The 72,089-nt window shown below is 41.9% G+C and overlaps 3 protein-coding genes across 3 annotated transcripts in view; 2 read left to right on the top strand and 1 right to left on the bottom strand.

The window, feature by feature from the left end:
* LOC311102797 (protein lin-52 homolog) overlaps nucleotides 1-15,898 on the top strand; it is a 17,183-nt gene extending 1,285 nt beyond the window's left edge. The window contains exons 2-6 of the mRNA XM_084144211.1: nucleotides 540-614; nucleotides 728-765; nucleotides 866-932; nucleotides 1,031-1,114; nucleotides 15,248-15,898. Of these exons, the coding sequence (XP_084000337.1) occupies nucleotides 540-614; nucleotides 728-765; nucleotides 866-932; nucleotides 1,031-1,114; nucleotides 15,248-15,303 (320 nt within the window). The 3' untranslated portion in view covers nucleotides 15,304-15,898. The remainder of the gene's footprint in view (nucleotides 1-539; nucleotides 615-727; nucleotides 766-865; nucleotides 933-1,030; nucleotides 1,115-15,247) is intronic.
* A 5,339-nt stretch (nucleotides 15,899-21,237) lies between these two features.
* Nucleotides 21,238-26,813, top strand: LOC311102292 (visual system homeobox 2-like; the record flags this gene model as incomplete). Its single annotated transcript, XM_084143589.1, has 5 exons — nucleotides 21,238-21,652; nucleotides 22,003-22,087; nucleotides 23,221-23,344; nucleotides 25,899-26,079; nucleotides 26,437-26,813. The coding sequence occupies 5 exons, from the start codon at nucleotides 21,238-21,240 to the stop codon at nucleotides 26,811-26,813; spliced, it is 1,182 nt and encodes a 393-aa protein (XP_083999715.1).
* A 15,839-nt stretch (nucleotides 26,814-42,652) lies between these two features.
* Nucleotides 42,653-53,294, bottom strand: LOC311102948 (synapse differentiation-inducing gene protein 1-like; the record flags this gene model as incomplete). The annotated part of the gene is made up of 3 exons (XM_084144445.1): nucleotides 42,653-42,814; nucleotides 43,667-43,804; nucleotides 52,863-53,294. 3 exons carry the CDS (start codon nucleotides 53,292-53,294, stop codon nucleotides 42,653-42,655), a joined length of 732 nt encoding a protein of 243 aa, XP_084000571.1.
* Between the last annotated feature and the right edge of the window lie 18,795 nt (nucleotides 53,295-72,089).

Here is a 72,089-nt window from a genome sequence, read left to right as displayed (position 1 = left end):
ACCTTTGGGATGAATTTGAACGCCAAGGCCTAATCGCCCAACATCAGTGCCAGACCACACTAATGCTCTTGTGGCTGAATGCAAGCAAGTCCCCGCAGCAATGTTCCAACATCTAGTGGAAAGCCTTCCCAGAAGAGTGGAGGCTGTTATAGCAGCAAAGGGGGGACCAACTCCATATTAATGCCCATGATTTTGGAATGAGATGTTCGACAAGCAGGTGTCCACATGCTGCCAATAACTATATTTCTAGCTAGCTGTCTAACTATGGTACTAGGTAGCTACTAGCTAGTTACCCAAACAATAGCCTACATGCAAACACACTGTACATTGAGAAGAAAGGATCATGACCCCTTTCATAACATTATTTTCAATTCAAACCCAATCACTAATGACTAGCTAGTACTACTAGCTAGGTACTGTAGATTAGCCCTGTTGATGTAGCTAGCAAGCTCGATGACTTAGTTTGCACAGCACACTTTCATATTTAATAGTGTTCAATCTGTTGATGATGACTAAAATCCCCATTTCCACTTTTTAAGGTGATGATTTTGAGTCATCTCTGCTGAGTTTTGAGAAGCTGGATAGAGCATCTCCTGACCTATGGCCAGAGCAATGTAAGTGTGTCTTCTCTGTGTTAGGCTACATGTCTTTATGAGGATATCATTACAATTTACTCATTCCTGGTTCTGATTGGTTTGCCTGTTTCATGCTGTCATCCCTCACACAGTGCCAGGAGTCGCAGATTTTGCTGCATCATGCAAAAATGTGAGTGTTTAAAAAAAATAAAAATCTATAGCATTGATAAATGAATTGACCTACATGGCTGAGAGAATGCACATTCTTATTTACATGTTTTGTATTGCAGCCAATTACCAATTCTCCGCCCAAATGGATGGCTGAACTGGAGAGTGAGGACATTGAAATGTTAAAAGGTAAAGTACAGTAGCATCATATGGTACACTGTTGAGCATTGCCTTCCTGTGAAAAGACTGTTTTGACTGACTGTACTCCTACTGTATTCCCCCCACAGAGCTAGGGAGCCTGACCACAGCCAACCTGATGGAGAAGGTCAAAGGGCTACAGAACCTGGCCTACCAGCTGGGCCTTGAGGAGTGTAAGTATTTACCTGAGAAATACACAAATGAACGACACACGCACACACACACACACAACCAGTTGGGGACCACTTATTTGGTCTAGGTTGTCATTCCGTACACTACCTCTAGATGGTGCTGCTAGCCTTATGGCTAATTTATGTCTGAACAGTCAAGGAACATCTCAAGTATTTGGTGATAGTCATTCTACTCATGTATATTTCACGGAACAGACACCCCTTAGTTAGATTAAATGTATTTCTAATCCAATATTTCTGAATATTGTTATTATAAATAAGACATCAATAGATTGTAAATGGAGTGTATATACACTTGAAGTCGGAAGTTTACATACAAATACATTTAAACTCAGTTTTTCACAATTCCTGACATTTAATCCTAGTACAAATTCCCTGTTTTAGGTCAGTTAGGATCACCACTTTATTTTAAGAATGTGAAATTTCAGAATAACAGTAGAGAGAATGATTTATTTAAGATTTGATTTATTTTATCACATTCCCAGTGGGTCAGAAGTTTACATACACTCAATTAGTATTTGGTAGCATTGCCTTTAAATTGTTTAACTTGGGTTAAACGTTTCGGGTAGCCTTCCACAAGCTTCCCACAATAAGTTGGGTGAATTTTGGCCCATTCCTCCTGACAGAGCTGGTGTAAATGAGTCAGGTTTGTAGGCCTCCTTGCTCGCACACGCTTTTTCAATTCTGCCCACAAATATTCTATAGGATTGAGGTCAGGGCTTTGTGATGGCCACTCCAATACCTTGACTTTGTTGTCCTTAAGCCATTTTGCCACAACTTTGGAAGTATGCTTGGGGTCATTGTCCATTTGGAAGACCCATTTGCGACCAAGCTTTAACTTCCTGACTAATGTCTTGAGATGTTGCTTCAATATATCCACATAATTTTCCTTCCTCATGATGCCATCTATTTTGTGAAGTGCACCAGTCCCTCCTGCAGCAAAGCACCCCCACAGCATGATGCTGCCACCCCCGTGCTTCACGGTTGGGACAGTGTTCTTCGGCTTGCAAGCAACCCCCTTTTTCCTCCAAACATAACGATGGTCATTATGGCCGAACAGTTCTATTTTTGTTTCATCAGACCAGAGGACATTTCTCCAAAAAGTACGATCTTTGTCCCCATGTGCAGTTACAAACCGTTGTCTGGCTTTTTTATGCCGGTTTTGGAGCAGTGGCTTCTTCCTTGCTGAGCGGCCTTTCAGGTTATGTCGATATAGGACTTGTTTTACTGTGGATATAGATACTTTTGTACCTGTTTCCTCCAGCATCTTCACAAGGTCCTTTGCTGTTGTTCTGGGATTGATTTGCACTTTTCGCACCAAAGTACGTTCATCTCTAGGAGACAGAACGCGTCTCCTTCCTGAGCGGTATGACGGCTGCGTGGTCCCATGGTGTTTATACTTGGGTACTATTGTTTGTACAGATGAACGTGGTACCTTCAGGCGTTTGGAAATTGCTCCCAAGGATGAACCAGACTTGTGGAGGTCTACAATTTATGTTCTGAGGTCTTGGCTGATTTCTTTTGATTTTCCCCTGATGTCAAGCAAAGAGGCACTGAGTTTGAAGTTAGGCCTTGAAATACATCCACAGGTACACCTCCAATTGACTCAAATGATGTCAATTAGCCTATCAGAAGCTTCTAAAGCCATGACATACTTTTCTGGAATTTTCCAAGCTGTTTAAAGGCACAGTCAACTTAGTGTATGTAAACTTCTGACCCACTGGAATTGTGATACAGTGAATTATAAGTGAAATAATCTGTCAATAAACAATTGCTGGAAAAATTACTTGTGTCATGCACAAAGTAGATGTCCTAACCAACTTGCCAAAAAAGAAATTTGTGGAGTGGTTGAAAAATTAGTTTTAATGACTCCAACCTAACTGTATGTAAACTTCCGACTTCAAATGTATAGATATTATAAAGGCTATCTTGTCTAATCGGGTGTATAAAACAGTTGGAGCACTCCACGTATGAATTCCTTATTTTCATGGTGTTGATTATGGTTTTGTAATTCAGTGTAAAACAACAGCATTTCGAGAGTGCATTTAGAAGCCTGGTGAAGTGGGGGAAGGTCTCGCATAAGTATAACACATCAAGGATTGAAGCATGTGATGGATGCAAAATGTGGTTTGACATATTTTCTGCATCTGTTGTCCTAATCCATAAAATGTGGATTAGAGAGATGTAGCTAAGTGCTCCTATTTTTCCTAAGAGGAAGATGGGTACTTAGCTCACTGTGGACAAAGCACACCATGCACAAACCCAGAAACAGCGATTTGATACAGACTGAAATTATTTCCTCTGAAAATATATGGTTGCTTCCAAAATAAAAGTATTGTAGAATTCTGACTCACTGCATGCTTTTAATGTTGGCTGCACTGTCCTATTCAGTTGTTTGCGCTCTTGTTGTAGAGTAATGCGCTCCTTTACAATCAGATTTAAATACAGTGCTATGAAAAAGTATTTGCCCCCTTTCTAATTTTCTCTACTTTTGCATATTTGTGATACTGAATGTTATCAGATCTTCAACCAAAACCTAATATTAGATAAAGGGAACATAAGTGGACAAATAACACAACAATTGCATATTTATTTCATTTATTTCATAAACAAAGTTATGCAACACCCAATTCCCCTGTGTGAAAAAGTAATTGCCCCCTTACACTCAATAACTGGTTGTGCCCCTTTAGCTGCAATGACTCCAACCAAATGCTTCCTGTAGTTGTTGATCAGTCTCTCACGTCGCTGTGGTGGAATTTTGGCCCACTCTTCCATGCAGAACTGCTTTAACTCAGTGACGTGTGGGTTTTCAAACATTAACTGCTCGTTTCAAGTCCTGCCACAACATCTCAATTGGGATTGGGTCTGGACTTTGACTAGGCCATTCCAAAACTTCCAATTTGCTGCTTTTTAGCAATTTTCATGTAGACTTGATTGTGTGTTTTGGATCATTGTCTTGCTGCATGACCCAGCTGCGCTTCAGCTTCAGCTCACAGACGGATGGTCTGACATTCTCCTGTAGAATTCTCTGATACAGAGCAGAATTCATGGTTCCTTCTATTAAGGCAAGTCGTCCAGGTCCTGAGGCAACAAAGCATCCCCAAACCATCACACCACCATTCTTGACCTTTGGTATGATGTTCTTACTGTGGAATGCAGAGTTTGGTTTTTGCCAGGCATTACTGGAACCATGTCATCCAAAAAGTTATACTTTTGAATCATCTGTCCATAGAACGTTCTTCCAAGAGTCTTGATGATCATCCAGGTGCTTTTTGGCAAACTTGAGTCAACATTTTGGACGAGATGGGTCCCATTATGCCTGGCGAAAACCAAACACTGCATTCCACAGTAAGAACATCATACCAAAGGACAAGCATGGTGGTGGTGGTGTGGTGGTTTGGGGATGCTTTGCTGCCTCAGGACCTGGACGACTTGCCTTAATAGAAGGAACCATGAATTCTGCTCAGTATCAGAGAATTCTACAGGAGAATGTCAGACCATCCGTCTGTGAGCTGAAGCTGAAGCGCAGCTGGGTCATGCAGCAAGACAATGATCCAAAACACACAATCAAGTCTACATGAAAATTGCTAAAAAGCAACAAATTGGAAGTTTTGGAATGGCCTAGTCAAAGTCCAGACCTAATCCCAATTGAGATGTTGTGGCAGGACTTGAAACGAGCAGTTCATGCTTGAAAACCCACACGTCACTGAGTTAAAGCAGTTCTGCATGGAAGAGTGGGCCAAAATTCCTCCACAGCGACGTGAGAGACTGATCAACAACTACAGGAAGCATTTGGTTGGAGTCATTGCAGCTAAAGGTGGCACAACCAGTTATTGAGTGTAAGGGGGCAATTACTTTTTCACACAGGGGAATTGGGTGTTGCATAACTTTGTTTATGAAATAAATATGTAATTGTTGTGTTATTTGTTCACTTATGTTCCCTTTATCTAATATCAGGTTTTGGTTGAAGATCTGATAACATTCAGTATCACAAATATGCAAAAGTAGAGAACTAGAAAGGGGGCAAATACGTTTTCATAGCACTGTATATGCTCTGTTGGGGGAGTTCTACCTTAAACTGGAGTGGATTTAGCCTCCATACAATGCTTAAAACAGAAACTGTAATATCGTACGGTGGGGACCAGGAACCCTCTGCCCCTCTTTGCGATCCTGAGAGATGTACAGTGGGGGGAAAAAGTATTTAGTCAGCCACCAATTGTGCAAGTTCTCCCACTTAAAAAGATGAGAGAGGCCTGTAATTTTCATCATAGGTACAAGTCAACTATGACAGACAAATTGAGAGAAAAAAATCCAGAAAATCACATTGTAGGATTTTTTATGAATTTATTTGCAAATTATGGTGGAAAATAAGTATTTGGTCACCTACAAACAAGCAAGATTTCTGGCTCTCACAGACCTGTAACTTCTTCTTTAAGAGGCTGCTCTGTCCTCCACTCGTTACCTGTATTAATGGCACCTGTTTGAACTTGTTATCAGTATAAAAGACACCTGTCCACAACCTCAAACAGTCACACTCCAAACTCCACTATGGCCAAGACCAAAGAGCTGTCAAAGGACACCAGAAACAAAATTGTAGACCTGCACCAGGCTGGGAAGACTGAATCTGCAATAGGTAAGCAGCTTGGTTTGAATAAATCAACTGTGGGAGCAATTATTAGGAAATGGAAGACATACAAGACCACTGATAATCTCCCTCGATCTGGGGCTCCACGCAAGATCTCACCCCGTGGGGTCAAAATGATCACAAGAACGGTGGGCAAAAATCCCAGAACCACACGGGGGGACCTAGTGAATGACCTGCAGAGAGCTGGGACCAAAGTAACAAAGCCTACCATCAGTAACACACTACGCCGCCAGGGACACAAATCCTGCAGTGCCAGACGTGTCCCCCTGCTTAAGCCAGTACATGTCCAGGCCTGTCTGAAGTTTGCTAGAGTGCATTTGGATGATCTAGAAGAGGATTGGGAGAATGTCATATGGTCAGATGAAACCAAAATATAACTTTTTGGTAAAAACTCAACTCGTCGTGTTTGGAGGACAAAGAATGCTGAGTTGCATCCAAAGAACACCATACCTACTGTGAAGCATGGGGGTGGAAACATCCTGCTTTGGGGATGTTTTTCTGCAAAGGGACCAGGACGACTGATCCGTGTAAAGGAAAGAATGAATGGGGCCATATATCGTGAGATTTTGAGTGAAAACCTCCTTCCATCAGCAAGGGCATTGAAGATGAAATGTGGCTGGGTCTTTCAGCATGACAATGATCCCAAACACACCGCCCGGGCAACGAAGGAGTGGCTTCGTAAGAAGCATTTCAAGGTCCTGGAGTGGCCTAGCCAGTCTCCAGATCTCAACCCCATAGAAAATCGTTGGAGGGAATTGAATGTCTGTGTTGCCCAGCGACAGCCCCAAAACATCACTGCTCTAGAGGAGATCTGCATGGAGGAATGGGCCAAAATACCAGCAACAGTGTGTGAAAACCTTGTGAAGACTTACAAGAAACGTTTGACCTGTGTCATTGCCAACAAAGGGTATATAACAAAGTATTGAGAAACTTTTGTTATTGACCAAATACTTATTTTCCACCATAATTTGCAAATAAATTCATTAAAAATCCTACAATGTGATTTTCTGGAATTTTTTTCCTCATTTTGTCTGTCATAGTTGACGTGTACCTATGATGAAAATTACAGGCCTCTCTCATCTTTTTAAGTGGGGGAACTTGCACAATTGGTGGCTGACTAAATACTTTTTTTCCCCACTGTATAGCATGTTGTTATGCAGAGGGGGTGCAGGGCTGATATGTCCCGCTCCACAGCGAACGCACCGCTGATTTGTAAAATTCCATAAAGACAGGATGATTAAAGTAGGCTCATTCTAGAGAGGATTATGCCAAACATGATTTGTCTGGGCTTTGCCCCGCTCGCTCAGAAAAATTAGAAAAATATTTTTGTTTAATGGCAACTTTTGAGTAGATCAAACAAGCTTGCCACGTCAAAATATTGCCACCAAGATATAGGGCATGACTTGACCGCTTGAGTGACAATGAATTGCCTCAAAGTGCGTGTAGACTTGGTGGGGATGACGGAAGCAATGACACTGCTCTATCGAATGCCCCATTATTATGTAGCAGGCATTATGAAAGATCAGATTAGTGTCATTGACTTCAGCGTAGATGAAATGTGTTATCTGCTTATTCCAGGCTCATATTTACAGGTCAGGATCCTCTGTCTACCACACATATTATAGCATATTATTGCAGCTAAATACAAATGAAAGGCTGATTATACAGTCTGATCCATGGTCTGTGGGACCAATCTCACCCAAACGCAATAATCTTCATTTACAGGCATTTATGGGCAAATTAAGCTATCTGATGTCCCTCACATTTTTCAGATGAGCTCGACGCATGCCCTGAGAATACAGGGATATGTTAATGATCTTTAATTCAATGCTTCATGTTGTCTACCATACCACATCTTTATTAGTCAAAAAAATGTTGTAGCTGGTTCTTATAAAGATGTTATCTGCCATAAAGGAAGGGATGTTGTCTTTGCAACCATGTCATGTACCTCGGGATGACGCGACACAATGATGGTTATTATCGGTCTCAGAGCAGCTTGTACTGGCACCTCTTTAATGTGCTCTGGTTTAATTTTCTCCTTTTCTCGGCTGTCAGGGGAGGCCTTGTAAATCTCAGCTACTTTTTCATCATGTTTGTGAGCTCTTCAGTGCCAGTAAACGAGCCGCCGGAGAGAGAGAAGCAGAGAGAGAGAGCATGAGGGCAGGATTTACTACCCCCCTTAAACATGTGGCCCATTGAACTGTGAGCTGTTTAATGGGCAGAGCACAATCAGCCAGTGAAAACACACCCGGCCCTGAGGCCTGAGGAGGAAGGGGACTGGCCAGAGGTAGACACCTCTGACCTAGAGGACACTGGTTTCACCAAACCCTTCAGGACTTGGAATACTACCATGGCAATGTTATAGATGCCATTGTCAGAATAAATGCAAAATTAATCACAAAAACATAAAAATATCAAGACATGCCTAAAGTAATGTAAAATGACAACATGTAATGTTTGGAGATTCAGAGGCAGAGTATGCCTGTGGATCATAGATCCCAAGACTAAAAGGCATGTGGGACAGCGCTTTGTGTACATGTGTATTTATGTATGCATATGTGTTAGTATAAGTGTGTGGCAGGCTGTCCCCTCCCTACCTCCCCATGGCTGTGTGATGCTGCCCTGGTGGGTCCCAGCGGGGGCCTGGCGTGTGCCTCCTCCCCAGACCCCAGCTGCTTCCCCACCCTGTGATGAATGTCCCTGTCGTGGGCCGCTGAGCTCGGCATCAGGCCCTGGGTCCCAGGGGAGCACTGACTACTGTGATAAGTGCTGTTATTGGAGGTAATTGAAAGGAGAGTGGTCCTGAGGGACAGGCCTCAGGCTGCTGCTCTAACACACTTGTAGGTTTCACTGATCCCCACCACCACCACTGGCTGACTGACTGGGCCTTGGCTCCTTGGTAATGCAGTGATACCTTACTCTCTGATGTGGCCTGATACGGAGCCAAGCAGCCCTATGCAGAGACCATTTAGTATAGTGATATTTAAAAATAATAATTATTCAGTCAGATTATGACAAGTACTGTACTGACTGAGCCTCCTGATTATTCACTGCAATGGATTTATTGTTGGAAATAGAATGAGGCTGTCATGATCGTCCAGGTTTGGTTTGATACAAGGGAATGCCAGTCAAGACCAGTCCTGCTCAGTATTGGCTGGCAGTGGCACATAGCTGCCATGTACTCCACTGTGCCACCACCACAGTAGAACCAGGATGACACCTACATCCCTGCCTATGTGGAGGTGAGGCTGAAGGTCAGCGCTGACAGCTCTTAATGGCCCAGCATTCACAGCCTCCTCTCCTCCTCAGGATCAATCTCCTGCCTATAAACAGGCCTGTGCTGCTGAATATGATTGCATTCACACTGGCCCACGGTGCTAATGTGCTTCCATCAATCCATCAGGGCGACCTGAGTGACCGCGGGGCGGGCTGTTATGAAGTGCTGCTCCCTGACAGCCTCTGAATGAGGAACAGGGGACCCTCCTCCTCTCCTCCTCTGTCCTCCTCTTCTCCTCTCTGCACCGGCCTGCTTTATGGGCTCATAGTGGAGACGAATGTCAGCGCCCACCCGCCGGAGAGTTGTGTGTGGTGAAGACACAATTAGGATTGGCGTGAAGGGAAACTGAAACAGGACTCAAACAATGCTCTGTATATGTTGATCAGTTTTCTGTATCAAATTCTTTTTGTGCGTTGGAACTTGTCTTTTTTGCGGTTTGAGATGTATGTTTTGGGGGAAATATTGTTTGCCTTGAAGAGATGAAATTGCTGGTATGAGAAAATTGTTCCTGAAAAGCTTGTCTGTTCAGCAAAATATGTATCAAGTTATTTTAGAAGCCTCAAACCAGTGTTGCATGGATATCGCAGGATAGGTTCCTGACTGTTGGTTTAGTGTAGCTGTTGAAGCATGAAGCAATAGTCGGTGCTGAATCACAATCGTACAAACAATCATAATTATGTTTCGTCAAGATTGTCTAAACAAGTCAACTGATCACCTAGGAGCAGTGGAGCTGTGTCCTCCGTGTGTATCATGGTAGAAGGAGGGAGAGCTGCACTCACCGCCTGTTCCTTAGCCCTGCTTGCCTGCCGCCTCCCTGATCAGATCGGAAATGACACCTCATTTCCATAAATGCATTAGGAATTCATTGGATTTTTTCTTTCCCAGCTAATCATTGTGGCGGTGTAAAACCTTTTTTAGGCTTTTTAATGAATGAATTTTGACTGATTGCCTATTAATAAGGACACCTCTTGAGCAGGGATAGGCTGTGGCAGGGGTGGGGAGGTGTAGATGTGTTTGTGTGATCGAGCTTGTGTGTGTGTGTCAGTGCAGACAGGCTGGAACGCATTGGAGGGAGAGAAGAGGGGGGAGGAGAGGAGCGTTCTCTCGGTTGGGACATGAAGAGGAACCAGTGGCTCCCCTGGGAAATCACTGGTCGTGTCTGCATCTTAAATATCCCTGTGAAGTATCAATAAGTGGGTAATTGAATTTTGAACACAAACATGAGCGTCAGGTGTATGTGTTGCGAGGCGAGGGGTTATATGGGGAGGGGGGTGAGTGAATGTGTTGATGGTGGAAGGAGTGGGGGGTGGGGGCGGGTGGTGGTGTCATCTCCTCTGTACCTCCGGTCCCTGGGGAAGTGGGCAGTGAGAATGGATGTTAAATCCATTAAATAAAGCTTACAGCCAGTAATAGCTGAGTGGCACTTGAAGATGGGCAGCGGGGGTCAGATTTAGTATGCTTGACTCTTAATGATAGTGAATTGGGGCAGTCAGGGCTAGAGGCTGGGACACCAGTTAACCCAGGTGGTCATCTGTCTCTGGGGCTAACACGGGTCTGACTGGCTCATCTGGCATGTGCCTGGAGGGGTGGAGCGGCCTCACCATGATTACTACCATTCCCCACACACAGGAGGGGGGCGCGGGGGAGGGGGGGCGAGATGATGTGACTGACACCCAGATCACTCACTCCAAACGATAGGAAGGTGATGTCACACATTTAGGCTCTACATTTACATTTTGAGAAGTGCTGGTGGACAAATATTGTATTAAGTTTTGGATATTCATCTGGTTGAGGGGGACATTTTGTAATTTTATTTTCCTGTATACATCACGTTGTGATGTCGTACTCAGACCAGTCAGGGCTCAATGATAATTAGAGAGCAAGTAATCAACAGGGTGAGGACATGGCCCTCACAATCCATAAGCCAAAGGTGTCATTTAGTATGGATGGCAGCTGTAACAAGTCGCTGATTAACATAGTACAGAATTAGGGATTGACCTTTCTAATCAACTAAACAAATCTCTAACTCCCTCTAATCAGTATTGATCGCCCCTGGCCTGTAACAACATGTATGTGTGGGCATGTGCACACACATCTGTGTGTGTTCTGAGGTGGGGGGGGGTGCTGGACTGTTGTGTGCACGAAGCAGACATCCTCATTGACAGAGATCTATGTGGGTGTCTTCCAGTCTGTGTGTGTGAGTCCAGTTGCCTGAGGGGGGCTGGCTTGCTGGTCCTTTCTCTTCCCACTGTTAATCTTTCTCTTACAATGCAAATCATATGAGTTTCTATCTGACAGAGGGGGAAGGCTAAACTGAACTCTAATTAATGAGTGGCTCAGAGGGGTGAGTCCTGATGGAGGGGATCTCTGCGGGGGGGGGGGGGGCAGCTACAGACCAGGCTGCTCTACTTTATTGTTGGGGGATATAGAGAGATGGAGAGATACGGGGGGAGAGAGCCACCAGTCTGTTTCATTGGCAGGCCTCTCCAGAAACCAGTGGTCCATTTAACGAGCTCTTAGCAGAGAGATCAGAAAGACAAACCTGGGATTAGGAGACCAATGACTCAATAGGATTCTCAAGAGGTCCTGTCTCCATCAACATGAAGTTTGGAGAAAATGCCATTTGTATTTGTGAACGCAAACAGTGATAATTCTATCATTTTAGGTTATAGTTTTATCTACAGTCTTGTCTTTTTATTTAGTGTCAAATCATCAAATGCAAGGTCAAAGCAGACATTTAATAATGCTCTTGTAACTATTTATCTATTTAACATGTAGATCTCTTTCTCCATGCTCCAAGATAGCCTAACTAGATATAGTGCATTCGGAAAGTATTAAGACCCCTTGACTTTTTCCACATTTTGTTACGTTACAGCCTTATTCTAAAATTCATTGAATTGTTTTTTCCCCCTCCTCAATCTACACACAATACCTCAATCTACACACCATACCTCATAATGACAAAGCAAAAACAGGTCTTTAGAAATTTTAGCAAATGTATTACAAATTAAAAACTGAAATATTACATTTACATAAGTATTCAGACCCTTTACTCCGTACTTTGCTGAAGCACCTTTGGTAGCAATTACAGCCTCAAGTCTTCTTGGGTATGACGCTACAAGCTTGGCACACCTGTATTTGGGGAGTTTTTCCCATTCTTCTCTGCAGATTTTCTCTGTCAGGTTGGATGGGGAGAGTCGCTGCACAGCTATTTTCAGGTCCCTCCACAGAGATGTTCGATCGGGCTGAAGTCCGGGCTCTGGCTGGGCCACTCAAGGACATTCAGAGACTTGTCTCGAAGCCACCCCTGCGTTGTCTTGGCTGTGTGCTTAAGGTATTTGTCCTGTTGGAAGGTGAACCTTCGCCCCAGTCTGAGGTTCTGAGTGCTCTGGAGAAGGTTTTCATCAAGGATCTCTCTGTACTTTGCTCCGCTGAAAAACATCCCCACAGCATGATGCTGCCACCACCATGCTTCACCGTAGGGATGGTGCCAGGTTTCCTCCAGACGTGACGCTTGGCATTCAGGCCAAAGAGTTCATTCTTGGTTTCATCAGACCAGAGAATCTTGTTTCTCATGGTCTGAGAGTCTTTAGGTGCCTTTTGGCAAACTCCAAGCGGGCTGGCATGTTCCTTTTACTGAGGAGTGGCTTCCGTCTGGCCACTCTACCATAAAGGCCTGATTGGTGGAGTGCTGCAGAGATGGTTGTCCCTCTAGAAGGTTCTCCCATCTCCACAGAGGAACTCTGGAGCTCTGTCAGAGTGACCTTTGGGTTCTTGGTCACCTCCCTGACCAAGGCCCTTCTCCCCCGATTGCTCAGTTTGGCCGGGCGGCCAGCTCTAGGAAGAGTCTTGGTGGTTCCAAACTTCTTCCATTTAAGAATGATGGAGGCCACTGTGTTCTTGGGGACCTTCAATGCTGCAGAAATGTTTTGGTACCCTTCACAAGATCTGTGCCTCGACACAATCCTGTCTCTGAGCTCTTTCCTTCGACCTCGTGGCTTGGTTTTTGCTCTGACATGCACTGTCAACTATGGGACCTTATATAGACAGGTGTGTGCCTTTCCAAATCATGTCCAATCAATTGAATTTACCACAGGTGGACTCCAATCAAGTTGTAGAAGCATCTCAAGGATGATCAATGGAAACAGGATGCACCTGAGCTCAATTTCGTGTCTCATAGCAAATGGTCTGAATACTTATGTATTCAGACACTTTACATTTGTAAATATTTATAAAAACGTGTTTTCACTTTGTCATTATGGGGTATTGTGTGTAGATTAATGAGGGAAAACATTTATTTAATCCATTTAAAAATAAGTCTGTAACGTAACAAAATGTGGAAAAAGTCAACGGGTCTGAATACTTTCCGAATGCACTGTATATTAAACACTGTTGTGATAGCCTTTGGCTCACTAAGCCCAACTCCTCCTAATAGGGAAATGATATCTGTGCCCCAGTAGTTTTGTGTCATCTTAATTCATTACATCCCACCGGATTCTGATGGTTTCATTCCATCTAAGACCCTGTATGTCGGTCTGTCCGGGGGCTCTAATTATTTTGTTTAGTGTTATTCGAAGAGACCGCAGCACCGCGCAAAATTAATCAATCCCAATCCAATTAGCATCATGTTGAAACTGATGATGGACACCTCAAGGTGAAGCGGCCCATGCCCAGCCGGGGCATTATCATTCCAGGCGGGGCGGCTCATCTAAATTACAATTCACCCTGCTTTTTCATTAGCCGCTGTGGCGTCGCTAACCTCTTCACCGCTCTGCACAGCCCAACAAACACCCAGTCACCAAGGCAGCTCATCAGCTCTGGTGTCTGGTTCAACAAGTAGAGAGAAACAGTTCTACAACTGTGAACCTTCTGTGTGAGTGGGAAAGCTTGGGACAGTCAGACACACGCATTTGTATTTGTATACATGTTTTTCCAAAAATATACAAGAAGGAAGGCCGCTTCCTCCTTGAAATAGGAATTTACTTTCCATCATTTTCAGTGTGGCCTGTAATGCTCTTCGTGTCCTGGTGGGTATGCATAGCAGCTGTATGAAGGTGGTGTTTTTTGTGTACGTTTGAAGAGGTGATCCCAGCTCCCCTCTTCGCCCTGAGCATTTGATTCTATACTGATGCTAAGAGCCTGCTCCTCTTATTATCAGGAACAAAGCGTAATTACAGGATCTGGATGAGGCCTCTCCAGGGTGGCACTGATGCTGGAAGAACATCCCTGTAGCTTCCCTTGTGACACAACCTGGCTGTTGTTGACTGAAAACCTCCTGGAATACGCTCCTTACCAGATAGAAGCAAGGTGACAAAAGGCCTTCAGTTGGGGCCAATCTGTTGTCGTGCAATGGGGTTGGCACGGATCCAGAACTATTGTGCAGAGCTTGTTTTGTAGACCCCCACCAAGTGCTCTTCATTATGTCTCCATACAGTACATCTCCCATTTCATGGGCTTTTCTATCTAACCTTTATGGTTTATGTTGTGAGTGCTATCTGATCAGTGTCTTTGGTTCTTACGACGGTAATTCAGTGGTAGCGAAGTGTATAGTAAAGGCAGTCAGTGAGAAGAAATGTGGTTATGGCCGTAGTCTCTTAGACATAAGGCACAATGGAAAGTTGTGGATTGATTAGTTTGCGTTCCAGAGAACGGTATCTCTCAGACAACATCCCCCTTTCACTACCCCCATCTTTTTCTTTAACACAGTTATACATGCACACACACACACACACACACACACACATACTGAGATGCTTGAATACATGTATATGGCTGCCTTGAGAAGGCAATCACAAGGGGTTTGTCTCTTTGGTAGCTAGTTTGCGTCTTATGTTGTTTTCCATGTCCAGAATGAACAGATGTCTGTATAAATTACCTCCCTGTTAGATGTCTCACAAATGAAATACATGCTTTGCATTGATAAGGGATTCTGCTCTGAAGTGAGGTACTGAGAGGTGGAGTGTTGTAGCTTGTTTTTGTCTAAATCCCTGGTCAAAGCATACGTTTTGACAGCATATGGTTGTAGTGTACCCAGAAGTTTACTATAGAGAAGTCAGTGGAAATACTTTAAATAAACCAGTTGTTTTTAGGTAGGTTACCTCAAGCAGCCTTGAATAAGAGGTGCTCAAAAACATTTGATTTCTGAAATGTACAGTTATTGATATTGACATCGTATCATTTGTTTATTCTCCAGCCAGGGAGATGACCAGGGGAAAGTTCCTGAACATCCTGGAGAGACCCAAAAAGTGAAGACCCCAGGACTGCTCTTTACACAGGATGTGTCTGCACAAAGAGTAATACAACACCCAGACGACTGACTTGAGACAGGAAGAAGAGGAATCAGACCTATGCCTTTATGTATACACTCATACTACAACCACCATCAAGTCCCTGGATTTGAATAGAGACACTGGGGCTAAATTCACTCACTGCGGAGTTCCGCTCTAAGAGTCAAAGGGCTGCAACACTTTTCACCCCCTGACTTGTACATTTATGTTGTCCTCAAAGACAGTACCATTTACTTTTATAATGATTTGAAATGGTGAGTAGCTTTAAATTTCCTGTTTTAGCTAGTTTGTAGGACTGTTTTTAAATGTGTATATTCTGTATTTATTCTTGTTTTGTATTTATATTTAGAGCATTTTAAACATTTTTGCAATTTGTCAAAGAAAATTGTGTAAGTCTCTTAAAAAATTAATAAAATCCTCCCTATTTTAGGGTTATAACATGTTTATTAATTGTCCTCATAATCAAACTAATTGGTAACTACCCTCCGTGTGCATCTATGGATACAATTTAATATTTCAATGGTTTAGGATACAATTAAATTCACTTCAGAAACTGGTTCCATGATGCAACAGTTTTTTGGGGGAATCTAACTTTTTAATTAGGGCAATAACTACATGCCTGTGCCACTCCATAGACGCTCTCTGTTAGAGCACTTCCCTGGCTTTGGACATGTAAGGAGCTGTGACATGAGAGTGCTTCCCCCTGCTACAAGGGCATTTTCCCATTTAATGAGGATTGGAAGTAGAGGCCCTACACAAAACATTGGGTAAAAATAATATTGCTCATTGTCATCCCTTTTAATGAGAGTTGACATAATTACTAGGACCATTTATTTTCTAATTAGCACACTTCCAGCGACGTCGGAGCTAGCGACCAGGCAAAAAGGAAATCAGACAGGCATGCTGAATGGGAAACAAAAAGAAGTCCGTCCAGCATAATTAGGTGAGACAATGCCTCAGACTGTTCCCGGCTGGAGATGTCGCAGGGGCTCTGGCCGTGCTGGCGAGCGCTCACTCTCCACAAGTTACACATCTCCACAGGCCGCTAATAAGCTCCTAATTGTCTTTCCGAGTCACACGGACAGAGGCAGCCACTGCCCAAGTGGCTGCACCCCCTGCCTCTCGCACGTACCCAGCTTCACCTCTTGCAAAATACTGATTATTTATATAATTTCCCCATTCCCAGACTGTGTGTGTGTTTTCCTGTGTGTGCTGGAGACTCCTGTGACAGACAGGTTGGGTGGGGTGGGGTGGGGTGGGGTGGGGTGGGGTGGGGTGGGGGGAGTGGAAGTACAGCATGGCCTGATGGGCAGGAATGTAAGCTGGGGGAGGAGGGCAAGCTACTTATTTTACCCCCACTGCATCAGGGTTTATTATAGTCTCCTGTAGTCTGTTAAATGTATCTGCTCTAGTCTAGTGTACAGTGTTTATTTTCTGTCAAATTGAACCACTACTGTACCTTGTAACACATCAAAGTTTTACATCATTAGAAGGGTGAAAAGTGAGTGTGTAGCTCAGATAGTGTAGAACTGACTGGTTACACGGCCTATTGCTGAGTTGGCTGGTTAACACTTGTTGATATTGACTGATGTACATTGATCAGTCTACTGAGCGTTGACACAGTAAATGACCTGACATTCACAATATGGTGCAATCACTGGTGGCTGCCTGTCATGCAAGGCTTCCGGTCCATTGGATGCTCCTCAAGAAACAGGTCATTCCCCATGGAGGGGTCGTCTATACAGAGAGAAAAAACTCCTCCGTCCGTCAACAATACATCGCCTGACCTCACCGAGCCTCGCTGCCCCGACAAACGTCAATCCGATGTGCCCTCAGGCCATTAATTAGCTGTCAATTAGTGCAAATTAATCAACTCCTCGCCCAGTTAAGCAATGCCGGCAGGCAGCTCCCAAACACGCCATTGTAGAGGAACCATGAGAACTGGAGCTAGCAAACTCACTTTGCATCAGGGGGTCATCACGCCCTTGGCAGTGCTTTGGGGATTGAAAAAAGCAGAACCTCTTGCAGTGTTTTAGTTTTCCCCTGACTCTGCACAAGATGTGTGCTGTCATCAGTACCGGCTCACTGTTTCAACACAGAGCTATAGAGTTAAGGGCCCGGGCTTGATTCAGCACTTTAACAGGCTGAATCACAAAATGTGTTGGGTTTACCTGCTGGCAGTCTTAGAGTAGAAAAATGCTGTTTTCGTTCATTATATCTGCACAGTATAGGGCGACTGCAGATGTGTGCAGTGTGAGCGTCGGTGATCCTTCATTTTGATTGCATAGTATGAAATATCAAGCTCAAGCAATCTGCAGGGGTTGGGCTAATGCATAGTTATGTTACTGATACAGCCCATCACATAGCCCATTATCTAGTGACCTTCCTGTGGACTGCAAGTTCTTTACTTATTCATTATTACAAATAGACTTCAAGCCTTTCCAATCAAAATGACTGCAGACTGAAGACAATTGGTATTCATTCGAAGGGGGAGGTTTTTGTTTGCAACATTTAGATGCATGGTGAAATGGAAAGTGATGCAGTTAAACACCCTCTGGTTTGACCTCTAGCCTATAGAGGTCAATACTTTTTTTTTGCAACAGATGACCTCAGTTTGTCTAACACACTAGATAATCATATTTGGAATGGATATGTAATGTGTTTTAAAGCTAAAGCACACATTTGTTTATTTCTGCCCCCTTTCAGCTTTACATCATCCTCAGGCCATCCACTTGAGTTGGGATCTTGACCTATAGAAGTGTTTCTCATACCTTTGAGGGCAATCTGGTTTACACAACATGACAACTCTCCCACAGCAAGATGGAAACAGAGGGAAGGGGAAACAACAGATAAACACATTTTTGCAACAGCTGTTTGTTTGCCTTTTAATCTGCAGCCATCAGATCTTGTGGTCTTTGATGGGCAACCCAATATACACGAATGAGTGAACTAAATCTTCCTTTAATCTAGAACCCAATTAGACCGTTATCTCATCTGCATGTAAATCAGGGTGGAGTCATTGTGATATGGAGATGGTTTATTAAAAGGCTACTGAGAGAGAGAGGGTCTCTAGTAACAATAAACAACAAAGCCGTGATAGATTGCAACAGAAGTGGTGGTGGAGTGAGGGCAGGAACCCGCGGTGTAATTGACAGGTCATCCTGACTCACGGTTCCATGTGAATAGATGGGTTTATCTCGACTGGCTGATGCGTCATTAGCATATCCCGATAACATTGATTTCTTCATTACCCATAATGAAATGTTCACTTAATAGCCTCCTAATTAGTTTCAACTGGTCATCGAGTAATTGTCGAGGTAATATTTTTCACCCTCTTAATCTGTGGCTCAATTTTTACTGTTTGATGTATAATATGATTTTGGTAAACAGATTAGTTTTAGGTCTGGGCTATAGTTTACAATATTTATTTTGTTTTAACCTCCCTGTCTCTCACCCCATCGACTAGATCAGATATGGACGAAATCTAAATGGTCTGTAGATGAACTCAACTGCAAAATAGGATACCAGAATTGCCATTTTACCAGATGTATGCATTCTGACGCACATATTGCAATGCCCTAATTGCTAGCCCTATTTATCTACATCGAAAGGGTGTTATCCTCAAATGTGTAAGATTTAGTTCTTTATAGGTTAATATCTTATATGAACCTCTCTGTTGGCATGGATATGCCGTTATTAGAATGACATAAAACAGAGACAGTCTGTAATGTCTTGTTTATACATTTGATAACCCACACCAGGCATCAACGGGATTAGCTCTCTATCAATAGTCATGGCTGGACATCATACATCAATTTCACATCCACAATAACAAGTTCCCATGGAATCAGCATGTCATTTCTTGTTGTGGAATAACTAAATAGGCATACTAATTGTCCATTGTATTTCATTGGCTGAAACCTTGTCAGTCACGTGACTTTTTAGATTTGTATCAACTGTTTTTGCCACGCGCCAACGTTGCTTCCTTCCTCTGGCGCCCCTGACTCTCTGCTTGTCACCTTTAAACCAGGACATGTATTAATCTATTACCACATGGCACTTAGATAAGATCTGAGTTTGCTTTGTCCCCCTCAAATAGTTTAATCAATTTCCATAAATGATCTGGGTGTAATTATCTGTCCAGATGTCCAAATTGTGCCACACACATCTCCAAACTCATCCAGTTCCTATGCGTAAAAGGGTTGTATTAATTACTTGACCCATGGAGCTGTTCACAAGTAGGCCTAATCGTAAATCTGCCCATCATAAGGGCATATGTAAATATTTTCCAAATTGTAGTTTACATTTGAAAGCATTATTCTGGTACTCTACAACTGCCCAATATAATGTGATTAAACGTGTCGAAAACTATTTAATTATTAATTCATTATATTCAAAACTAACCAAGTATAGGCTACTTTGTAAATTGCACCAAATGTAGGCCTAAGTGTCCGATTTATTAAGCGGAAAAGACCCCTGATATGTATAACGCCAATTTAATTTATACCAAATCAATGTTTTTCAAATAGGCTAATTCGATAAGATTTTGGATTTTTTTTTCGAAATAGATCATTTTTACATTAAAATACAATAGGCTACATGTTCTCTCCATTACAATATGAAACATAAACTGCCTTTATCTAAACTAAGCGACTTGTGCATATAGAAAGATAAGCTGCAAAGCCTCCACACAGAGTTAAATTGCTTTGGATTGCACCGGGGATTAAAATGTGGATTGGAAAAAATCCATTAGTAAAACAAATAGGGCCTAAAGAAAATTATGTAACACATTAAACATCCGATAAAATGGTGCAATGTTTGATAATGGTAATCATCTTTATTAATGTAATTGCACTTTATGAACATGCTTGGCATGCTCCCCAAATGACCCCATGCATCAGTAACTTGTTGGGTTTAAGAGGTTCAATGATACTCGGACTATCCTTTTCTAAACGGTTAAAAGTGATATAGGCTAGGCCTAATGTTGTTTTTGTTCGCATTAATTAATTTGAGAACGTTGCTTAATAAATAGCTTCTAATAGGCCTACACATTGGTAGCCCAGATTCTTTCCTAATTTTCAATTTCTTATGCGAAATGTCCCTCTCCACTAATCTGTCATGTATGCTGCTGTGAGATCAGTCTGTAGCGAGGCAGAGATGTGTGTTCGCGTCCAGCTCTCGTTTTGGAGAGGCTTTGATTTCCGTGTGATGGTTTCCTTGCCTCGGATCAATTATCCGTTCATGTTTGAGGCAAGGGATGGACATGGCGATCATAGAAGATGGAAATAGCCACTAGAAGATGGTCTGAAATATATTCAATGAAGAGTCTAATACGCACCGACTAACATGCATTTTCATTTTATGAAATTGGTAACTAAATCCAGGCCCGGATTCATTCAATCCGCCTCATATGTAGTTTTAATTCTGCATGGCATTATAATAATATCAAGATCACGTTTAAATACCAGAATAATTGTACTATTTAATATACAGTATAAACGAGCCACACACGCTAGCATACAAACGAAAAACAATGCAAAAGGCCTGTGGCTGTATTGATGCATTTTTCCCCCCAATAAATTGGCATTAACTCCGTCCACCTGTTTCATCCTCTTTATCCGCAGGCGTTTTGTGTTATCCTCACACTCTGGGTTCTGTGCCTATAGTCTTAATATATCAGTTCTTAGGGAATAAACCATTTCCAAAGGCGCGTAATGCTTGATGCGCAGGAATCCCAAAACATCCCTCGTAGTTGATTGGCTGCTGGGCTCTGACTCTTGTTGGGACCTGTTTGATAAAAGGACAATTTTCAAGAGTCTGGAGTGATACATAGTGGATCGTCCACTGGGGAACGACCTGTGAGCCGCTAAAAATAGGGAATACTATCGAAGACACCATGACAGGTAAACAAGGAGCAGTGCTATCGGAAACGTTGAATATATCCAAAACGTCCTCTCTCGGTGCTAACAGAGGTAACAGCCTGCACCAACAATCAAAGAACAGCGCCACGCACCCTCCCAGATGCACGGGATTCGGGATCCAGGAGATTTTAGGGCTGAATAAAGAGCCTTCGGCGGACCCGAGGAGCACCCTGCAATCTCGGCCAGCTGGGGCGCACCTGCTTGCCGCCAGGTCAATGCTTGGTACCGCTGGTGTAGGAGTTGGGATGGGATTAATCGGGCCTGGAGGGATTCCGTCGTTCTACAGCCAACCAGCGTTTTTGGAGGTCCTGCAGGACGCTCAGAACGTTCACCTGCAGCCCCACAACAGAACTGTGGGACCTCTGGACCACAGCCAGTCCGCCAGTTCGGGTAGGAATTTCAGTCGTTGTCATTAGCCTAAAATAAGGACTTAAAATATATACTTGTATTTATAATAATAATAATAAAAATATTAATAATAATAATAATAGTAAAAGTAGTATTAGGCTGAACTATAAAGGGACAATGGATAACCATTGCCTAATAATAATATAAAATAATATAAATAGGCTACTTATGTCAGTAAAATAACAATTACAAAATACAATGATAACATTTGTGTTAGACATTTTGTTTCATAGCCTACTCAATGTCATCACTAACAATTGTGATAACACATTGGATATGATCTAATCCCTCAAACGAGTCATTCATGTTGTCACGTTTTCTAATATTCACAGACTCCGAAGATCTTTCGTCGAACGAACGAAAACTCTCAAAGAACTCATTAAGCCAGAGCAAGAAACGGAAGAAAAGACGGCACCGGTAAGCGTTGCATTCCAACACATGATATTATTGTTTATCAGAATGCTAATAACTTCTTCAATTTCTGAAGCTCGCATGTTTCATAATTTTTAGTGTGGCCTAACAACACGCCTTTTTAATATTACATTGTTTAGGCCTTTTGAACTGTCTTAATTCATCAACAACTATTTTGGACTTTGTGCAGGCTATTATAACAAGATTAGCCTAGGATATAATTTGAAATAGTAGCCTATGCTAATTACTGAGATGATTTACAGGTTGTCAATGGCCAATAGGCTATTATTTCAAACATGAAATTAAATCGAATAGGGTATGTTTGAAATTCAAGTTAATTAAACGCAATTAGGTAACGCATTGCCTTATTTCCCAATAGCCCTTGGATTTAAATGTTTGACATGTTTCATAGCAAATAAATTATATTTACGCCTCGTATTTTATTTCAAATGTGAATTTACAGGCTAGCCTACTCTAACATGTCCGTCTTTTTCCATATATTTTTGTCATTCATTTTTATGTATATTTGTTTTGGGGTGTGAAAGCATTGGCCTATTTTAACCATCGAGTGTATGCCTAATACACCATATGGACATAGCCTACATTTTACCTTTCATAGCGAAAGGCTTAGTCTGTGAAGACTATTATTCAATAAAGGTGATCAGACATTGAAATGGCCAAATATGATTTCCTTTATACCAGCATATAGGCATATAAAGGATTAGAGCCTGCAAAAATGTTTTGCTAACCTTTTTTATTAATCCACTTATTTTTTGTAGCCTACTCACTGAATGCATGTAAAGGCTGCATGTTTTTAGTCCTACACATTGCTTTCTGGGATACATGCACTCCCTTAAATAGGCTACTGAATAGGCCTCATTTTTATTGTAATCAAATAATAAGATGTTAAATAATAAGATCTAGCAGCTGCTTTTGGAGGACATGTGATTTAGTCTACTGTAGGCCTATTTCTAAAATGCACCATTGTAATGGAATGCATTGGCACCGTGCAAATGAAGGTGTGCATTTGTACATCTGATCTGTTTGAAATAAATAATAGCCAACCGAGCTTCCCCTATTATTCGCCTTTCGAACATTTTTCAATGCTCACAATTTACACATATTTCATATTTCTACAGAACCATATTCACATCTTACCAGCTCGAGGAGTTGGAGAAGGCCTTTAACGAAGCCCACTACCCTGATGTGTATGCACGGGAGATGCTGGCTATGAAAACAGAGCTTCCTGAGGACAGAATACAGGTATGACAGCTGGTTATAGCCTATTGTTGGCACTGTTGTTATTGTATCATGTCAGAGGAAATGTATTTTGTAACTTGAGTTCTTCCTCCCCTAAATAGCATTTAAATGTCTCAAAACAGCATTCTTCATGTTAATATTATTTTTAATTATCTACTGGATAAAATGACTGAAATATTATGTCAAACATTGTTTTTTACATCATTCTCATTGTCCCTTGCAAGAAACTCAAATTGGCTTATTATGTTACTCTCCAAAATATTTCCTACAGGAGAACCTGTGCTAAATGTAAAAGGTATTTCTCCAATGAGATGTGATTATCAGTGACAAATTATGTTCTTTAATACCTTTTCTGCATTGAAACCCTTTATCTACTTCCCCAGAGTCAGATTAACTCGTGGATGCCATTTTTATTTCTCTGCATGCAGTTTGAAGGAAGTTGCTAACCAGCAATAGTGCAATTGCTAACTAGCGTTAGCGCAATGACAATTGATAACTAGCGTTGGCGCATGCTAGTAGATACCATAGACTTCCAGTCATTGCGCTAACGCTAGTTTGCATTGACTCGCGAAACTACCTCTAACTTCCTTCATACTGGATGGAGAGATATAAAAATGGTATCCACGAGTTCATCTGACTCTGGGGAAGTAGATAAAGGGCCAACATTCATTGCCAAAATCCCCAAATATCACTTTAAGCCACCACTGACATCTGTCACTGTACATTGGGACTGTAATCTGCTTTTGATATGTATTATAATAATTAAGATAAGGTCTCTTACAAACTATTTAAGTCATTCATAAAGAAGGCCTATGGTAGCAGGTGGTTTTCAGGTACCAATAATAGAGGACATTATTGGTACCAGAATAGGTTTATGCAGTGTAGAACTATAGGCAGGTCTACCTTTTTTGCTTAAGTCTTGGAATTTAAATAGCCTAGGCCTAGGTTATAAAGCAGGAATCTAATAAACAATGAATGGCGTGGAAAATGAAAAGTGGAGTGAAATAGGCTTACTCTGCACTTGACGAAATAGTTAGCTCCTTAATATTATGCGAAGGAAAGTGAGCCCACGTAAATCGATCAATAATGCCTCTCTCCCTGTCTGAACAAAGACACCTCTAGTAGCAACCTCGCCAGATAATCTCTCATTAGGCGCAGTTGGATGTGAAACAATTTGTTCTCGGAGAGGAGCACTAATGACCTAATCAAGCTATCAAGGCAGAAGAAGATTGCGGTGTGACCTGGACCATCCATCTGCTCGAGCGCCGTTTAATTTCGTTCTCATTATGGCTCTTCGCGGCGAATAAATAATAATAAAATAAATAAATAACTTTATTCCAATCGTAAATAGAAGTAACACCCAATTTTCTCACAGAGTCTAATTAGTTAAATCAGATGAGCTTGCCTTGTTCCTGGGGGAGGCTGGCTCGAGACGCGGGGAGTTCAAATGATATAACTACATTGAATGAATTAGCACGGGTCAATAGCGCCGCTCCCCCGAGTCCCGCTCGTTTAATTTCCCGTGATATTTGCCCGCCTGTCCACCATCGATTGGGCTTGAAATTAACTTAGTTTTCAATCAGTCTTGGCGTGCCCTAGGGGTCGCTTCTGCTCGCAGCTTCCCCCTCAGCTTCCTTTGAGTGCCAGAGAAGCCATTTCTCATAAAACATTTATATTGTATGAAATAAGGGCTATCATTAGAATTAACAGAAAAAGGGTTGAAATGATTTTGTTAATTTTCAATTTAATGGCTGTTCCCCCTCCACAGTCGAGACATATCTGTCCATGCCCCTCCTCTCTTATTTTTTGCACTCTACACAGAGCCATCAGACGTGGCCAAGTAGGCTGTTTAACAGCTCTGTGTTGTGCTATGAAATCAATTTGGCCTCTCACTGAGCTGACAGATAGCATGGGGCCCGAACCAGTGGTCATGGAGTTCCACACTTGGCATTGGGCAAGTTGATGTGTCACTGACTATCCATCCACACTACCTCAGGCTGGGCGGGGACTGACAGGACTCAGAGACCACCTGCAGCCTGTAAAGGAAATCAATGTGCTGAATCAAATCACATCAGTTTTATCTTATATCGCCAAACATTACACAAGGGGTCTTACAGAGATCTCAAAACAACACAACACTAGAGTGACTGAAATAAGACCAAATTTAGTTATGTTGTTTTTCACAAATTATATAACAGAATTGTCTAAAGTGCCATTAGGTCTTTAATTGGACCCCCATTAGCTTTTCCAGAGCAGCAGCTGGGGTCCACAAAAAAACACAAAACACGACAAGTAACAAACACTGATACACTGATAGACAAGGACAGTCACACACATTTAAAATACAACCATATACAAACAACAGAACAAAAAAATAATAAAACGATTTTTCAAGAGGTGGACAACAGTGGTGCAATGTGATGGCAGTGCTAGAGTCTGTTAAGGTGGTGGTGTCTGTCAGTTAGAAGACTAATTGATGCTGCTAGTGTCAGTGTGTCTGAATATTGCTAGTTTCAGTGTTGATAGGTGGTACTTAATGACTCCTCCTGGGTTACAGGTCTGGTTTCAGAACCGCAGGGCTAAATGGAGGAAGAGGGAGAAGTGCTGGGGTCGCAGCAGTGTGATGGCAGAGTATGGGCTGTATGGGGCCATGGTCCGTCACTCCATCCCCCTACCAGATTCCATCCTCAAGTCCGCCAAGGATGGCATCATGGACTCTTGTGCCCCATGGCTGCTTGGTATGAGACTAATGTTTCATTTACAGCTGGTTTCATCCTCCATGCTTTACTTTGAATTAATTATTGCTCTCATATATTCTCCACATTCTACTTTTCTATTTGTGATTGTGGGTTGTGTTCCTCGTCATTCAGGGCAGAGGGCAAATACTTAATATTTGATTTAATCCTTTCATCAAATGGCTCTGAAATGATCAAGATATCATAATTTATATTTGGTAGGCTTACTTATTGCCTAGTGGGGGAAAAAAACCGATACAGCAATTATTTACTATCAGTCCACACTTATTATGCACCCTCAATTTGAAGATCATATTCCTATAGCTAAATCAGAACTATTTCTTTGTTTACTATTTTCAGTTCAAGATGGCTTTCCAATCAGCAGACGCTTTTCTAAATCCGAATACCCCCAATTCTTTTCAGGGATGCACAAAAAGTCCATGGAGACCACGGTCATCCAGCCAGCAGGGAAGTCTGACGGTTCCCAGCAGCCAGCCATTCAGAGGGGAGAAGAATGCGACGTGGAGGAGAAGAGGGTGGAGGGCAAGTCACCCATCTCCAAAGAGGAACTGAGGGAGAACAGCATCGCAGCACTCAGGGCAAAAGCACAGGAGCACAGTGCAAAGGTGCTTGGGACTGTTACATGTGAGAGACCAGAGAGCAAAGTGGAGAGACAGGCAGCAGAGGAAACATCTAGTGGCCCTTTGAGTCCACTGGAAGAGCCCAAGAGTCCATAGACCCTCACTTTGTAAAGACTTTGCAGTGCCCTTGACTGTGCTCTAAACATCTGTATGGACTCAACTAGATCGATCAGTGTTATTCAGTGTTCTCTGAGAGATTTTTTACATGTTAAACTCATCCTAAATCTCTATTATACTGTTTTAAAATGACCTTCTTTAAACTGGTCTTCCCATTGGAGAGATAAAATAACTGAATTAGTCTCTTATTGACTAAGAAAAACACCAATGCACTTTCTGTCTTTCTTACCCCCCGACATTCATACAGATATTGTTGCTTACAGTGGGGAAAAAAAGTATTTAGTCAGCCACCAATTGTGCAAGTTCTCCCACTTAAAAAGATGAGAGAGGCCTGTAATTTTCATCATAGGTACACGTCAACTATGACAGACAAAATTAGAAAAAGAAATCCAGAAAATCACATTGTAGGATTTTTAATGAATTTATTTGCAAATTATGGTGGAAAATAAGTATTTGGTCAATAACAAAAGTTTCTCAAATGTTGGCAATGACACAGGTCAAACGTTTTCTGTAAGTCTTCACAAGGTTTTCACACACTGTTGCTGGTATTTTGGCCCATTCCTCCATGCAGATCTCCTCTAGAGCAATGATGTTTTGGGGCTGTCGCTGGGCAACACGGACTTTCAACTCCCTCCAAAGATTTTCTATGGGGTTGAGATCTGGAGACTGGCTAGGCCACTCCAGGACCTTGAAATGCTTCTTACGAAGCCACTCCTTCGTTGCCCGGGCGGTGTGTTTGGGATCATTGTCATGCTGAAAGACCCAGCCACGTTTCATCTTCAATGCCCTTGCTGATGGAAGGAGGTTTTCACTCAAAATCTCACGATACATGGCCCCATTCATTCTTTCCTTTACACGGATCAGTCGTCCTGGTCCCTTTGCAGAAAAACAGCCCCAAAGCATGATGTTTCCACCCCCATGCTTCACAGTAGGTATGGTGTTCTTCGGATGCAACTCAGCATTCTTTGTCCTCCAAACACGACGAGTTGAGTTTTTACCAAAAAGTTCTATTTTGGTTTCATCTGACCATATGACATTCTCCCAATCCTCTTCTGGATCATCCAAATGCACTCTAGCAAACTTCAGACGGGCCTGGACATGTACTGGCTTAAGCAGGGGGACACGTCTGGCACTGCAGGATTTGAGTCCCTGGCGGCGTAGTGTGTTACTGATGGTAGGCTTTGTTACTTTGGTCCCAGCTCTCTGCAGGTCATTCACTAGGTCCCCCCGTGTGGTTCTGGGATTTTTGCTCACCGTTCTTGTGATCATTTTGACCCCACGGGGTGAGATCTTGCGTGGAGCCCCAGATCGAGGGAGATTATCAGTGGTCTTGTATGTCTTCCATTTCCTAATAATTGCTCCCACAGTTGATTTCTTCAAACCAAGCTGCTTACCTATTGCAGATTCAGTCTTCCCAGCCTGGTGCAGGTCTACAATTTTGTTTCTGGTGTCCTTTGACAGCTCTTTGGTCTTGGCCATAGTGGAGTTTGGAGTGTGACTGTTTGAGGTTGTGGACAGGTGTCTTTTATACTGATAACAAGTTCAAACAGGTGCCATTAATACAGGTAATGAGTGGAGGACAGAGGAGTCTCTTAAAGAAGAAGTTGCAGGTCTGTGAGAGCCAGAAATCTTGCTTGTTTGTAGGTGACCAAATACTTATTTTCCACCATAATTTGCAAATAAATTCATAAAAAATCCTACAATGTGATTTTCTGGATTTTTTTTCCTCAATTTGTCTGTCATAGTTGACGTGTACCTATGATGAAAATTACAGGCCTCTCTCATCTTTTTAAGTGGGAGAACTTGCACAATTGGTGGCTGACTAAATACTTTTTCCCCCCACTGTATATATTGTTAAAACTTGTTTAATATGGGGGTTAACACTCCATACAGATGTATATAGCTGACAACCCCTATAACTAGAAAATACCCACTTTACAAGTGTCTCTCATTGAATATTCTTAAACTACTCATTCAGTATGCAAAGTGCATACTTGTGTTTGTTAGAATGAGCCAATTATGACATTTGTTGATATATAAGTAGCCAATCTTTGAAAGTATACTGTATATTGAATTCACAGCATCCATAATATTGATGCTGACTGTGTTTCTTGTATAGTCGCTCCCTGAAGACTCATATATATATATTTTCCTTTGGGATGATGATGTATGAAAGGGAAAACATTATCCTCTTAAGAGGAACACAATAATTAAAAAGTTATCTTACCTTGTTCTTATGCTGTATATAATAGAGATAAAGATAGCTCACAAAGGCACTGTTAAAACAGACTTTTATGTAGTCTTAAAATGTTTGTGTTTTTGTTTCATAGTCTGTATAATATGCAATACAAAGAATTAAAACTTTTTTTATGAGGTCTGCTATTACTTGATATTGTTTATTACCTAATCACAAAGCCAAGTGGCCAGGTGAACCTGCAAGAGAGAAGCTTTAGATCTATAATTATCTATGCACGCATGACTGTAAGTCGCTTTGGATAAAAGCGTCTGCTAAATGGCATATTATTATTATTATTATTATTATTATTATCTACGGTGTATTCTTCACTATATTTGTATTTTCTTCTGTCCACTACCTGGGCATGCTATTTCCGTCTTCAGTAAGCAGTAGTAAGTCTTGGACTGCTGTACCAGACAATGGATGCTCTAAAAACCAAATCAAATTTTATTTGTCACACGTGCCGCATACAATTGGTATAAACCTTACCGTGAAATGATTGCGTAGGAGCCATTCCCAAAGATGCAGAGTTAATGCAAAAAAAATTGTAACATAAGAGGAATAAAATACACAAAGATGATGGTATATACAGAACCATATGTTTCTTAGAGCATGGCGAGAGCTTGACAAAATAAGGTTATTTTCTTGGTATTTCATTACTTTAACAGAACGTTACCTACAATTTCAAACATGGTTCCATTTAATTACATTTTTGGTGATGTTCTAGGAACGTTCCCCAACTGGTTTTACATTGGGAATGTTCTCAAATGGTTCAGAGAATGTTAAGAAACAACATTCATCTGTGGGAATTTCAACCAAATTCACATAGAAATGTGTATTATAGATCTGTCATTCTCATTGAAAGCAAGTCTTGAAAGCGGTATATCTGTTCTATCTGCACTATGTCTATTCTTCCCATTCTTTAGCTTTTGAGTCTTTTACTTTTGTACACCTGCTTCAAACAGCTGAAAATACAATATTTTTGGTTATGGAAAATATATTTCACAGCGGTTTAGATGGTACAATGATTCTCTACAGTCTACACTATACTTGCTTGTTCTGTCACATAAACTGAAAATATGCAAACTATTAGAATTTTAGCAACCAGGAAATGGCAGAGCGATTTCTGCATAGTGTATCTTTAAGCATAACATTTCCTACAGGTTTCCTCATGGTTCTATTTAAAGACGTTCTCAGTACGTTCAGAGAACGTTCTTTTGTGGGAATTTCAGTACTTCAGTATAACGTTTTCTGCAGGTTTCCTCATGGTTCTATTTAAAGTCATGTTCTCAGAACATTAAGAAAACTTTTCATAAAAACCACAAAAAAAATTAGTAACGTTCTAAGAATGATATTGAAAAACATATACATTCCGTTCTCTCTATCCTCTATCGGTGTTCAGGTGTGTTGGCCGTGCCCACTAATTGACCTTACCTGATCTTAATGAGTGCTTGTTTCCTTCAAAATGGGGTCCGTTTGAATAGACTAAAATGAACAGTTTTGTATGAGTTAATAAAACATGGCATGCTAGGTCCATCCTGGTGGCGCAGTGGACTTATTCCATGGATATAGAACAGAAGATCATAGGTTTGAATCTCACTGATGCTGTGCTGCAATAAAAAAGAAATGTGTTTGCATGATTAATGCCTAAGCAAATGAATTTCTATGTGTCCTATCTGTGCTTTGAGTTAAACTAAGCTAGCAGTGTTATTAAAAGTAATATTTAAACATTCAGTGAAAGTTTTAAGGAAGGTATTCAAAATCCTCAAAATAACCTATCATTTCTGTTAATAAAACCTCCCAGGAAAACTTTCAGGTAATCATAGTAAAACGTTCTCAGAACCTCCCTTCAACTAAAAATGAACGTTCCCGTAACAGGCAAAATGTTCACTTCCGTTCTCAGAACGTTTAAATTTTTTTATATTTTACCGGTCAGGAAACATATGGCTTTATTCCCAGAACCAATGGGAAACCAAAAACCTACATTCCCACAACTTCAAAATAACCAAATGTGCTAGCTGGGAGTACCATATCACTGTGCAGTGGTAGGAGGTACCGTATGTGAGGTAGATATGTACATAAAGGCAGGGTAAAGTGACTAGGCATCAGGATAAATACTAAGAAAGAGTAAAATAAAGAACAGAGTAGGAGCAGCTTATGATGTGTGTCTGTGTGCGTGTGCATGCGTGCCTGCATGAGTGTGTGTGCGTGACGTATGTGTGTGTTTATGTAGTGTATGTGAATGTGTGTGGGTTTGTGTGAGTGTCAGTGTAGGGTGTGTTAGTGTATACACATGGTGTATATATAGTATTGTGAGTGTGCATAGAGTCAGTGCAAGATAGGGTCAATGCAAATAGTCCGGGTAACCATTTAATTAACTATTTAGCAGTCTTATGGCTATTTAGCAGTCTAATGGCTTGGGGTTAGAATCTGTCTCGGAGCCTGTTGGTCTGAGAGCCGATGCTCCGGTACCGTTTGTCGAGTTGTCCTTGTCATTCCCTGTGCATGATGCTCCGTTGGTCATGCTGATTCGAAGGTGGCTAGCTGGTCCTATAACTGCACGCTCTGCCTGTTCCCAGGGAAGCCAAGTGCAGTATTTTGTTCTGCTGCCTGTAATCCGTTGCAGTTGAGAGGCTTCAATCTCTCAGAATAAAGTATGGGGCCAGTGCATAAGGGCCATATTGGAGAGGGGAGCCAGTGAGAGCAGCCCAGCTGAGGTGCTCTCAGCCTGTATTTAAGGCGCCTGCTCTGATACTTACCCAGAACCTTATCAGGCTCCATTTATACTGTTTTATCCCTTTATTTTAGATGTTTAGATCACTTATCCATCCCAGCTTTTTTAAGTATGCACATACTGCTAGCTGAAATGCTGAGCTAACTTACATTCATTGGTTCATATTAGGTCAACATGATTTCAGAGATTTTAGATTTAGAATAGATTTGGATGAAAGACAGTATCCATCAGATTGCATGTTGAATCAGATTCACTCCAAATTATATATTAAATTATATATTACTGTATACTATTCAAAACCAGAGGTTTGAATAATTCAAGCCTTTTTATATCTTTTGGTCTGATCTTTTTGTACTTCCTTTATGAAATTAACCATTCCAAGCCATTAGTAGCAAATATAGAACATTTCCATAGAGCAACAGGCAGATGAGTAGGCTATCAGTTACTATTTAATGTATAAAAAATGTAAATAACTCATTTTTGATCAAATGCACAGTTACTGCTCTTTTGCTTGGTAGGGCAGTGTAGGCATCACGATGTTTGCACACTGAATGTTTCCCAGATTATAATCTTATTTAGTTGCATTTATACACATCTAAACCTTTGGAATATTTTGAATCTTAATATCCACTCTGGTTTATGTTTGCTGGATCTAAATGAATACACTCAGAGGGATAAACAAAATGAAGTTGGCATCCTGAATTTTAAAACTAGGCAAAAAAGTTTATGGGTAAAAGTTTCATCATTTAATTTGAACATTGCTGTGGAACTGAGATTTACCATTAGCTATTTGAGAGGATATTTGTCTGTCAGAAACTTTATGTGAACAGCTTTGTTGTTGAGTCATCTTTAAAGTTTAGAGGGACACAATTGTGTAATGCCACGTTGTGGATCCTCTGAATCCTATAATACTGTAGGAAGAGCCGTATAGCAAATAGTGAACTGGACCCTTAGCCACGATACATAAACTCACAAATTCAATTACTTGGGCTAAGGCATATGCAGAGTGAAGATTATCAATCTAAGTGCAAAGCTATTTAATCCTTTGAAAGTGCAATGGACGATTATGAGGGATCAGATTTGTTGACCAGAAAGCTGTTTATATTAGATATGAGGTCATTTAACATATTTCTTCTGATGGACAGATACAACTCCAGTTCTTCAAACTGTAAGATGAGGTGTTATGTAAAATAGTCTTCTTAATACAACATTAAAAGTCAATTTCTTCTGAGTGATTGTCTTTGTCAAATAATGCATGAAGTGTAAGAAAATAAAGTTGAGTTAATCTATGAGAAAAGGCAGCTGAAGCTCATAAACCATGTTACTAATGTCACATTAGGGTCAATGGAAATGTAACACCAACATCCTTTCCTATAGCAACAGCTCTGCACATAGCAGCTCAGAACAGCAGCAAATGAAAGTGACCATTGCAAGATAATTATACATGTCAATAACCCATTTCCAGTCCACCATCTCATTCCATCAGTCTGTTCATTTAGGCGGTGAACTGCACTGCAAGGAGAGGGCTAAAAATTCGCCACCCCTGTTCATCACAAGAGAAATTCAGACTTCACTATCTGTCTATCACTGGCCTTATAGTCAGTAGCTGGAACTTTAGAAATACCTTTTATGGTTAGTTGAAGTGAATTGACTTCACAAACTAATGTAAACTTCATAAAATCATTGCTATATCTGTGAATTATATTTTTCAATAGATGCAGTTGCTTGTGAGATTTTGTGACCGCAGCCCTATTTGCCAATGGAATTAAATGTAATGTTATTCTGCCCTCTGTTGGGTACTCTGGGGAATGCATGCATCTAAAGCAGTGTTTCACTGATTGTGAGATGATGGGTTTGGAGGACTAGAGTTCTTATACTCTTATAGAATATGTCTGTTTATGGTCAATATAGTCCAGAGGGAGCAAAATAATAAAGTCCAGCTAAACATTTAACCTCATGCATATGTCCGGTTAGGTATGAATTCGACCTAAGCTTGCTGTTCTTTGTTTGCTTGTTGTTTTCAACACTGTTGAGATTAACCAAATTTGTTCATGTGGTGCGGTCATCTATGATTGTTTTCCTCATATCTTACAATGCTGTCCATCAGGTGGAAAGAGAAGCTGGAGAAAATGGATCATACAAAGGAAAGGAGGGGTTGAATATGTGGTGTTGACCACAAGGTGGTAATCTTGAGCTAAACATGACATTCGAAAGGAAAATGGAATTCATGACATAATCCAGTAAACACAACATTTGAGAGCCTGTCTTTGGAAACTATTTATGCCTGTAAATTGTATTATTAAATTGTAAATTGTATACTATATAAAAAGTATTTTATACTGAACAAAAACACAACATGCAACAATTTCAAAGATTTTACTGAGTTACAGTTGATATAAGGAAATCAGTCAATTGAAATAAATGCATTAGGCCCTAATCTATTGATTTCACATGACTGGGAATACAGATATGCATCTGTTGGTCACAGATACCTTAAAAAAAGGTGGGGGCATGGATCAGAAAACTAGTCAGTATCTGGTGTGACCATCATTTGCCTCATGCAGTGTGACACATTTCCTTTGCATAGAGTTGATCAGGCTGTTGATTGTGGCCTGTGGAATGTTGTTCCACTCCTCTTCAATGGCTGTGCGAAGTTGCTGGATATTGGCAGGAACTGGAACACGCTGTCGTACACGTCGATCCAAGCATCCCAAACATGCTCAATGGGTGACATGTCTGGTGAGTATGCAGGCCATGGAAGAACTGGGACATTTTCAGCTTCCAGGAATTGTATACAAATCCTTGTGACATGGGGCTGTGCATTATCATGCTGAAACATGAGGTGATGACGGTGGATGAATGGCACAGCAATGGGCCTCAGGATCTCGTCACGGTATCTCTGTGCATTCAAATTGCCATCAATAAAATGGAATTGTGTTCGTTGTCTGTAGCTTATGCCTGCCCATACCATAACCCCACCGCCACCATGGGGCACTCTATTCACAATGTTGACATTAGCAAATCGCTCGCCCACACGACACCTTACACATGGTCTGCGGTTGTGAGGCGGGTTGGACTTACTGCCAAATTCTCTAAAACCACACTGTATGTGGCTTATGGTAGAGAAATTAGCATTACATTCTCTTACAACAGCTCTGTTGGACATTCCTATAGTCAGCATGCCAATCGCATGCTCCCTCAAAACTTGAGATATCTGTGGCATTGTGTTGTTTGACAAAACTGCATATTTTAGAGTGGCCTTTTATTGTCCCCAGCACAAAGTGCACCTGTGTAATGATCATGCTGTTGAATCAGCTTCTTAATATGCCACACGTCAGGTGGATGGATTATTTTGGCAAAGGAGAAAAGTTCACTAACAGGGATGTAAACAAATTTGTGCACAACATTTTAGAGAAATAAGCTTTTTGTGTGTTTGGAAAATGTCTGGGATCTTTTATTTCAGCTCATGAAACATGTGACCAACACTTTACATGTTGCATTTATATTTTTGTTCTGTTTATTCACTTTGTCACACTGTAGGGAAAGGGTTGAGCCGTACATAAAACTAATGTACTAATGAATTAATGAACCAGGTATTCCATGAAGCTAGGGTTATGGTTAGGATTAGGTTTAGGGTTATAGCTAAAGTGAGGGTTGAGCATGGGTGTGGACATAAGGCTAGGGTTAGGGTTATGCTATGGTTAGGGTTAGGGCTGAGCTGAGCTGGGGTGTGGACATAAGGCTAGGGTTAGGGTTATGCTAGGGTTAGGGTTAGGGCTGCGCTGAGCTGGGGTGTGGACATGAAGCTAGGGTTAGGTTTGAGCTGGAGTGTGGACATGAAGCTAGGTTTAGGGCTAGGGTTAGGGTTCCTCATGTCATAGTAGTCAGTAGAGGTCAGAGATCAGGTGGATAACTAATGAGTTGTCTGAGATCAGGGCTGTTTTCATTTCCAAGGGTCATTTTACCAAGACATGGAAACAGGATCAGACAGGGCTATGTCATCTGAATAAAGACGCTTTTTGTAATAAAATCCTAATTTTCATATTTTCCATAGACTGAATTTAATATCCAGAGTTTGTTGCCAGCATTAACACTCATTTCATTTTTTTTTTACATTTAGCTTATCAGTACTTTCAATTAGAGTCTATGATAGAGATGACTCAGATGATAAAAGTGGAAGGAACAGGGACATACAGTAATCAAACAAGTGAGTGAAGGTTCGCTTTAGTCTACTTATGTAGCCATAAGCTTCCCAGACAGTGGTACTTGATGTTACCTTATAATTGTCACACTATGGATGTGAGAATATGGTGAATGGATTAGATTACAGTAATCTAGTCATGTTTGAATTGAGAGTAGGGTTTCTGTCCCTGGATAACCTCCACTTCCACTACACAGCTCTGCTGGACACAAGTCTTTATAATTCTTGCCTGGCCGGGCCACTACTTTAATCATGAAAATATCTTGTACAGTTAGCATTGACAGCATGGCCTAGAAAGATTTATGATGTGTGGCAAGACACCAGCAGCCCTCCTTTCCCTCCCCCAGCCCAAACCCTCTGAGCTGGGTATTTTCAGCAGGCCATCTGTGGGCAGTTCTGAGAGCCAGTTTGCGTCATCTGCCAGCCTAAAAGAGTGTTAGTTCCAGTTCACTTCAATAATACCTTGTAAGAATAAATCACCCAAAACCTGATCCATCAAACCAGCCTCATTGTGACGTGATGTGTGCTGCTAATTCAAACATAGTAATAGTAGTTGGTAATCAGAAACGTTCCCTTCCCTCTGTCCCTCTCATCTCTCAGCTGCATTAGACTCACATCACTCCACAGCTGGCATAAGACAGCAGTTTGGGGGGACGCTCAGAGGACAAAAGTGTCCAGTCTCTGCTTATCATAGAATGGATAAGAAGCTAAAAGAGATAGACAGAGTTTCCTTGTTGCCTGGGAGAGATAAGTAAAGCCCAAGATGTGTTGCAAGCCTGTTATCTGCCCAGAGAGTGTCCTGGCTAATGCTGTCGCCATGGAGAGGAACATGTTGCTGTGTGACAAAGGTGTGAGGGCAGATAAGCATGCACGTGAACAGGTTCAAAGACGCACTGGACTCTGAAGTGAAGCTGTGGCTCTCACAAGAAGCGGGGCTTTATTAGAGACTAACGCTGATAGCTGGGCTGCTGAATCTGCATGTCTTTGTTTCCTTCTTTCTAAAGAGGATAGAGTGTTTGGGGAGTACTGATTGGCTTCAAAACCAAAGAGAATCATTGAGTTGTGTGTCTCACAAAGATAAAGCAAATACTGGGGCCACAGAACAGTGCCATGTGAATTTCCATTTTATTTAGATTTATGTCATTATGAGGCCAGCAATAGGAGGTGCCAAGGAGTTTCCAAGACCTAAAGTATTTGAATAAATCAAAATTTGACATTTTATCAATTTTAAATCATAACGTAAGAAAGAGAGTTACATTTTCTTTGAGTCTGGCTGGTAGAAAATAGTTGGTTGACAACTAAAAGCATTGGGGTGCTAAGGGTGTCATGTTCTAATTCAACTTTTTGCTGGATTTAAGTCATAATTAGATTGATGTGTTGAGAATAGGGCTACAGTAGTTTATATTTTCAATATACTGTCTATCCACCAACCTTCATGGTATCCTCACTGATAATAATATAATATGACTGCTCTCCAAACCAGTAAAATGGATGCACATTTTTACAATAACTTTAACATTGTCTTTGGTCTGCTCAGCCCAGTTTATCTGTGGAAAGAATATTATAAAAACATTACAATAATAATGTTGAATGTGGGAAGAAAACATCATATAACTGAACAGTTTCATTCCAAAACGCTAAATATACATTTTCAGAAATTGTGGTCAATTAGCTTTTACAGTTTAAAGAACTTATGAAATAGATTGGTGTGTTTTTTCACCATCTAATCATGCCATGGGGTTGTTCAATGACAGACATGTATTTGTTTAAAATCTGTCACTTGATGGTTTCATTTCTGAGAGACAAATAATCAAGTTTTGTTGCAGAACGCTATATATCCACCTCACTCTCAGAGAAATAAGTAGTACTGCTAGGTTTTTTTTTACAGTCAAATGTGACAAATAACTACATTTTTAATAAAGAATGGTACAAATGATTCATTTTTTTATTTTTATGTATCAATACAGCAATATGAGATCTTTATGTAACATTTTAACATTTAGGTGAGACAACCACATATCACATTGAAATATACAGGATACGAACATTCCATTCCAGCTAAACAGTGGATATTCACTGAGTGTACAAAACATTAAGGACACCTGCTCTTTCCATGACATAGACTGACCAGGTGAATCCAGGTGAAAGCTTTGATCCCTTATTGATGTCACTTGTTAAATCCATTTCAATCCGTGTAGATGAAGGGGAGGAGACAGGTTAAAGAAGGATTTTTAAGCATTGAGACAATTGAGACATGGATTGTGTTTGTGTGCCATTCAGAGGGTGAATGGGCAAGACAGAAGATGTAAGTGCCTTTGAACAGGGTATGGTAGTAGGTGCCAGGTGCACCGATTTGTGTCAAGAACTGCAACGCTACTGGGTTTTTCACGCTCAACAGTTTCCCGTGTGTATTAAGAATGGCCCACCACCCAAAGGGCATCCAGCCAACTTGACAGAACTGTGGGAAGCATTGGAGCCAACGTGGGCCAGTATCCCTTCGGAATACTTTCGGCACCTTGTAGTCCATGCCCGACAAATCGATGCTGTTCTGAGGGCAAAAGGTGTGTGTGGGTTGCAAGTCAATACTAGGAAGGTGTTCCTAATGTTTGGTATACTCTGTGTATACACTGAGTCGATATTCAAGTAATAATAAGGAATTCCCTTCGACCACGCTCACAAATTGGGGAAAACAAACATTCTTTCCCATTGACCCCATTGTAAAAGAGCCAACTTCGTCGTCAATTTTGAGTTAAACAGAAATGCAGAAAAGCTGCTGTGTTGTTCAATGCACATCTAACCAGGCCAAAAATCCCAACCTACAGTTTGCAATGCTCCCACTTAGGGAAATAGAGCCTATGAGAAGAGCCCTGTGGCTTCAGGCTATTCGGCGTGGGAGAGTGGAAAATGTGGGGACCCGGTGTCCAAGTAGGCTACACGTAGCTTTGTGTGTGGAAAACATTTCATTACAGGTAAGACATTTAACTTGTTTGTTTGTAAGTCCACTCACTACCTGTAGCTGTATAGTCCGTTTGTTTGTGTTGTTGGTCTTGGCTAGCTTAATTTTCCGGTTGTTAGCTAGCACTCACTCATGTGGCTGCTAGCACCATTATGAAAAGGGGCATGAGGGAAGCCCTACAATATTATGTGTTTCTAAGTAGTGAGAATGCTAGGGAGAAGGCAATGTTGAAAAGTAATCTTTAGACATGTTGTACTTTTCTTAAATGTAGTTTTGTAATTGACTAAAACAAGCAGACAACAAGAAAATTGCGTTTTAAAACAGTCAAGTTTTGCTGTGAGCCAATGGGGTAACCTAGGTAACCACAGGTTTTTTTCCCCACAGGCGGGTGGAGCCACGACTTTCTATCTAACACCAACAGGGACTGTGCTTTGCAACAAAACCCATTTTAATACACGTCAAAAAATCTGAGAACAGCTACATTTTATACACACGAAGGTACCCATAAGCAATCATTTCTGATGAAAAAACACAAATGTGAAAAATGTGTGGATATACCGTTTTGGAACGCAAAGGACATAGTGCAAGATCTGTCCTTACAATGGACCTTGAATGTATCACTGTGTAACATTAATGTAATAATTTAATATACATTAAATGACACACTAGCATAAAATAATAATCTCTGGATAAACATCAAACAGCATTACAGTGTCTGTAATCTACTCAATTAACATTGAAACTCCAATTTGAGATGTTTAACAGTATAGCTTGTTGTTCAGTTTGCAGTTATCACACTAATAAGACACAGTATTTCACAATTTACCCAATTTTTTTACGTAGTCTATTCTGTAGGAGGATGTTTTCTCAAGATATCTGTCGTTATGCTGTTGCCACAGAGATGAAGAGTTAGCTGCTACGGTTTGTTAATGATGAAGCTCATTAGGTTTTCCCAATGTTGCTGAAACTATGGTAATGTATACGGCTCAGGCAGTAAGAAATTGTGTCTGAAGACAGAATTCCACAGAATGAACTATGCTTCTGTAATAGCTGATTAAACAGACCGGAGAACATTGACTCTCTCACCCAACATTGCGAAGGTCAAGACTGCAGAATTCAGAGCTATACACGGCAATTATATAATTTAGATGAAAAAATGCCAACAGACTGTTCTTCTTCGACTCAAAACCAGTTAGCTTCACTGCAGGTGATATTGAAAGGCATTTAGCACTGTGAAGAATAATAAATTGTCAATCATGTAAATACATAGTGAAATTCATGAACACAGCTAACTAATATGGGAGTAAGATAAATTGCCTCATCTTGATATCAGGAACATGCTAGCAACAGAGGATGTCATTTGCAGGCCATTGTTGTTCGCATGCAGGCAATTTTGACAGGCATTCAATCACAGTAATGATAGCACAGTGAAAATGGGTTATGGATGTATGAACGGTCAATTATTAATGTACATAGTGGCTCTCTAATGACTTTTTGTCATTCCTCTCCTATACAGTTACTTATCCATGTTGTTCCCTTCCATTTATCACTCTGTTTTTCTTCCCTCAGTCATATGTGGATATGCCCCATTCAATTTCCTCCCTGTCATTTTCTAGAGGGAAATGAAAGGTCTTTGGATGTAACACACTCATTATCATGCAAACAAACAGTCAAGCAGCAGTGATAGGATTCTGTCTGAATCAAACAACTTTACAATGTCTAGGCTGGACATGTGTTTTAGACAAAATCTGCAAAACAAAGTGAATAACAATAAAGACAAATCGATGATTTTCAAATAAATATAAGTTATATTCTACATATTTATTCTCCTCAAAACAAAATAATTGACAAAATACATTATTTTTTTACCACAGTTCAAACACATCCTGCAGTAATTTACAAAGTTTTATTCCCAGGGGGGTGGATGACTAATATGAATCCAGTTTGCTTCTGGTGGTCTGAGCTCAGCTGCAGGTGCTGAGAGCGTGGGTGAAGGTTCCTCCCTATTGAACAGACACAGGGAACACATGCTGCACTCACTCACTCTCACGCACTTCACCACCCCATACAGCTTTCATTGATGAGAGGAGCTCTTTCGCCCGCATCCTCCCCGCTGGACCATTCCATCCATTAGAGGCCTGAGATACTGAAAAGGGAGTGGAGCTGAAAAGGGAACAGATGAGGTCACACTGTAATACCGTCACCCTTCCCTCTCCTAACCATATACCAGATCTGTATCTACTTCCATCCTTGAATAAAAGGGCCCTAATGCCACTTTCTCATAATAGTAGTCAATGGTCGCCATCATATCAGAGTATGACAGTAAACATTATGTTCTCTGTTAACGTTAGCTTCTTGCTGTGACTGCTTTAACAGGAATTCATGTGGAGGTGGCATTGACAGGTAGGTAGGTATACTGTATGCACAAGTAATTTCTATTCATCACTGTGCATCACTGAGTTCAAAGATTATATAATATCCAATGGTTAATGTTGTTATTCAAACACACAGAGGGAACTCAAGGACATTGGTGTTAGAGTTAAGAACGTCTCCCTGTGTATTTGGGTCATTCTGCTGGCTTTGGTGGTGCTGATGAGATGCCAGACAAAGAAGGGGGAGGGGGAGGGAGAGAGAGAGAGAGAGAGCGAGAGAGAGAGATGGGCTTGATGGCGCTCCAGTCTCCAGGTGAATAAAAGACTGCACTCGTTTCGTTCTGCCATCCTGACTCCAGAATGTATGCTTTGTTCCTGAGCTTTTAGCTTGCTGGCAGTTAAAGTCACCTCAAGGCTAGACCATGAGTGATGCCAAACGCAGAGAACAGAGAAGCCGTGCCAGTGAGGGGAGAAGCCGGGAGGCAAGCAAATTGTCAATATAACTCACAGTGGCCAACAATGCATTCTGACATCCATCTATTACACGGTCAGCAATGCCTCCCTCCACACTCCTCAATGAGACAATGAATAAGCGAGAAAGACAGGCAACAGGTAAATCATTATTCATGCCAAATGTATTTATTCTGAAAGGAGATACAGTGCACAATAAACACATTTTCCTCTTTCCGTGTTTAGAGTCTATTGACTGATGATGGCAGATTAATATTCCGGAACCTGGACTGGCGACCAGTTTGATGAATAATCAGTAAAGTAAGCCTTCTTGATGTAGCATTTCAGACACAATGACTGGCTCGTTATGACTCACTGTGGCATGGAAATCAATAAGACCAAAAACACAATTGGCACAATACGTATTTACACAGAACAGCAAAAATTATGGATGGGGGCCTCCATGATAATGATGAAGATCAGTGGAGGAGGTTAGCTCTGGAATTAGTATCATCACTTTAATTTTACTAGGAGCATGACAGTCATTGTGGGGAAATAGTATTTTCCTCTTTCCTTTGGTGTTTTCCCTCATTAATTTGTGAACCTCAAACATCCTTATCAGGCTGATAAACTTAGAGAGAAGTGGCCGGGAAATAGACACAAGGGTGTAATCCAGATGGATACGTCTGTGGTTTACATTGTTTGGTCAGGGTAAACATTTCAAAACACTGACTCTCCCTCTGTTCCTTCCTCTCCTCCTCTCTCCTGCTCCACAACCCAAACATCCAGACAGAGCCACATGTATAGGGCATGATGCTTCATAGCAAGGACAGCTTCCTAAGCACTCCCCTGTGGCCCTGGTTCTGCTGCTATATGTGTCCTCCAGACTTGGACAGGTAGGCTACGAGGGCCACCACCACCCCCACGTACATCCCTGCCCCGATGGTGATGGAGAGGGCAGCGAGGAACAGGGCTCTTCTGGAGCTACTGCTTGCCCTGGAGAAGTCTCCCTTAGCAATGGCCTTGCTAGTCTGAGAGACAAAAGATAGAGAAATTAGTCATGATTAAATATGACTGAGAAAAATGTGAGTAGGTGTAAATTCAATGTAGAGCGAGAAAACAAGACATTGTTCATGGGGAGCCATTAGTTGCTATGGCAATTATGTCACTACCGTTTTGACAGTGACTAATGTGCTGTTTGGATGTTTTTGGATTCCTCAGAAAGGACCGGCCCATAACCCATTTGTTCCTTTGACACATTTATTAGGGTCATTTTGCAATGTAATTGTCTTTGCAATTAGTTTGAGAGAAGTTGCGAACCACTGAGATAAATTGTAGTTGGATTAGGGGGCAGGGAGGGGACCTGCTGCATTCAGAACCTGCTCACTAAAGTGCTGCTATTTATAGATAGACCTGGGGTTCAATATAATCACAATAATGGTGAGACAGTCCCAGGGCAGCAGCTATCCTGTCTATTCATTATCTAATGAAAAAAACATGTAGATAGTATCTGCAAGATACTCTCTTTGGCAATGTATTGCTAACATAAAATAACATTTATTGTTGAGGTATTTGATTGACTAAATGTGACCATTAATGGAAATAAAATATACTGTAAATGTGGCACAATCAACCTTTAGTTTGAGCTGTACTCAGTTTCCCTTGCTCTCTGCAGTATTGTTGCTTGTGATCACAAGAGTAAATAGGGGCGGGTACCTATACGGTTTACGCAATCAATGGTCTGTAATAATTGGTATGTGCCGATGGGTGTGGAAAATGAGCTGCGTTAGCACTTGTGCCTACTGACCTTGCAGAGAGTGCTGGGGGTAATTAGCGTTAATAACAGGGCAGTAGGTGTAAAAGGGTACTGGTCCTAGACTCACCCTCTGGGAGAAGTAGAAGGCAACGATCCCTAGGGGCCAGAAGCAGCAGAGCATGGAGAAGATGGCCAGGCCCAGGTGGTCCCTGGGGGGCAGCATGATGAAATTGTCCTCACTCTCAGTGTCACTGGAGCTGTCGCTCTTGGAGGGAGGAAAGGCACAGGAAAGAGCCAGTCAGTTGGGATAGTTACCTGAACAACTACATTATGGTGATGCCAAATCAAATCAAAATTGTATTGGTCACATACACATATTTAGCAGATGTTATTGCGGGTGTAACAAAATGCTTGTGTTCCTAGCTCCAACAGTGCAGTAGTATCTAACAATTCACAACAATACACACAAATCTAAAAGTAAAATAATGGAATTAAGAAATTATTAATATTAGGACAAGCAATGTTGGAGTGGCATTGACTAAAATACAGTAGAATAGAATACAGTATATACATATGAAATGAGTAAAGCAGTATGTAAACATTATTAAAGTGACTAGTGTTCCATTATTAAAGTGACCAGATTCCATGTCTATGTACAGCCTCTAAGGTGCAGGGTTGAGTAACAGGGTGGTAGCCGGCTAGTGATGGATATTTAACAGTCTGATGGCCTTGAGATTGAAGCTGTTTTTTAGTCTCTTGGTTACAGCTTTGATGCACCTGTACTGACCTCGCCTTCTGGATGATAGCGGGGTGAACAGGCTGTGGCTCGGGTGGTTGATGTCCTTGATGATCTTTTTGGCCTTCCTGTGACATCGGGTGCTGTAGTGTCCTGGAGGGCAGGCAGTGTGCTTCCGGTGATGCATTGGGCAGACCGCACCACCCTCTGGAGAGCCCTGCGGTTGCGGGCGGTGCAGTTGCCGTACCAGACGGTGATACAGCCCGACAGGATGCTCTCAATTGTGCATCTGTAAAAGTTTGTGAGGGTCTTAGGGTCCAAGCCGAATTTCTTCAGCCTCCTGAGGTTGAAGAGGCGCTGTTGCACCTTCTTCACCCCACTGTCTGTGTGGGTGGACCATTTCAGATTGTCAGCGATGTGTACGCCGAGGAACTTGAAGCTTTTCACCTTCTCCACTGCGGTCCCGTCGATGTGGATGGGGCGTGCTCCCTTTGCTGTTTTTTGAAGTCCACGATCAGCTCCTTAGTTTTGTTGACGTTGAGGGAGAGGTTATTTTCCTGGCACCACTCCGCCAGGGCCCTCACCATCCTCCCGCCAATAGTTACATGTAGATGAGCTACTCATGCTAGATTATCTACTTCCACATTTTTATGCATTTTCAAATCAATATGTGTACCTCAAAGCTGTTTCTAACACAAGCAAGGTTATAGGGTCAGATTCTGCAACATTGTTCCATGGACCTGAACTTGTCAGGCAAGTCACTCTGCACTGCAGACATACTGTGACATACTGTGAACAGTGTGATAGTTGATGACAAACACCCCCGGGCATATCTGCCCTTGTTCTGCTTACATGCAGGACATGATGGGCTCAGCCAGGCAGAGAGGATTTGTATTTCTGTCAACACCCACAAGCGTCCTGACAGATAACACTGGATTAACGGATTGTTTCATCATCACCAGGTGACAGGGGAAACAGGAAGAAGACAGTGTCATTTATGTGCCAAATTGCCTCTACAGCACGAGAGAGTCCCCCTCCCCCCATCCTTCACGTGCACCTCCACCACAGGAAGCTGCAGAGGGGAGGACGGCTCATAACAATGGCTGGAACGGAGCGAATGGAATGGCATCAAACACATGTAAACCATGTGTTTGATGTATTTGATACCATTCCACCAATTCTGCTCCAACCATTACCACGAGCCCGTCCTCCACAATTAAGGTGTCACCAACCTCCTCTGTTTGCCCGTTTGCTTGAGAGGCTGTGAATGTTCTGAGGGCCTGTGTGGTCTCTACTAATGCTGTGCCTTGATCCTCCTCAAAGGCCCCTGGGTAGCTGAGGGACTAATGAATGGAAACTTCTGACGCCGCTGTGGGCACTCTGGCACAGGGACAAAAGTGGAGAGCCAAACACGAGGAGCCACATCTCTGGGATGACCTTTAAGAAGAGAAAGCCTCACCTTTGCTGTTCTCCCAGAGAGGGAGCTGCTGTTTGATTAAATGAATGGCCCTCCATCAGGACAGGATTCATTTGTTAGTCTTGTTACTCGCGGGGATCAAACAAACCTGAGCGACCGAGGGAAGAGAGGAAATGGAAATTGATGTTCAGGGCCGAAAATAAATGAGCCAATTTAAAGAGGACGAGAGGAGAGGTGGAGAGGCGGGCGGAGAGGCGGGCAGAGAGAGTGTCTGTCAAAGCTCTCCAGCCAATTATAATACAGCATGTAGACAAAGTGGACATAGCGGCAAAACCCTCATCTCACCCTCTCACCCATTGGAAAACATGATAGAGAGAGTGATAAACATTTTGAAGTGTCTTTGCATTGTGCATTAAATGCCACAAGTACTGTGCTTGTAGTGACAGAGGATCTAAAATGTATTACATAATACATTATATCCATATGGTTATATAGCTACAGAAGCTATGTCAATTCTTGCACACAGTTTATTCGGAGACCCACATGCATGACCAAAAGATTTTGGCCCACAATGGGCTTCTGAAATAATCGCATTAATTCCTGGTGGACACCTGAAGCACCAGGTGAGATTCTCTACGTCCAACCACATTTCTAATGGATGCCCATGTCGCTGTGGATAGATTGCTAGACTGGGTATGGGCATACGGACAGACAGTGGTGCATTACACTAAAGCCAATCTGAGAGTTAGCCAGTCAGCCAGTAGCGGCAGGCATTTTGAGGCCAGCGTAATTGATGAGACTCCTCCACTGCACTGGTCTGTTAATTATCCTCAGACTGCACTCCCAGAGGGCTCGTTAATGACGGCAGGGGACACTGGGCGCACCCTCAGGGCACACTGAGACAGCCATGGCCCCAGTCACTAGGGACTGGCATATTCACCCACACTCAGGCCTGAGTCTCGTTTTACCCCTTACACACCAACAATTTCCTGATTCCCCATCACATCTGGTGGGAAACGCTGGCAGAGGGAATAAACTGTTTTGGGAAAAGTTGCTTTCCATCTACAGTACCAGTCAAAAGTTTGGACACACCTACTCATTCCAGGGTTTTTCTTAATTTTTACTATTATTCTACATTGTAGAATAATAGTGAAGACATCAAAACTATGAAATAACACATATGGAATCATGTAGTAACCAAAAAAGTGTTAAACAAATCAAAATATATATTATATTTGAGATTCTTCAAATAGCCACCCATTGTCTTTATGACAGCTTTGCACACTCTTGGCATTCTCTCACCCAGCTTCATGAGGTAGTCACCTGGAATGCATTTCAATTAACAGGTGTGCCTTCTTAAAAGTTAATTTGTGGAATTTAATGTGTTTGAGCCAATCAGTTGTGTTGTGACAAGGTGTGTGTGTGTGTGTGTGTGTGTGTGTGGGGGGGGGGGTATACAGAAGACAGCCCTATTTGGTAAAAGACCAAGTCCATATTATGGCAAGAACAGCTCAAATAAGCAAAGAGAAACGACAGTCCATCATTACTTTAAGACATGAAGGTCAGTCAATATGGAACATTTCAAGAACTTTGAAAGTTTCTTCAAGTGCAGTCGCAAAAACCATCAAGCGCTATGATGAAACTGGTTCTCATGAGGACCACCACAGGAATGGAAGACCCAGAGTTACCTCTGTTGCAAAGGATAAGTTCATTAAAGTTACCAGCCTCAGAAATTGCAGCCGAAATAAATGCTTCACAGAGTTCAAGTATCAGACACATCTCAACATCAACTGTTCAGAGGGGACTGTGTGAATCAGGCCTTCATGGTCGAATTGCTGCAAAGAAACCACAACTAAAGGACATCAATAAGAAGAAGAGACCTGCTTGGGCCAAGAAACACGAGCAATGGACATTAGACCGGTGGAAATGTGTCCTTTGGTCTGGAGTCCAAATTGGAGATTTTTGGTTCCAACCGCGTGTCTTTGTGAGACGCGGTGTGGGTGAACGGATTATCTCCGCATGTGTATTTCCCACCGTAAAGCATGGAGGAGGAGGTGTTATGTTGTGGGGGTGCTTTGCCACAGAGCTCACCAAAACAAAAATAATTACTGAGAAAATAATTTAGATGGGTGTCATTGAGGACATGGTCCAGTCATGTGTTATTGTGTGGAACCGTTAATGTCATCATATCCCTGTATGCCTACTGTGAACCATGTCGTCAGTATAGAGATACAGGGTTTTCAGCATAATCTTTCATCTTGGTTATCCCAGAACTAATGTCTCACGTAATTGGTCAGCTGAGCGATTAAGTTCCGGGTCCATACGTGTTAAGAGAAGAGATGAAGAGATGCTAGAGCAAGGAGTGGAACTGGAATGAGGAGCTCCACCCTCTCTCTTTGCAGTTACAAATCATGATTTGTCCAAATAACCCAAACACCTGAACTACAGCTGCTCGTTATCTTGTAGATCTGTCCAAGAGAGATTCCATAACTTATGATAAACACAACAACATGTATAGAAGAACTAACAACAGATACTGGCTTTGACATGTAAGAATTATCGTCCAGCTCTTTCCCTCTTGTCTTACAGTGCCTTGCAAAAGTATTCATCCCCTCGGCGTCTTTCCTATTTTGTTGCATTACAACCTGTAATGTAAATTGATTTTTATTTGGATGTCATGTAATGGACATACACAAAATAGTCCAAATTGGTGCAGTGAAATGAAACAAATAACTTCTTCAAAAAATTCAAAAAAATAAATAACGGAAAAGTGGTGCGTGCATATGTTTTCACCCCCTTTGCTATGAAGCCCCTAAATAAGATCTGCTGCAACCAATTACCTTCAGAAGTCACATAATTAGTTAAATAAAGTCCACCTGTGTGCAATCTAAGTGTCACATGATCTGTCACATGATCTCAGTATATATACACCTGTTCTGAAAGGCCCCAGAGTCTACAACACCTATAAGCAAGGGGCACCACCAAGCAAGCGGCACCATGAAGACCAAGGAGCTCGCCAAACAGGTCAGGGACAAAGTTGTGGAGAAATACAGATCAGGGTTGGGTTATAAAAAAATATCCGAAACTTTGAACATCCCACGGAGCACCATTAAATCCATTATAAAAAAATTGAAAGAATATGGCACCACAACAAACCTGCCAAGAGAGGGCCGCCCACCAAAACTCACGGACCAGACAAGGAGGGCATTAATCAGAGAGGCAACAAATAATAATAATAATAATAATATGCCATTTAGCAGACGCTTTTATCCAAAGCGACTTACAGTCATGCGTGCATACATTTTTACGTATGGGTGGTCCCGGGGATCGAACCCACTACCTTGGCGTTACAAGCGCCATGCTCTACCAGCTGAGCTACAGAGGACCACAAACAAACAAGCAATAAAGTTCTGCTTTTCTGATGTTTCAGGATCACTTTAAGCCGTACACTCCACAGAGCTGGGCTTTACGGAAGAGTGGCCAGAAAAAAGCCATTGCTTAAAGAAAAAAATAAGCAAACACATTTGGTGTTCGCCAAAAGGCATGTGGGAGACTACCCAAACATATGGAAGAAGGTACTCTGGTCAGAGGAAAACGCTATGTATATTTTGGCCATTAAGGAAAATGCTATGTCTGGCGCAAACCCTACACCTCTCATCACCCCGAGAACACCATCCCCACAGTGAAGCATGGTGGTGGCAGCATCATGCTGTGGGGATGTTTTTCATCGGCAGGGACTGGGAAACTGGTCAGAGTTGAAGGAATGATGGATAGCGCTAAATACAGGGAAATTCTTGAGGGAAACCTGTTTCAGTCTTCCAGAGATTTGAGACTGGGACGGAGGTTCACCTTCCAGCAGGACAATGACCCTAAGCATACTGCTAAAGCAACACTCAAGTGGTTTAAGGGGAAACATTTAAATGTCTTGGAATGGCCTAGTCAAAGCCCTAAATCCAATTGAGAATCTGTGCTATGACTTAAAGATTGCTGTACACCAGCGGAACCCATCCAACTTGAAGGAGCTGGAGCAGTTTTGCCTTGAAGAATGGGCAAAAATCCCAGTGGCTAGATGTGCTAAGTTTATAGAGACATACCCCAAGAGACTTGCAGCTGTAATTGCTGCAAAAGGTGGCTCTACAAAGTATTGACTTTGGCAGGGTGAATAGTTATGCATGCTCAAGTTTTCTGTTTTTATGTCTTATTTCTTGTTTGTTTCACCCCAAAAAATATTTTGCATCTTCAAAGTGGTAGGCATGTTGTGTAAATCAAATGATACAAACCCCCAAAAAATCAATTTAAATTCCAGGTTGTAAGGCAACAAAATAGGAAAAATGCCAAGGGGGGTGAATGCTTTCGCAAGCCACTGTAGTGTGTTGAGAACATGTTGACTTTAAAAGCCTTCTACAGAGCTTTGATCTCCAGCTGTAGAGAGCTGTATCACATCAACACACACCTGGCTGGCACACTCACTCCATCTCCAATTCCTGGAACTATATCCAAGGATGAAATGATCGACCGACACACACACTTGCACTCTCTCTCACACACACACACACACACACACACACACACACACACACACACACACACACACACACACACACACACACACACACACACACACACACACACACACACACACACACACACACACACACACACGCACATGCCAGACAGAGGGTTAACCAAGAGAACCAGCTCTCAAGTTTCAACTGAAAGCCCAACTTTAATCTCCTGGGTGTTAATCAGATTAATTTGTTATTTGAATCTACTTGGAATAATTTATCTGCTGGCTGTTATGTGTCGGGCCATGCATCAGCCCAGTCTCTAATACTTTCAAAGCACTGCATTAGTTATGGCATTAATGGCCGTCTCTGCTGTGCATCTATCCATCTGCGGAGCTCCTAGTGACAGGAGCTGGACTGATTGTAAGCTCAGTTAGGGATCTATGCACTCCCCCGCTGCCAACTAACGACATTGGGTATTTTACAACCCTCACTGCATAAAATGAGATTGTGCCACTTTTCAAAAGAAGTTGCTCTCCCACTGTCACCATTTTAGTTTGGAGTGCTTAGTCACAGTTTTGTCCTAACATAACAAAAGGACTGGAGTGATATGATCAAAGATGATCAGGGAGATTTGCCAACAATTATGGAACAGAAAAACTGTACAATTACCCCTGTAGCTCAGTTGGTAGAGCAAGGCGCTTGCAACGCCAGGGTTGTGGGTTTGTTTCCCACGGGGGGCCAGTATGAAAAATGTATGCGCTCACTAACTGTAAGTCGCTCTGGATAAGAGCGTCTGCTAAATGACTAAAATGTAAAAATATTTGATTTGTAAGATTGCTATAAAATACACCAAATTGGCCATTCAGTGAACAGACAGTTAAATGGAATAAATAGGTGAATCATGCTGGCAGCCTTAGCAGCCTATTAGAATGAGGTAAGGAGCTTTGTTGTATATTAAATAGTTAACATGAACAGCATTGAGTGCCGTGACACATTATTCTGTGATTGATTTCTGCAACTCACTATTAAAATCCACACAATTTGAGGTACAGTGCCTTGCAAAAGTATTCATCCCCCTTGACGTTTTTCCTATTTTGTTGCATTACAACCTGTAATTTCAATGGATTTTTATTTGGATTTCATGTAATGGACATACACAAAATAGTCCAAATTGATGAAGTGAAATTAAAAAAATAACTTGTTTCAAAAAATTCTAAAAAATTAATTACGGAAAAGTGGTGCGTGCATATGTATTCACCTCCTTTGCTATGAAGCCCCTAAATAATATCTGGTGCAACCAATTACCTTAAGAAGTCACATAATTAGTTAAATAAAGTACACCTGTGTGCAATCTAAGTGTCACATGATCTGTCACATGATCTCAGTATATATTCACCTGTTAGGAAAGAACCCAGAGTCTGCAACACCACTAAGCAAGGGGCACCACCAAGCAAGTGGCACCATGAAGACCAAGGAGCTCTCCAAACAGGTCAGGGACAAAGTTGTGGAGAAGTATAGATCAGGGTTGGGTTATAAAAAATATCAGAAACTTTGAACATCCCACGAAGCACCATTAAATCCATTATTACAAAATGGAAAGAATATGGCACTACAAAAAACCTGCCAAGAGAGGGCCGCCCACCGTTTGGTGTTCGCCAAAAGGCATGTGGGAGACTCCCCAAACATATGGAAGAAGGTACTCTGGTCAGATGAGACTAAAATTGAGCTTTTTGGCCATCAAGGAAAACGCTATGTCTGGCGCAAACCCAACACCTCTCATCACCCCGAGAACACCATCCCCACAGTGAAGCATGGTGGTGGCAGCATCATGCTGTGGGGATGTTTTTCATTGGCAGGGACTGGGAAACTGGTCAGAATTGAAGGAACGATGGATGGCGCTAAATACAGGGAAATTCTTGAGGGAAACCTGTTTCAGTCTTCCAGAGATTTGAGACTGGGACGGAGGTTCACCTTCCAGCAGGACAATGACCCTAAGCATACTGCTAAAGCAACACTCGAGTGGTTTAAGGGGAAACATTTAAATGTCTTGGAATGGCCTAGTCAAAGCCCAGACCTCAATCCAATTGAGAATCTGTGGTATGACTTAAAGATTGCTGTACACCAGCGGAACCCATCCAACTTGAAGGAGCTGGAGCAGTTTTGCCTTGAAGAATGGACAAAAATCCCAGTGGCTACATGTGCCAAGCTTATAGAGACATATCCCTAGAGACCTGCAGCTGTAATTGCTGTAAAAGGTGGCTCTACAAAGTATTGACTTTGGGGGGTTGAATAGTTATGCACGCTCAGGTTTTCAGTTTTTTGTCTTATTTCTTGTTTGTTTCACAAGAAAATATATTTTGCATCTTCAAAGTGGTAGGCATGTTGTGTAAATAAATTGTACAACCCCCCCAAAAGTCCATTTAAATTCCAGGTTGTAAGGCAACAAAATAAGAAAAATGCCAAGGGGGGTGAATACTTTTGCAAGCCACTGTACATGTAACCTTGTTATTTTAATCGTCCAATTAATTTATGTCCAACTGCTCTCTACGAATGAAAAATAGCCTTTTGATTTTAACAATGCTCATTATTTAGCCTGTGTGAGCATCAACATATCCAAAGTTGTAGTTGGTCATTCATAGCTGCCCTCTGTGTGACCTCTCACCTCATACTCGTGTCCTTCCTCCTCCACCTCATAGGACACAGTCTGGATCGTTACATCCTTCTCTCCCAGTAGTTTGTCCTGAGGGTCCTCTATGGGGGCTCCCTCCACTCCCACCACACTGTCCTTGTTCTCTGTGAAGGTGGTCTCGGAGCTCTCACTCTTAGAGTCCTTGCTCTGGAGGTTGACATTGTCCTTATACAGGATAAAGTTGGGCCTATAGAAGGCCTCCACTGCCAGGTGCAGAGAGGTAGCATCCAAGAACTGCTGGGCCTGAGTCTTGCCGTTGCTGCCTGTGACAAAGTAGCCAATGATGTTCTTCTGGTACTGGTGGTTGGGGTAGTCACTCTGGTAAGCCTGGTAGTCGTTGTGGACCATGTGTCTGCTGCTGGTCTTATTTAGAAGTGGGTTCTGCAACTCACTCAGACTCTCCATGGTGGGAGACAGAGAGGGACTTCGGGGAGATCAAAGTGGATAGACCGCAAGCGCTGATAACCGGCTGCGAGCTGGAAGGGACAAGACAGGTAGAGTTACGGAAAGTGGGATGAGGTATGATATGTGATGACATTCAATTGTATGAAACTCTTACTGATGCATTGACAATAGAATCTGCTATTTGTGTCTGCATGGGGTGATGATCAGAAGAGGCGGATGCAGCTTGTAGACTGGAGACAGGGTTTAAGAGCTGGGAATATTCTTCACACGGTATTAAACTAATGGCATTCACCCACACCTGAACCACCAAATCACCATCTGTTACTGTTGCACATTTCATGCCCCTAAATTCATATAAAAACGGTGGTAAAATGTAATTCATCATTTTCCAAGCTCCCTCCAACCAAGTAAGATGAAGACAGATGTTTGAGGATTTTGCAATGCATACTGATCAGAGAGCTAAGCTACCCTCTCTGAACTAGTCATCGCTGCATCATTGCAGTACCTTGCTCTAGAAGTGGGGGAAAGCCTCTCCTAGGTCGTGAATAAGCTCCAGTGATGTCGACTGTAGTCACTTTAGCTCTATGAAGTCAAGCAAAACAAAGCACCAAAAGCAAATAGCAAAGGTATTTTCATGCTACGTATTAAGTGTATTCTCAAGAGGCTATTTCAATAACGACAGTAACACCATCAGGGGAGCGTGTCGCCAGGGTAACATGTCTTCCTGCGAGCTAGTTTGTTGTTTTAAGCAGTATGATTCACATGCTCTGAAGAGCCACCAAACTCACCACAATTCCCTCTCTCACTATCAGACAGGGAAATTAGCATAGATAGAACTAGTAGCCAATGGAAGCAGATCAGGTCAGTCCCAGGGGAAGTTTATGAGAAGACCTTCTTGTACCGCAAATTAATCTTTCCACCCAAGTCTACTCACTGAGGTTCTGATGAAAGGAGAACCTATCAGCTTAATCCTGGTGATGGGATATTTTCTATCTCGCATTGCATGCAATGGAAAAACCCAGTGAGTTGCCTATGTCCTGCATCCTATAGCATAGTCAATGCATCCTATAGGTCTACTGTGGAATGATGGCATTAAGGTGGCTATGTCAGATTAGTCGTCATGTAGAGGTTTCTGTGTGGAAGAAGAAGGCTTGGTGGGACAGAATTCTGAGTATTAGTTTATTCTTCATTCTAGGAATATGTTTTTGGGGATTCACTCAGGAGCAATATCACATAATATGTACAGTAAGAAGCTTATTTAAGGGCTGGAGCAATAAAGGTTATTTTAGCCTGGACCTTTAACTCTATGAAAAATCATGTCCATTTGGGAAGATTCCCACAGTACACAAGTGCCTTCTCCTCTACACATCAAAGCAAAGTATCAATTAAGATTTGCATTCCCTTTATATAAGTGTCTCCAGAGGCCATTTCAATGGAATTACAAAGTGATTCTCATATGCCTTTGAGGATGCATCTCGGCTGCTTTTCAGATAAGAGGAAATTCCATTTCACAGTACATTACACAACAAAAAGCACATTTCATCTCCACTAAAAATTAATCAGACAGACAGTGACATGCACTTATGTTTGTGTGAGTCTGTGGTTAGAGAGCCCAGTTTGGTGAGTGTATGAGGAGGACTCATGAGCTGTTCTCTCTCTCTCTGATTAATATGATATAATACATTTTTGAGAGGTGACAACAACTATCTGAAATGATATATCACTTCTAACAATATTTTACAGTGCTTAGTCCATTTTAGAATAAAACTATGTCTAATAGAATGGCCAATTCTGAAATGTCACATTCCTATTCCACATATTCTTCAATAGCAGTCTGTCTATATACATTTTACATTAGTTATTTATATCTAATGGCATTTACACTTAATGTTTCATCAGAATTCATCAGTCAAATCAGTAGCTGGTGAAATATAAACATGTAGCATCTCAATATATTTAATTGACAAATCATGAATTATAGGGAAACTTAGATGAACAATCACTGACATACAAAGTGAAAATACATGACAGTATGCAATGCAATTCAAAGCAATTCAAGGTAATCAATTGAGTCCATCGATCTTACCTATTGTATAAGATCCTGCCACAGACTACCTCAATAGCATTCCCTTGTACAGTTGTCCAAGAGTCGATGGAAAGGGAATGGGGCTCACAATCATACCCCTGCACCTCATATAAGTTCACATCATAACATTTTAAAAATGGATAGAAGACAACGAGGACCAATGTGCAGGTCACTTTCGCTCTCTGTTGAAACATGAACTGACGGTCCGCTTTATTCTATGTGCCGCTAGCTGAAAAGACACCGCTGCGTATTGAAGCCAGTCTGGAGAGAAGGTGTTGATTTTACGCACACTCACCGCATGGGTTCACTTCCTCAATCACTCTCTAAATTACTATCAGTAATAGCTATAGCTCATATAAAGTACATTGAACATATATCTTCCATCCACTTTGCGATATAAAGTCGGTTGTAGTCTAGTCTACTGAGCGTGCTTGGTGGTAGAATCACCACCGTTCATCTGTTTCACCGCGCGGTGACGATGAATATGCCGACGGGGTCCAGCGTCATCGTATGGGCAGACACTCGTCTTGACGAAGATAGATGTCCTACAGACTGACACAGCCTTCCATGTTCCTATCCCTGGACTGGTGAGCATAACTTTTGTTGTATCAGTACTCATTTTACTTCTGTGTATAACTTTCCTATACTCTTTTTGGTTATTGACAATGACATGACATTATTCTTTACCATTTTCATTTTAGAATTTGTTTAGACTTTTCAATTGTCTCTGTTTTTATTACTGTGCCTTTCATGATCTACTATTTAAAATTGTCTATATCTAAGTCTGAGCTCAGGACGATCAAACCTAGAATAAATCAACCCTACTATTCAGGTGCAGCATCACATGAGAAACTAATTAATATTGTTAAGATCCCTGCATTTACATTTGGTTAATGTTTCAGATGAAGCTCATGAATTTATCATAAGCCTGCCAGTTTGGTTGACCTTTATGCCCTCATAAGCTGCTTAAGATTTCATGCCTTCAATTTATCATTGTAAATAGTGTTTACATAACATTAATATAGATGTGATTTTAATGCAAGCACAGCAAAATAGTGACTGTGACAAATTCTACACACTGGAATTAAGCTTTGATACTTTTGACATGTCACCACAAGAATCTATTAGGCAATGGCTTAACCATTTATAGGATGCAAATAGCTAAATCCAACCACATCAGCATCAACAGTTGATTAGTGCCAGTAAATATCATTCTGAATGTCATCATATAACATTCAAGTTACTAGACACAGACATTTATAATTTTTATTTTAGACCTTCATAAAGTGGCTGGGCGGTAGGAGCTAGTGGTTGTTTCCAGGTCAAGGCTTTAGTTTCTCTTTAGTAGCTTATTTTCCATAGAAAAACAGCCACATTGTTTATTATGTGTGCAGTGTCTCTATGTCTGCCTCTCCTCTGTCAGATGCATTGGGTGAAACAATAACCTGCTGATGGGGACTTTATGAGGGAAACCTGAGGCTGCATTTAGAAGCCTGTGGCCTCATGAGCTGTCTGATGAGCTGTGTCTGTCACAGAGTCACCTTGTGTCTAGATGGGCGAGGCGATGGGGTAGAACCGGATACGTCTACCTATGATGGACACAAATGCTTCTGGAAAAAGTATATTATAGCACAGAGGGAGAAGGAACAGCAGTTCTCACTCTTTCTCCCTCTCTCTCTCCCTCTCCCTCTCTCTCTCTCTCTCTCTCTCTCTCTCTCTTGTTCTCTCGATTCAATCAGTCCACAATAGAAAGCCTATTGCAGTAACACTTTGAAACACACTTAACACACATGGCAATATTTGTCCATTCATCCCCTTATCCATAATGTACTGTATACTAGTCCAATCTTTACCATCTGGATATAGCTGGACACTAAGTCTTGTTTGTGAATATTTATGGTGTTTACCATGGCCTTTGTTCTATTTCCTAGTCTATATTTAGGTCCTATGTCACCAAATGGCTGATACACGATTTGTCAATCAAAAGTTTATTGTTGCAAACTATTACAGACTACAAAGGGAAACCCAGCCGTGAACCTCCCAGTGACGCGAGCCTACCAGATGAGCTAAATGCCTTTTATGCTCGCTTCAAGGCAAGCAACACTGAAGCATGCATGAGAGCACCAGCTGTTCCGGACGAATGTGTGATCACACCGTAGCCGATGTGAGCAAGACCTTTAAACAGGTCAACATTCACAAGGCCGCGGGGCCAGACGGATTACCAGGGCGTGTACTCAGAGCATGCGTAGACCAACTGGCAAGTGTCTTCACTGACATTTTCAAACTCTCCTTGTCTGAGTCTGTAATACCCACATGTTTCAAGCAGACCACCATAGTCCCTGTGCCCAAGAATGCGAAGGTAACCTGCCTAAATGACTACCGCCCCGTAGCACTCATGTCGGTAGCCATGAAGTGCTTTGAAAGGCTGGTCATGGCTCATATCAACACCATCATCCCGGAAACCTTAGACCCACTCCAATTCGCATACCGCCGCAACAGATCCACAGATGACTCAATCGCACTTCACACTGCCCTTTCCCACCTGGACAAAAGGTACACCTATGTGAGAATGCTGTTCATTGACTACAGCTCAGCGTTCAACACCATAGTGCCCATGAAGCTCATCACTAAGCTAAGGACCCTGGGACTAAACACCTCCCTCTGTAACTGGATCCTGTACTTCCTGAAGGGCCGTCCCCAGGTGGTAAGGGTAGGCAACAACACACCTGCCATGCTGATCCTCAACACCGGGGCCCCTCAGGGGTGCATGCTTAGTCCCCTCAGCTACTCCCTGTTCACCCACGAGTGTGTGGCCAAGCACGACTCCAACACCATCATTAAGTTTGCTGATGACACAACAGTGGTAGGCCTGATCACCGACAATGATGAGACAGCCTATAGGGAGGTGGTCAGAGACCTGGCAGTGTGGTGCCAGACAACAACCTCTCCCTCAATTTGAGGAAGACAAAGGAGATGATCGTGGACTACAGGAAAAGGAGGGCCGAACAGGCCCCCATTAACATTGATGGGGCTGTAGTGGAGCGTGTCGAGAGTTTAAAGTTCCTTGGTGTCCACATCACCAACAAACTATCATGGTCCCAACACACCAAGACAGCCGTGAAGAGGGCATGACAACACCTTTTCCCCCTCAGGAGACTGAAAAGATTTGGCATGGGTCCCCAGATCCTCAAAAAGGTCTAGAGCTGCACCATTGAGAGCATCCTGACTGGTTGCATCACCGCCTGGTATGGCAACTGCTCAGCATCCAACCGTAAGGCGCTACAGAGGGTAGTGCGTATGGCCCAATACATCACTGGGGCCAAGCTTCCTGCATCCAGGACCTACAGTTGAAGTCAGAAGTTTACATACACTTAGGTTGGAGTCATTAAAACTCATTTTTCAACCACTCCACAAATGTCTTGTTAACAAACTATAGTTTTGGAAAGTCGGTTAGGACATCTACTTTGTGCATGACACAAGTAATTTTTCCAACAATTGTTTACAGACAGATTATTTCATTTATAATTCACTGTATCACAATTCCAGTGGGTCAGAAGTTTACATACACTAAGTTGACTGTGCCTTTAAACAGCTTGGAAAATTCCAGAAAATGATGTAATGGCTTTAGAAGCTTCTGATAGGCTAATTACATAATTTGAGTCAATTGGAGGTGTACCTGTGGATGTATTTCAAGGCCTACCTTCAAACTCAGTGCCTCTTTGCTTGACATCATGGGAAAATCAAAATAATATTCAGCCAAGACCACAGAAAAATAAATTGTAGACCTCCACAAGTCTGGTTCATCCTTGGGAGCAATTTCCAAATGCCTGAAGGTACCACGTTCATCTGTACAAACAATAGTATGCAAGTATAAACACCATGGGACCACGCAGCCATCATACCGCTCAGGAAGGAGACGCGTTCTGTCTCCTAGAGATGAACGTACTTTGGTGCGAAAAGTGCAAATCAATCCCAGAACAACAGCAAAGGACCTTGTGAAGATGGATGCTGGAGGAAACAGGTACAAAAGTATCTATATCCACAGTAAAACAAGTCCTATATCGACATAACCTGAAAGGCCGCTCAGCAAGGAAGAACCCACTGCTCCAAAACCGCCATAAAAAGCCAGACTATGGTTTGCAACTGCACATGGGGACAAAGATCATACTTTTTGGAGAAATGTCCTCTGGTCTGATGAAACAAAAATAGAACTGTTTGGCCATAATGACCATCGTTATGTTTGGAGGAAAAAGGGGGTTGCTTGCAAGCCGAAGAACACCATCCCAACCGTGAAGGACGGGGGTGGCAGCATCATGCTGTGGGGGTGCTTTGCTGCAGGAGGGACTGGTGCACTTCACAAAATAGATGGCATCATGAGGAAGGAAAATTATGTGGATGTATTGAAGCAAAATCTCAAGATATCAGTCAGGAAGTTAAAGCTTGGTCGCAAATGGGTCTTCCAAATGGACAATGACCCCAAGCATACTTCCAAAGTTGTGGCAAAATGGCTTAAGGACAACAAAGTCAAGGTATTGAAGTGGCCATCACAAAGCCCTGACCTCAATCCTATAGAAAATTTGTGGGCAGAACTGAAAAAGCATGTGCGAGCAAGGAGGCCTACAAACCTGACTCAGTTACACCAGCTCTGTCAGGAGGAATGGGACAAAATTCACCCAACTTATTGTGAGAAGCTTGTGGAAGGCTACCCGAAACGTTTGACCCAAGTTAAACAATTTAAAGGCAATGCTACCAAATACTAATTGAGTGTATGTAAACTTATGACCCACTGGGAATGTGAAGAAAGAAATAAAAGCAGAAAATAAATCATTCTCTCTACTGTTATTCTGACATTTCACATTCTTAAAATAAAGTGGTGATCCTGACTGACCTAAAACAGGGAATTTTTACTTGGATTAAATGTCAGGAATTGTGAAAAACTTAGTTTAAATGTATTTGGCTAAGGTGTATGTAAACTTCTGACTTCAACTGTATATACTAGGCGGTGTCAGAGGAAGGCCCAAAAAATTGTCAAAGACTTCAGTCACCCAAGTCATAGACTGTTCTCTCTGCTACCGCACTGCAAGCGGTACCGGAGCGACAAGTCTAGGTCCAAAAGGCTCCTTAACAGCTTCTACCCCCAAGCTATAAGACTGCTGAACAATTAATGAAATGGCCACCCGGACTATTTACAAGGATCATTCTAGGCATTATTTATTCTGATTAAGCACTCTGACAAAGCACACAAACACCACCTCTGACCACTGAACCCACCTCAGGGATGGATAAAACAATCTACAATATTGAAAAGCTGCTGCTAGGAATCAAGATTCTGATTTTAAGTCCCTCCCCAGAATCTTTGGCAACCAATTCCATTCTTAACTTTGAAACACATGAAAGCAGTGAGCACAGTGGGAAAAACAGAGTTTTCTTCAAAAAATTAATTGTTTAAATAGCTAAATAATTGTACAGTGCAACAGGGGTACTTGCGACTGTGATTCACAGATTACTGACAATGCAGAGCCTGTATTTTTAGAATCCAAAATTATACTTTTGTTAAATTTTGCTAGCTCAACTCATTGACCACCAAATGTTGCTAACGCAAGCTAGCTAGCCATTTATTATAACTTGTTTTCTCGAAATGTTTGTTAGGTAGCTAAGTTAGCCATGTTATTAATGCAACTTCCATCTGCTGTCGACATCAGGATACGATTTGAGGGCACTAATTTGCTCCAAAAGTGGTTGTAACTTTGACTGCATGCTGACAGTGATCAGAGCCTTTCAGTGGCTAGCCACACTATAAATAATAAAATAATATGCCATTTAGCAGACGCTTTTATCCAAAGCGACTTACAGTCATGCGTGCATACATTTTTGTGTATGGGTGGTCCCGGGAATCGAACCCACTACCTTGGCGTTACAAGCGCCGTGCTCTACCAGTTGAGCTACAGAGGACCACTACAAACATTATTTTGCCAGGTTCCCGTGAAGAAATTGTAATTCCATTCCACCACAACATACCCAAGAGTTTCCTGATTAGCAAGGGGTAGTCTGTGTTTAAATTCATTGCGTATAAAAAACACAGTTTGAGATCATTGTGAGAGGATTTCACCAATGGTTAGAAGAGGGAATTGGGCTTCCCAGGAAAATGTTGTCCAAGGTTACAACAGTAACCAAGGGGGGCTTAGCGAAGGGTCAATTGGGAGGGCCGATTCCTCTGCTCAATACTCAATATTACCTTATAGCGTATTAGTGGTACAATATAGCTGTTACTGCATCATCTAGTCTAGAAACACCCTCAACTCATCTTCAAATATTTTTCTCCTGGTGCTCACTGTGAACATTAGACACTGTCTGAGAATTTCATCCATCGGAGTAAAGAGGTCAGTCAGCCATGAGAGGAGGATGTGATCACACTCAGGCTCCAGCTGCCCCTGCTGCAAGACTGCGGACGTTTGAGAAATGTGAAGGCGTTTTGGCAGGAACAAATGTAGTCTCTCCTTCCAGAACTGGCGGCACAAATACAACCACGCCCCCTAAAAAACACTTTCTGGTGAAGACTATGTCATGGCCAAGTGCATCCTAAGATAATTAGAGGACCAGGAAGTGTTCTTTGTTTTCTGTCCAGACATAAGCAGTGGCGATAGAGTGGGCAGATGGTTATTGGAGGAGGTGATGAATCAGTAAGGATCATGGGTTGTCCAATAAATAACCCATCCATCTGTTTTATGGCCAAAGACTTTATCTTCCTCTCGCAGACAGTGGCAATTTCTCTAATTGAGCAAGAAATCTTGTTTAGCCGTTGGAGCTGACAAACTCCTCACTAACAAACAATTGGTTTGTTTATCATCATAATAAACTGTTTCTTATTTGGATGCATTTCTGAATGAAGGATAAACATTTTCATCTTAATGGGGTGATAGTAAAGCCAACCTGCATGTGATGAATGAAGCTGCTATATGGCGCATTTAGATAGATAGATTTATGGGCCTTATAAACATTGCAGGGAAATGAGTGTGACTCTCCGGCTGTCATAATATGAATGTACGAGTCAGAGAATGCCCACGTTTATGACAAGCAATTTCATTTAGCGTCTGAAAGTTGCACAGACTCTTCAAGGTCTTCTCTGGAAATTAAATCAAGCATTTAAGGTAGCTTTGGATGTGGGCCTATGCAGGCACTTGAGAAGTACGTTTAAGTGATAATGCCTGAGAAGCTGTTGTTTGGAAGTTAAGCCCGAGACAAAGTCGAGGGCCGCCAAACCGTGCCAATATATCCTCCAAACACCGGCTTCAAGGGCATTATCAATTTTATACAACGGGTTACCAACCTATTCAAATAATGATTGACATATTTACATAAAAAAACATTATTTTAATTAATTTATTCATACTATTTCATCCTTCATGAGATATAGTCTCGACACAAATCTAAGGTTGCTACCCAAGCCGGCTGGTCGTACGTTCTATTGGTTCGGTTGCCAGAGATGCGACCAAGTTGTTAAGTATTTTTGTTAGTTCTAAATGTTCCATTGCCATACTGGCTGGCAACGTTCTTATCCCTTGCTTGCTAGCTAGCCATCTACGGCTAACTTACAATCATGTCAAACAGTGCAGCCAGAATAACAGCAAACTAGCTGCATTTCGTTTCGTTTTACCGGTTTCTTTTATTTCTTTGTATATATCCATAAAAATGATACCAGCTGATTCATGATTTCGACTGGCTGAGAAAAGCTGTATGCCTGTCTGTCTTGTCCTGACTCGTTCATTACTGGAGATTGAATTTCGATATTGAAACAATGTTGCAAATGTAGGAGAGACAGACAGCAAGGTTTATAGAAATCTCCGCTGTTGAAAACCAAATGCTAGTCTAAAAGAAATGGGAGATAATGTCTACATGCTTTTTATAGTGGAGATCAAGTTTATAAATTGCCTGGCTGGGCTGATGAGACAGTGGATTGCGCAGTGAGATGGAACAGAGTAAATAGGCATTTCAACGTCATAGCTTTAGCCGGTGGTGACTTGTGGAATAGACACCAGCTGGAATGCCAGCCAATCAGCATCCAGGATTAGACCCACCCATTGTATAAGAGGGAGATAATGTATGAGGTGCAGAGAAGCAGCGGCAGAGGCCTTTGGCAATATAATTATCCCTCGCAAAAATCTATTAAGTGTCCTGCAAGGTGAAAGCGCTCAGATGCGAGGGGAAAGGTTGAAGTTTGTTATCCTGGATTTCAGAGAGGAGGACTGCTCACTAGCTCCTCTCATACAGTACCTGAGAAACATCCATATGGAGAGATGAGTCCAGACTAAAAACTGCTAAGTGTGCATCAAGGAATAAATCCTCAGCCTGAAACTAATCTGAGTCGATCAAGGACACACTCTTCATTTAGGTTTTTACGCACTTTGTAGAGTTATTAGTCCAGTAAATTTAATAATGCCGTGGTACAGTAGAAGTCCTGCCCTGGAGAATGGGATGGCCAAAGATTAATTATATCCTCTGAGAGAGTTGAATAATTGAATTAAAGGAGTGCCAGTGAGAATTTATTTAGAAGGCAGAGCTTTTCGGCATGAAAAATGTAGAGCCCTATGGATCATCAGTATGATCAATTCCACCAAATGCAGTAGCTAATGTCTTAATGCACTAGAAACCTCTTGGGAAATATGAGTAACAATAACACCAATCCAGGTAAAATGTTGTCACTTCATCATTAATCATTAACTAATTATCATGAATCTATCTACCTTAAATGTAACTATAACATTTTATTCCATCTAATAAAACACTTATTGGAGTATGTGAATATGTTAATGAAAGCAACTAAAGCCAGGTGTTTGACAGGGCTGTGCCCTCTCTCAGTCCAGGTTTAACATGTGGGTGACCCAAGCCAAATCCTGATAGAGTGTCTCCACAGTGTGTATTCTCCTGACAGGGTCTGGTGAGTCAGACAGACAGACGGGACCAACTCTTTCCCCCGGGCCTTGGTTTTATTCACACACATACTCACCAGCCACAATAAAATGGGAAATTAAAGGTGCTCAGCCTTGTCAGAGCTGCTCTTCCTGATATGTCATGGGGCCAGACTGCATATATAAAAGCTTGACATTACTTATGAATACGACATATTGGCATGTGTAATTCTGTGTGAGATGTCTCCCAAAATATATTTTCCACACACTGGACAATGGACTAAACTTATTGCAGTGGAAAACATTTCAGTATAAAAGGTTGACATTTTGAAAGAGGGTCACAGTCAGCTTGTATAAAATTGATTTAAGATTAGGGAAAGCTGAATTTAGTGTAGAGTATTATTTATAGAGGTCCATGGTTATGGCTTTCTCTAATCAGATTGGTGCACAAGAGCCCAGGTACATTGAGAAGGCTGGCCTGTCGTCGGAAAGGATTACTAGTGGCCGTGGAATAGCTGGGATGGGTCATAAATAAGTAAGCATTGGGGGGCCGCTCTGGGTCAGGCACACAGAGAAACTATCTGCAGGGGTGACTCATCACCCTGTCTGTTTGAATCATGTCAGCTATCTGGTTCTCTGCATCTGTCACTGTGTACACCTGTCTGCCCACCACCTCTCTCTCTCTCTCGCTCTGCCTGTGGGGGTCTGCATCAGTCCCTGTCCACCTTGGTGCTGGGTCTAGGGCATAATGTTCAGACACCCTCTAACCCACTCACTCCTCTCCTGGGAACTGAGCCCAAGACACTTCATGTTTTTCAGAGTCTAAGCACTGCTGGCAGTTAAGCTATGCTACTACTACTACTAATAATAATATGCCATTTAGCAGACGCTTTTATCCAAAGCGACTTACAGTCATGTGCGCCTAAATTTTTACGTATACTAGTACATTTTGTTAAAGAGAGGGCTTTTTGGTGATCAAGTTCCTAAATGTTCAAGATCATCTTTCTTCGACACTGGGAGTCCAAAATGGTAAAACTGTGTGAAGCTGTAACCAACTGTGTGTTAATGTGTTGAGAGCAGCATTCACAACCTGGTGCCATCACCTACTGTACTATACACTGAGTATACAAAACATTAGGAACACTTGCTCTTTCCATGACATAGACTGGCCAGGTGAATCCGGATGAAAGCTATGATCCCTTAATGATGTCACTTGTTAAATCCACTTCAATCAGTGTAGATGAAGGGGAGGAGACAGGTTAATTAAAGAAGGCTTTTTAAGCCTTGAGACAATTGAGACATGGATTGTGTATGTGTGCCATTCAGAGGGTGAATGGGCAAGACAAAATATTTAAGTGCCTTTGAACGGGGTATGGTAGTAGGTGCCAGGCGTTGTGTCAAGAACTGCAATGCCGCTGGGTTTTTCACACTCAACAGTTGCTGAAATTTAATTTAGTCACCATAGGTTTCTGTGAAGTTGTAAACCACAAGAAAAAAGCCTTTTCAGCTGAAAGTGCTCAGTCTCTGCTATAGGTTTAGCTAGATAGTACCCGAGTCTCTTGCAGTTTTATCACTTAAGAGCCTTTAAAGTGATTGGAGTTTATTTTTGGCAGTCTAATGCATTTGTGAATTCTGCAGATGTGGTCTAAGGCTAGCTCTGAGTTTCTTTACTCTTATCAGCAGCTTTGATTTGAAAACAGTTTCAAATAACTTTACATTTATGAAGCTAATGCATAGTCACTTGTGGAACATTTTAATTTGTCTGTTTTTCTGTCCTTCATTAATCAATATGCTTAGCTGCCTCCTGTTCCTCCACCATGTCCTCTTCTCTGTGGTCTTATACTGGAGATTATTGTTCTCTCTCCTGCAGGAGGAGATGCAGAGTGCCATTACTTGACCAGCTGTTTTCGATCCAGACTGCCACTGTAGGTTGTGCTGTGACTAATAAAGAGGGGTTCACCAATAAGGTTCACCAAGGGGTTAGTACAGAGCAACTACTTGTTACTCTACCTCTCAATATTGCTCATTCTCCATGCCCCATGCTACGATCCATTAGTCCCAGAAACCTATAATGGGCCACAGAAGGTTTACCCAGTTTCCACGGTGATGCTCCATTCTCTCCATAATTGTTCACAGCAAAAAACTCCATCAATGACCATCAACTGGGTCAATACCAGCTCCGTCCCCTAGCCAACCACTAAACAGGATCTGTGTTTATTTGCTCAGGCTTTTTTGAAAATCGATGGCCCCACATGCATCAAATTCACCCCCAGAGAGAGATGTAATCACAGGGGTTCCTGGTTAAAGCTGGAGACAGAGGAATGACATACTTAACTGCTCATCCATTTGAACAGGCTGGTCAAAGCCCTGTAAATTACAACTCTTGTCACACTGCAGCTTACTGACCCAGTGAGAACAACACCATTGTATACTGTATATCTTAGAATGGAATGACATCCACACTACGGTTACCGTTGTCTGGTTGTAAAATACTTATATATACAGTATTGGATGGAGAATCTTTAATGGAGATAGCCAGCTGGTCCGACGAATCCCGGTTCCTGTTACATCATGCTGATGGCAGAGTCAGGATTTGGCGTAAGCAGCATGAGTCCATGGCCCCATCCTGCCTGGAGTCAACAGTACAGGCTGGTGGCGGTGGTGTAATGGTGTGGGGAATGTTTTCCTGGTACACGTTGGTCACTTGATACCAATTAAGCAACTTTTCCATCTGAAGAATTCAGGGTGTTCTGGAGGCAAAGGGTGGTCCGACCCGGTACTATATTGAGTTGCACCCCCCTCCCCCTTTTTGTCCACAGGGATGCTGGCCCATGTTGACTCCAATGCTTCCCACAGTTGTGTCAAGTTGGGTGGTGGACCATTCTTCATACACACAGGAAACTGTTGAGCGTGACCCAGCAGCGTTGCAGTTCTTGACACAAACTGGTGCGCCTGGCACCTACTACCATACACCATTCAAAGGCACTTAAATCTTTTGTCTTGCCCATTCACCCTCTGAATGGCACACATACAAAATCCATGTCTCAATTGTCTCAAGGCTTAAACATCCTTATTTAATCTGTCTCCTCCCCTTCATCTACACTGATTGAAGTGGATTTAACAAGTGACATCAATAAGGGATCATAGCTTTCACCTGGATTCACCTGGTCAGTCTATGTCATGGAAAGAGCAGGTGTTCTAAATGTTTTGTACACTCAGTATATTTATGGGTGATTCCACAGAAGTGGTGTAAATTGCTGTCCCACCCCCAAAAAACTATAGTTTTTACACGTATTTCTGTTGAGAGTTGGCTATCCCAAACCCTGACTCCTAAACTTCATGTTTGAAAATAAAGCATAATAATGTTTAAAACTATTGTTTCAATAAAACATCTTCAGTTGTTCTGTTATTGCATTGAAAGATACTGATCTAATTATTAGTTTTGTTGATTTTATAAACATTTTTCTCTGTCAATACCGAAAAACACACTTTAAAAGATTGTAGAATGAATGTGCAACCCTCTCCACTATGGAGTTAAACGCGCGTAAATGGAACGTTATTCACTTTTTATGCACTTTTGTGTATTCTGACCTTGAATTTAAGCATGAGAATAACATTCTACTCACCCACTATTAGTTCAGGTGGAGATCTAAGAAATGAAGTACATGTGGGTAGAGTTAAAGTGACTATGCATAAATAATTAACAGAGTAGCAGCAGCGTAAAAAGATGGGGTGGGGGTGCAAATAGTCTGGGTAGCCATGATTAGCTGTTCAGGAGTCTTATGGCTTGGGGGTAGAAGCTGTTGAGAAGCCTTTTGGACCTAGACTTGGCGCTTTGGTACCGCTTGCCGTGCGATAGCAGAGAGAACAGTCTATGACTAGGGTGGCTGGAGTCTTTGACAATTTTGAGGGCCTTCCTCTGACACCACCTGGTATAGAGGTCCTGGATGGCAGGAAGCTTGGCCCCAGTGATGTACTGGGCCGTACGCACTACCCGCTGTAGTACCTTGCGGTCGGAGGCTGAGCAGTTGCCATACCAGGCGGTGATGCAACCAGTCAGGATGCTCTCGATGGTGCAGCTGTATAACTTTTTGAGGATCTGAGGACCCATGCCAAATCTTTTCAGTCTCCTGAGGGGGAATAGGCTTTGTCGTGCCCTCTTCACGACTATCTTGGTGTGTTTGGACAATGATCGTTTGTTGGTGATGTGGACACCAAGGAACTTGAAGCTCTCAACCTGTTCCACTACATCCCCGTCGATGAGAATGGGGGCGTGCTCAGTCCTCTTTTTTTTCCTGTAGTCCACAATCATCTCCTTTGTCTTGGTCACGTTGAGGGAAAGGTTCTTATCCTGGCACCACATGGCCAGGTCTCTGACCTCCTACCTATAGGCTGTCTCATCGTTGTCGGTGATCAGGCCTGCCACTGTTGTGTCGTCGGCAAACTTAATGGTGGTGTTGGAGTCGTGCCTGGCCATGCAGTCATGGGTGAACAGGGAGTACAGGAGGGGACTGAGCACACACCCCTGAGGGGCCCCCGTGTTGAGGATCAGCGTGGCAGATGTGTTTTTACCTACCCTTAACACCGGGGGTGGCCCGTCAGGAAGTCCAGGATCCAGTTGCAGAGGGAGGTGTTTAGTCCCAGGATCCTTAGCTTAGTGATGAGCTTTGAGGGCACTATGGTGTTGAACGCTGAGCTGTAGTCAATGAATAACATTCTCACGTAGGTGTTCCTCTTGTCCAGGTGGGAAAGGGCAGTGTGGAGTGCAATAGAGATTGCATCATCTGTGGATCTGTTGGGACGGTATACAAATTGGAGTGGGTCAAGGGTTTCTGGGATAATGGTGTTGATGTGAACCATGACCAGCCTTTCAATTAAGGTATAATTAAGGAATAAGGTCGAGCGAACCTGCCGGTTCCAAGTGGAAAAAGTGTCTACTTTCTTTTTTCCCTATACTTTTTTTCAGATAGAAATCAATGCATTTTCCATGCACTGTTATTTATAAATTGATAAGCGCTACTGATATCAGCTAGCTAAATTAGTAATCCGTTTGGAGAAGGGGATTGTAAATAGCAATTGTTTTAGATTATTTTTCCTTATGATCCCTGGAGACGAACGTGAAACCAGTCATATGGAAGCAAACTGAAAATCATATCAACATGACATGTATTGCTGCCCCTTTTCCACAGTTAAGTAGGCTATAAATAGCTGTGCCATTATTCAGAACTTTAATTGTATGCCCTCATAATTTGCGTGGATGAAATTTGGAGACCCAAGCTATAGACTTCTGTAGGGCCGAACCTGCCGAGTTGATGTATTATATACCGTGCTTTTCTCCATTTTATTTTACAATTTGTATCATGTTAAATATTAGCTAATGTTGGGAGCCACCATCAATGCCCACATACATTTATAACTGTCACCTTAGTGTTAGTTTCCTTCAATTTGTAGCCTACATTTTGCATAATTCGATTCCCTTTTCTCTGTCACGTCCTTGTAGTTGTTCCTGAGGGTCGCTAGCATTAGTGGATCATAGGCTATTTTGTGCAATAATTTGGAATGTGTAGCCTATTTGAATCATTATGGAACTCAGACCACATGTAGCAGGTTAAACCTGGAGCCTGGTGCATGGTTCACAATGACTGGACCTTCATACAGTTCCAGGATTAGTGAGGATTAGGGTAGATTTATAGGACTATTGTTCAACTCCTGTTGTACACTTTTTTTCATCTTCCAATATTTCATGGATTGAACTTGAATATGACAACTTTCAGAATGAATCAAACCACTGTATCTTTTACTCATCAATATATTTACTGTGAAAAGGCTCTCCAAACCTGTTTTTTTAATGATTCATACATACTTTCCTAACCCTAACATGTGCTTAAATAATCTACAAGATCAGAGTATTTTTACATCTACCAGTTGGTGCTGAAACAGAGATGAATATGCATATACAGTATGGCTTTCTTTAATGTATCCCTATATTATGAACCCTTTCTCTCAATGATTCTAGTGTCTGTCAACAAAATTCGAATTAAAGGTACACCGTATTTAAAGGGATGACCTAAGATAGATGTACTGAAAACCCTATTGAATGAAAACTCCACAAGAAAATGTGTTGGACAGCAAGTGGGAGGGTTTTCAGCGGTTGCATTAAACGTATTCAGCATGTGTAAGGGAAACCCGCCTGCAAAGCCGGTTACACACCTGCATAAGGTAAGTCTGAATACCAATGACTGAGAAGTTTGTAGAAAAAGCATGCGTAGGAAAGGAGTACATTTCCTAAGTCTGAATCAGGCCCCTTGGTGAGTAGTCTGTCTGCAAACATTTTGGAGAAAATGAAGGAGCAAGTTGGTCAATCTTCATGTATTTTTAAGAAGTGTCACTACCGAAAATCTAATATATCAAGAAATGTGTTTGCTGGGATGTACATCTGTCCAAATGAAAGATAGCCAACCATATGTTAGCTATGGGGATTCTTTAAAGTTCAAAAATATATATATATATAATTGTCCAAACCAAAACGGTCACAACTGAAACAATTTTCTTTTGTTTTTCTCTTTTGTTAATTTTGTTGGTTGTTGGCACATTGGGTGGGTGGTTGTTTTGGTTGGGTTGGAGGGGGGCGGTGGCTTGGGGGGAGGAGTGGGGAATGGGGGGGGGGGGGGGTTGGAGTGAAGGGGGAGGTTATTCGGAGGGGGACGGTAAAGGGGTCTCAGGGGGTTTGAGGGACAACTCTCGGGGGAACTGTGGGGGGGATCTTGGATGGTTGGTAGCCTGGCGGTTGGGAGCTTGGGCCGGTGGCCGAGAGGTTGCTGGTTCGGGTCCCCAATTTGACTTGGTGGGAGATCTGTCGATGTGCCCTTGAGTGGGGGCGCTTGACCCTGGTTGCTCCTGTGGGTCGGTCTGGATGGGAGTGTCTGCTAGATGACTGAATGTAATGTAAATGTTGAGTGGCTTCACTGCAGGTAGATTGTATGTTTAAAATGTAATTAAATAAAACTATTGACACCATAGAGATATATAGAGGTCTCATCTTTGTATCTGTGCCATTACGGAGTCTGTAACAGCATGGGCAGCGCCATTGAGGCTATCTCCAATTTAAAGTTGCATGCGTCATGCTCTTCCAACTGAGCTACAGAGGACCACCATGTTGGTAGCGCACACTTTAGGAAAAAGTGTAGAGTATTGAGACCACTAGAGACCACATCAATTTGTTTTTTAACTTGTCATGGTTTCAACTCACTGGGTCTGAATCTTGGGACCAATGTCCTGGTTCAAATCTTGGTCTTGGCTCCTGGATATTACCTTAGTCTTTGGTTTACAAACCATAGGCAACCCAATTTGAAGAAGACAATGCTCTCTGATAATTGGCTGATCCCTCCCAACTGATATGAATCCCCACCCAGTTGACTACTTTTAAATGCTGGAAGCCCTCAATGGCAATGTCTATACCAAAAATAGGTATTTCCATCTAGAGTCCTCTATTTATCTCTATGATTAACAATTGACACAGAAATACCTGTTATTTTGCCAAAATAAAGATAGGTTAAGTGATCATTTAAATATCTGACAACAATAAATTAGATGCATAAGTGATTCAATCAATCAACAAGTTTCAGATTCATACAATCAACATTTTACAGAGAACAATAAAAATTATATTTCTCTAAATTTAATTTAACCTCTTATGGATCGGACCCTTTTTTTCAATTTCCGCCTAAAATGACAAACCCAAATCTAACTGCCTGTAGCTCAGGACCTGAAGCAAGGATATGCATATTCTTGATACCATTTGAA

Source organism: Coregonus lavaretus, assembly GCF_964263955.1.
Source record: "Coregonus lavaretus genome assembly, chromosome: 27".
Classification (NCBI taxonomy): Eukaryota; Metazoa; Chordata; class Actinopteri; order Salmoniformes; family Salmonidae; genus Coregonus; species Coregonus lavaretus.
Note: the sequence above shows the minus strand (reverse complement) of the source record. Positions and strands in the feature narration are given on the sequence as shown.